The sequence below is a fragment of the Hevea brasiliensis genome, chromosome 18 (genome assembly GCF_030052815.1).
Source record: "Hevea brasiliensis isolate MT/VB/25A 57/8 chromosome 18, ASM3005281v1, whole genome shotgun sequence".
Lineage (NCBI taxonomy): Eukaryota > Viridiplantae > Streptophyta > Magnoliopsida > Malpighiales > Euphorbiaceae > Hevea > Hevea brasiliensis.
In genome coordinates, this window is record NC_079510.1 from 44,434,704 (window position 1) to 44,495,651 (window position 60,948).

General features: G+C 36.4%; 6 protein-coding genes and 1 non-coding gene across 9 annotated transcripts; 2 read left to right on the plus strand and 5 right to left on the minus strand.

The window, feature by feature from the left end:
- The first annotated feature begins 14,221 nt into the window (after window positions 1-14,221).
- LOC110651810 (putative fasciclin-like arabinogalactan protein 20) lies at window positions 14,222-15,512 on the plus strand. Its single transcript, XM_021807236.2, has one exon. The coding sequence runs from the start codon at window positions 14,309-14,311 to the stop codon at window positions 15,359-15,361; it is 1,053 nt and encodes a 350-aa protein (XP_021662928.2). The 5' UTR covers window positions 14,222-14,308; the 3' UTR covers window positions 15,362-15,512.
- Window positions 15,513-16,688: 1,176 nt separating this feature from the next.
- Window positions 16,689-23,449, minus strand: LOC110651809 (beta-glucuronosyltransferase GlcAT14A). The gene is made up of 4 exons (XM_058140375.1): window positions 22,199-23,449; window positions 17,928-18,003; window positions 17,720-17,835; window positions 16,689-17,603 (listed from the first exon to the last, which is right to left on the minus strand). Exons 1-4 carry the CDS (start codon window positions 22,680-22,682, stop codon window positions 17,089-17,091), a joined length of 1,191 nt encoding a protein of 396 aa, XP_057996358.1. The 5' UTR covers window positions 22,683-23,449; the 3' UTR covers window positions 16,689-17,088.
- A 4,201-nt stretch (window positions 23,450-27,650) lies between these two features.
- LOC110651160 (uncharacterized) lies at window positions 27,651-33,996 on the minus strand. Its single transcript, XM_021806408.2, has 4 exons — window positions 33,665-33,996; window positions 33,200-33,564; window positions 29,455-29,497; window positions 27,651-28,359 (listed from the first exon to the last, which is right to left on the minus strand). The coding sequence occupies exons 1-4, from the start codon at window positions 33,783-33,785 to the stop codon at window positions 27,941-27,943; spliced, it is 948 nt and encodes a 315-aa protein (XP_021662100.1). The 5' UTR covers window positions 33,786-33,996; the 3' UTR covers window positions 27,651-27,940.
- A 1,457-nt stretch (window positions 33,997-35,453) lies between these two features.
- Window positions 35,454-37,165, plus strand: LOC110651159 (uncharacterized). The gene is made up of 2 exons (XM_058140761.1): window positions 35,454-35,857; window positions 36,032-37,165. Exons 1-2 carry the CDS (start codon window positions 35,761-35,763, stop codon window positions 36,889-36,891), a joined length of 957 nt encoding a protein of 318 aa, XP_057996744.1. The 5' UTR covers window positions 35,454-35,760; the 3' UTR covers window positions 36,892-37,165.
- A 91-nt stretch (window positions 37,166-37,256) lies between these two features.
- LOC110651162 (protein BREAST CANCER SUSCEPTIBILITY 1 homolog) lies at window positions 37,257-44,105 on the minus strand. Of its 2 annotated transcripts, XM_021806412.2 has the most exons (15): window positions 43,405-44,105; window positions 43,150-43,203; window positions 42,984-43,054; window positions 42,444-42,557; window positions 41,674-42,164; window positions 41,145-41,255; window positions 40,367-41,066; window positions 39,972-40,231; window positions 39,762-39,862; window positions 39,113-39,299; window positions 38,919-39,019; window positions 38,697-38,823; window positions 38,448-38,613; window positions 38,187-38,305; window positions 37,257-37,752 (listed from the first exon to the last, which is right to left on the minus strand). In XM_021806412.2, the coding sequence occupies exons 1-15, from the start codon at window positions 43,458-43,460 to the stop codon at window positions 37,402-37,404; spliced, it is 3,009 nt and encodes a 1,002-aa protein (XP_021662104.2). In that variant the 5' UTR covers window positions 43,461-44,105; the 3' UTR covers window positions 37,257-37,401. The 2 variants fall into 2 exon arrangements, with proteins under 2 accessions (XP_021662104.2, XP_021662103.2); XM_021806411.2 differs by having other exon boundaries at window positions 39,972-41,066; window positions 43,405-44,103.
- Window positions 44,106-45,217: 1,112 nt separating this feature from the next.
- Window positions 45,218-47,133, minus strand: LOC110651161 (BAG family molecular chaperone regulator 3). Of its 2 annotated transcripts, none has more exons than XM_021806410.2 (4): window positions 46,768-47,132; window positions 46,280-46,536; window positions 45,704-45,850; window positions 45,218-45,563 (listed from the first exon to the last, which is right to left on the minus strand). In XM_021806410.2, exons 1-4 carry the CDS (start codon window positions 47,009-47,011, stop codon window positions 45,423-45,425), a joined length of 789 nt encoding a protein of 262 aa, XP_021662102.2. In that variant the 5' UTR covers window positions 47,012-47,132; the 3' UTR covers window positions 45,218-45,422. The 2 variants fall into 2 exon arrangements, with proteins under 2 accessions (XP_021662102.2, XP_057997082.1); XM_058141099.1 differs by having other exon boundaries at window positions 45,479-45,607; window positions 46,768-47,133.
- A 4,365-nt stretch (window positions 47,134-51,498) lies between these two features.
- On the minus strand, window positions 51,499-51,605 carry LOC131176153 (small nucleolar RNA R71). The gene has a single exon (XR_009146278.1). It is a non-coding gene; the product is annotated as a small nucleolar RNA R71 (small nucleolar RNA).
- Window positions 51,606-60,948: the final 9,343 nt, after the last annotated feature.

The following is a 60,948-nucleotide window of genomic DNA, read 5'->3' on the forward strand; positions in this document are numbered from 1 at the left end:
AAGCATAAGCCACTACTTTTCCATTCTGCATCAAAACACACCTTAGGCCAACTCTGGAGGCGTCACAATACACGGTGTATCCTTCACCACTCATAGGTAGTGTCAACACAGGGGCGGTGGTTAGACACTCCTTAAGCTTCTGGAAGCTCTTCTCACAGTCATCTGTCCAAATGAATGAAACATTCTTCCGAGTTAACTTAGTTAAGGGAGCTGCTATCCTGGAAAAATCTTGCACAAAACGCCTATAGTAGCCAACTAAACTCATAAAACTTCACACCTCAGTGACTGTTGTAGGCCTAAGCCAATCAGTTATAGCTTCAATTTTCTTGGGATCCACTTGAATACCTTCACTTGAAACCACGTGTCCCAAGAATGAGATGCTTTCTAGCCAAAATTCACATTTCAAAAATTTGGCATATAGCTGGTGCTCCCTCAAAGTCTGCAACACCATCCTCAAGTGCCATACGTGCTCTTCCTCGGTTTGAGAGTATACCAAAATGTCATCTATGAATACGATGACAAAACGGTCCAAAAATGGCTTGAACACCCTGTTCATCAAGTCCATGAAGGCTGCTGGTGCATTAGTGAGTCCAAAAGACATTACCAAGAACTCATAATGACCATATCTTGTCCTGAATGCCGTTTTGGACACGTCCTCATTCCTGATTCTCAACTGATGGTAGCCTGATCGCAGGTCTATCTTTGAAAAGAATCTAGCCCCTTGGAGCTGATCAAACAGATTGTCGATCCGAGGAAGTGGATACTTGTTCTTCATAGTCACCTTGTTCAACTGTCTATAGTCAATGCACAACCTCAATGACCCATCCTTCTTTCTCACAAATAGAACAGGAGCACCCCAGGGTGAAGTGCTCGGACGTATGAAACCTTTGTCCAGCAGCTCCTGTAGTTGCTCCTTTAACTCTTTCAATTCTGCTGGGGCCATCCTGTAAGGTGGCATTGATATGGGGTTTGTACCCGGAACAACATCAATGCAGAACTCTATTCCCCTTTCTGGTGGCAACCCTGGAAGCTCCTCTGGGAAGACATTCATAAATTCTCTGACAACAGGAACATTTTCCATGCTGACACCTTCTACAGATGTATCTCTCACCAATGCCAAATACCTTTGGCATCCACGCCTCAACATTTTTCTAGCGCTAATTGCTGACACCAAATTATATGGAGCCATGCTCCTGTCACCATCAAAGCTAAACTCTTCCACACCAGGTATGTGGAAATACACTTTTTTGTTCCTGCAGTCTAAGGTGGCATAATGAGTTGCCAACCAATCCATCCCCAAAATTACTTCAAAATCCATTACTGGTAGAGGAACCAAGTCTGCTGGAAGGATCTTTCCATCCACTACCACTGGGCTACACGGAAAAACCATATCTACATCTATGTTGTCGCTAAGTGGGGTAACTATCGACAAAGGACATTCTAAGGTTGTAGGGTTTCTACCTAACCTCATGGCAAACACAGGGGAGACAAATGAGTGCGTAGCACCCGGATATATTAAAACACGAGCCTCATAGGAACAGACCAGAAGAATACCTGCCACAACTGCATTTGAAGCCTGAGCATCCTGGTGGGTCAGGGTGAAAACCCGAGCTTGACCCCTACCCTGAGTGGCAGAACCTTGATACTGACTTCTACCTCCGACCGCCTCCAAATCCACGTCCCCTTGTCCTCGGCCTGCACATCGAATCGATCGCCGCCATGCCGAAGCACCCGGATACAACTGTCGAGGAACATTTGCAATAGAACCTTGTGACCCCATCTGTGGCTCGCTGAACACAGGGCATTCCCTAGCAAAGTGACCTGGTTGGCCACACCTGAAGCATACTCCTGAACCCATCATACAAGGTCCTGAATGTCCTCTTCCACACTGTGCACAAGGTGCCAAGGAGGATCCTGAACCAGACCAGGCTAACTCGAATCGCTACCACCTTTGGATCCGCACTGGTCTGAATCCTCAGGATTTGTGTCTGAAACCACTTCTCTTATTCCTGCTTCTTCCTCTATAATTAGTTTGGCCACCACTGTCTGTAGTAGCCATGTGGGGAACACCTGAAGAACCCTCTGCTCTGTTTTTCTTTGCCCTTCCGCTGTCATCCACAGCATAGCTAATCTCTATCTGTCTGGCTCGATCAACTACCACGTCAAAAGACTGATCAGACATCATGGCCAGGTTTGCATACCTCCTGTCAAGCCCCTCTAGGAATCTCTTCACCTTCATAGTTTCTGTAGCTACTGCTGTAGGGGCATATCTGCTCAATTCCAAAAATTCTGTAGCATATTCATCTACAGACCTGCCATTCTGTCTTAAGGCCTCAAAGGCCCACTGTTTCTGATCTCTGAAGCTTTCTGGCACAAACCGATTGATGAAAAGTTCCACAAACTGAGCCCATGTCAAACCCTCCATCCGAGGTAACACGTAGTCATTCATCAATTGTCTAGGCATAGGCCCCATGGCATGCTGCATACACTCTATCAGTCTTCTATCAGTCAACTGTAATTCTGTTCCTGCCTGTCTGTAGGAATCCAAAAACCGATATGCATCGTCTGACACATCATAAGTACCAGGCACCAACTTCTTGAAATTTATGATCTGTTTGTAAGGTTCTCCTCTTGATGCGGTGGACTGCTGCTACTGTGGAGGGTGGACCATATACTGCGCCATCATATCGATGGTCCTCTGCAATCCAGCTAGAGTAGCTGCCATGGGGTCCATAGGACCCTGTGCCATGAAAGAGTGATCCTGAACTGTTGGCAGCTGCTCTTCTACTTGAGCAGCTCTAGGCCTCCTACCCCGCCTCCTCGGGGTAGGCGCCTCATCCTGTGCTGACACCTCGTCAGGCACATCTAGTTCTGGTGCAGTGGCAGCTCTCCTGCTTCTACGCATTTTCCTGAAATTCAGCAGCATTAGCCCACAAAATTCAAAACTGCACATTACACAGCTCTATAGACTCATATTTATACACAATATATGGAGCAGAGACTAGAAGCAAAGATGACAATGCAAGACGAATGTGGACCCTACTTTCCGCATGTGACTCCTATTAGACTCTTCTCAACATTTTAGACAAACATTCCCTAAGAATCTGGAGCCTAAGCTCTGATACCACATTTGTCACGACCCAACCTATGGGCCGGACCGGCACTAGGACCTGGGCCAGCCTAAAGCCCCCGAGGCCCGTAGTAAGCCTAACTGTTCATTAACTCAACTCTAAGGCCCATTTGGGCCCAATTTCAAGAAAACAAACGGACAGAGTCCGGCCATAAAATGGACTTTCCAACGGGGAGTTTTCGACTCACCCGACCTGTAAACACAATAAATACTCAATTGGGGAGCTCAGCTCACCCTCCACATACTCATCAGCATAAAAATAAATGGGAGCTCAGCTCCCTCATCCAATCCATCAAACATGCATATAATATTAAGTTTACAGGTCCAAAATAATAATTTAGGTTACAGACCCAAATCAAATAAACATTTATAACACATGCAGAAATTCTAAGATTTAACAAGTTTATACAAACATTAGTAATCGACCTGCGAGGGAGAAAGCAGGTTAACCTCAAAAATATCCTCCTGTGGCCTGGAAAAATTTTTGAACAGGAGTGAGCGTTCGACTCAGAGAGTAAAATATCAATTTTAACCATAATCTCTATAACTATCTAGAACTAATGCAACCTGTGGAGTGAAATGCAACATCAACAACATTTTCACATCATAACATCAAAAAGGTAATTTGGAGCACTCACGCACCCTGTAACATCAATCATAATATATGGGAGCTGATCCCCTATACAGCTCTCTTAAATCCAACCTGGTGCCAGAGAAGAACTCAGCTCGGACTTCCACTTAATAACCAAATCGGGGTCCCAGCGAAGAACTCAAGCCGCGTCTACCCCGAAGGACCGGGTCCCAGCGAAGATCTCAAGCCGTGTCTACCTGTCCTATCCATAGTCCACACCACATCATATGCACGCCAACGCACGCACACTGCTCCAAATTACCACAACAACATCCATGGCACGCTAACAGTTATGAATGTAACATAAATCGTGCCTAGAGTTTAACTACATAAATATTTGCATATAAGTGATGCATGGGCATGCTTGAACATATAATAATATCGAAATTACAATTAAAATTAATATTTTACTCACAGACTTAATAACGGTCACTGTGGCGGCTGGGCGGAGGAAGAAGGCTGTCCCGGCTCACCTGACAATTACATTACATTTATTTAATACAAATGACTCAATACAAATCAAGAAAAGACCAAATACGTCTTAAGTCGTACCGAAAATCCGGCAAAGTCTCCCCTATACCTAGGACTTACCCAACCTGCAAAATAGCTCAAAACACACTTCTATATTTACAATCCATATATCCACAGCTCAATCATATCACACAGCCCCTCCTGGGCCCATCAAATCAATCATCTATCACAATGTGTAAAATTTCAATTTAGTCCTTATAATTGATCATTATTGCAAAAACTGCCCAAACAAGCTCTAAAAATTTTAAAACTTTGCCCCGCGGTCCTTAGCAATATTACTAGGCTATTGAAAAAAGAATCATAATTTTCTGAGCTACCACGAATATTTTACGGATTTTTAATCCTATTTAAGCACTAGAAAATTACGAAAAAGTAAGGTTCGGGTTTACCTTTGCCGATTCCGACTTCGGGAACGCGCTCGGAACGTCTGACAATGGGGGGATAGCCAAAACCTCGATCCAATTTGGAGACTTTTCCGGTAACGGATCTGTCTGGCCAAAAATTCACAGACCTGGTCAACTGTCGAATTTCCGCGAATTGAGGATACCTACACGAAGCCCACAACACGGGGGTTAGTACATAAATTTTCAGAATTTTCTAAGCTCATTTAATGCTCGGAAAAACACTGCGAAGTTCCGTGGGACCCATCGAAAAATAGTGTCAGAAAAATTCGAAATTTATGTCGCCGCGAAACTCTCAACGAATGGAGCGCTCTGGTACTCTCGGTTTTCTCGTGGGATTCACGGTTTGCGAGAAATCTAGCCCAAAAGTCAAAATGGGCTAAAAACTTCCCGAGCAAAAATCGGACAAACCGCTCGATGGATTTCGGTGTTCTTGGTGTCTATGGAAAGCTCTCGTCGAGTAGATGAGTTTAGACACAAGACCCGGTCCGATTGATGGCCGGATCGACCGGATTTTGGCCGGGAAAGTTGAAAAGTCGCGCGCGCAGGGGAGGACATTCGCGCTGCTTTCCGCCGTTGGGGCGCACGGCCTACTGGGACGGGAGCGGCCATGAGGGAGGTGGCGGCGGCAAGGGAGGAGGGAGGATAGAGAAAAGAGATAGAGAATGAAGAGAGGTCGACGCACGCGGGAGGAAGAAAAAGGGAAGGGAGCGGTCCGATTCGGATTCAAATTGGTCCGATTCAAGATACAAAATTTTGAATTTTTACTCACTCGGACCAAAACGAGGTACAAAAATTTCGAAAAAATTTCAGAAAACTCAGAAAAATTCGTAGACTCCAAATATATTTTTAGTTTTGCCACGTGGTCTTTAAATTAATTTTTAAAAATCATAAAGTTTATATTTTTGGAAAATCGAACCCGATTTTTAAAATCCGAAAAATCTCAAAAAAATTCCTAAAATTTAAATAAAATTAAAATACAAAAAATGCTCATAAAATAATAAAATTTAAAATTTTGGGGTGTTACATTCTTCCCCCCTTACAGAAAATTCGTCCTCGAATTTTACACAAGGCAGAATAAAGTACAGGATTACACATTGAACAGATAAGGGTACTTGCTACACATGTCCCGTTCTGACTCCCAGGTGTACTCTTCCACTGACTGGCTCCTCCACAAAACCTTAACCATAGGGATCTGTTTTGATCTCAGCTGTCTCACTTGGTAGTCCACTATGGCTACAGGTTGCTCCTCAAACGTCAAGTTCTCTTTTAGCTCTATTACATCCGGCTGTAGCACATGAGAAGGATCTGGAATGTATTTCTTGATCATGGAGATTTGAAATACGGATAAACGTCGAAAGGTTGGGTGGTAGTTCCAACCGTAGGCAATCGCTCCAACTCACAAGAACCTCAAAAGGTCTAATATACCGAGGTGCTAACTTGCCCTTCTTTCCAAATCTCATGACTCCCTTCATCGGAGAAACCTTCAGGAATACATAGTCCCCTACTGCAAACTCCACATCCCTCCGTGCGAGTGCATAACTCTTCTGCCTACTGAAAGCTATTTTCAATCGTTCCCTGATTAAAGGAACCATCTCTGAAGTGTACTGCACTAGGTCTACATCATGCACCCTCGCTTCTCCCATTTCCGTCCAACACAGAGGAGACCTACACTTTCTTCCATATAGTGCCTCATAGGGTGCCATCCTATCTTTGGAATAATGCTTGTTGTTGTAGGCAAACTCCACCAAAGTTAGTTGATCATCCCATTGACCTCCAAAATCCAAAACACTCATGCGAAGCATGTCTTCCAGTGTTTGGATTGTCCTTCAATTTGTCCGTGCATGCGAGGGTGGAAAGCCGTACTAAAGTTCAACTGTGTACCAAGTGGCTCCTGCAACTTTCTCCAAAACCGAGAAGTGAACTGGGGCCCTCTGTCAGATATTATGAAAGCTGGAACTCCATGCAATCTGACTATCTCTCGAATGTAGAGTCGGGCGTACTGTGTCACAGAATATGTAGTCTTCACAGGCAAGAAGTGAGCTGATTTGGTTAGACGGTCCACAATTACCCATATCGAATCATATCCTCGCGTGGTACTAGGCAACCCAGTCACAAAATACATAGTGATCATTTCCCACTTCCATTCTGGGATAGGGAGCTCTTGCAGCTTCCCCGACGGTCTATGGTGTTCAAACTTCACCTTCTGACAAGTCAAGCACTTGGACACAAAGTCTGCTATGTCTCTCTTCATGCCATTCCACCAATAGCTATCTTTCACATCATGGTACATCTTGGTGGAGCCTGGGTGGACATTGTACAGTGTATAGTGTGCCTCTTGCATGATTTCATTTCTGAGATTGTCCACATCGGGCACACATATCCTAGAACCTTGCACTAGGGCGCCATCATTGGCAAATCCAAACTCACCACCTTCACCTTGCTGTACTCTTTCTATGATCTTCATCAATTGTTGGTCTCTGTGCTGGGAAACTCTAACTCTGTCCCTCAAGTCTGGCCTCACTGAAAAATGAGCCAACAATACCCCCTCATCTGAAAGATCTAGGATTAAACCTTGATCCATCAACTCATGTACCTCCTGAATCAATGGTCTCTTCTCTGCTGAAATGTGCGCCAAACTGCCAGAAGATTTTCTGCTCAAAGCATCTGCTACTACATTGGCCTTCCCAGGGTGGTACTGGATGGTGCAATCATAGTCTTTCAGAAGCTCCATCCATCTCCTCTGTCTCAAGTTTAAATCTCTCTGTTGGAAGATGTACTTCAAACTCTTGTGGTCGGTGTATATCTCGCACACTTCACCATACAGGTAGTGTCTCCAGATTTTTAGTGCAAAGATTACAGCCGCCATTTCCAAGTCATGGGTGGGGTAGTTCTGCTCATGCCTCTTCAACTGTCTTGAAGCATAAGCCACTACTTTTCCATTCTGCATCAAAACACACCCTAGGCCAACTCTGGAGGCGTCACAGTACACGGTGTATCCTTCACCACTCATAGGTAGTGTCAACACAGGGGCGGTGGTTAGACACTCCTTAAGCTTCTGGAAGCTCTTCTCACAGTCATCTGTCCAAATGAATGGAACATTCTTCCGAGTTAACTTAGTTAAGGGAGCTGCTATCCTGGAAAAATCTTGCACAAAACGCCTATAGTAGCCAACTAAACCCAGAAAACTTCACACCTCAGTGACTGTTGTAGGCCTAAGCCAATCAGTTACAGCTTCAATTTTCTTGGGATCCACTTGAATACCTTCACTTGAAACCACGTGTCCCAAGAATGAGATGCTTTCTAGCCAAAATTCACATTTCGAAAATTTGGCATATAGCTGGTGCTCCCTCAAAGTCTGCAACACCATCCTCAAGTGCCACACGTGCTCTTCCTCGGTCTGAGAGTATACCAAAATGTCATCTATGAATACGATGACAAAACGGTCCAAAAATGGCTTGAACACCCTGTTCATCAAGTCCATGAAGGCTGCTGGTGCATTAGTGAGTCCAAAAGACATTACCAAGAACTCATAATGACCATATCTTGTCCTGAATGCCGTTTTGGACACGTCCTCATTCCTGATTCTCAACTGATGGTAGCCTGATCGCAGGTCTATCTTGGAAAAGAATCTAGCCCCTTGGAGCTGATCAAACAGATTGTCGATCCGAGGAAGTGGATACTTGTTCTTCATAGTCACCTTGTTCAGCTGTCTATAGTCAATGCACAACCTCAATGACCCATCCTTCTTTCTCACAAATAGAACAGGAGCACCCCAGGGTGAAGTGCTCGGACGTATGAAACCTTTGTCCAGCAGCTCCTGTAGTTGCTCCTTTAACTCTTTCAATTCTGCTGGGGCCATCCTGTAAGGTGGCATTGATATGGGGTTTGTACCCGGAACAACATCAATGCAGAACTCTATTCCCCCTTTCGTGGCAACCACAGAAGCTCCTCTGGGAAGACATTCATAAATTCTCTGACAACAGGAACATTTTCCATGCTGACACCTTCTACAGATGTATCTCTCACCAATGCCAAATACCTTTGGCATCCACGCCTCAACATTTTTCTAGCGCTAATTGCTGACACCAAATTATATGGAGCCATGCTCCTGTCACCATCAAAGCTAAACTCTTCCACACCAGGTATGTGGAAATACACCTTTTTGTTCCTGCAGTCTAAGGTGGCATAATGAGTTGCCAACCAATCCATCCCCAAAATTACTTCAAAATCCATTACTGGTAGAGGAACCAAGTCTGCTGGAAGGATCTTTCCATCCACTACCACTGGGCTACCCAGAAAAACCATATCTACATCTATGTTGTCGCTAAGTGGGGTAACTATCGACAAAGGACATTCTAAGGTTGTAGGGTTTCTACCTAACATCATGGCAAACACAGGGGAGACAAATGAGTGCGTAGCACCCGGATATATTAAAACACGAGCCTCATAGGAACAGACCAGAAGAATACCTGCCACAACTGCATTTGAAGCCTGAGCATCCTGGTGGGTCAGGGTGAAAACCCGAGCTGACCCTACCCGAGTGGCGTAACCTTGATCGACTTCTACCTCCTGATCTGCCTCCAAATCCACGTCCCACTTGTCCTCGGCCCTGTTGCCATCGAATCACTGCCATCTTTGAAGCACCGGATACAATCGCCGAGGAACATTTGTAACAGAACCCTGTGACCCCATCTCTGGCTCACTGAACAGCGGGCATTCCCTATCAAAGTGACCTGTTTGTACACACCTGAAGCATACTACTGAACCAATCATACAAGGTACTGAATGTCCTCTTCCACCTGTGCACAAGGTGCCAAGGAGGATCTGAACCAAACCAGGCTGCTGTACCACTGACTGTTACCACCTTTGGATCCGTACCACAGTGCGAATCCTCGGGATTTATGTCTGAAACCACTTCTCTTATTCCTGCTTCTTCCTCTATAATTAGTTTGGCCACCACTGTCTGTAGTAGCCATGTGGGGAACACCTGAAGAACCCTCTGCTCTGTTTTTCTTTGCCCTTCCGCTGTCATCCACAGCATAGCTAATCTCTATCTGCAGCTCGATCAACTACCACGTCAAAGGCGATCGGACATCATGGCAGGTTTGCATACCTCTGTCAAGCCCCTCTAGGAATCTCTTCACCTTCATAGTTTCGTAGCTCGTAGGGGCATATCGCTCAATTCCAAAATGCATCAGAGCATATTCATCTACGCACTGCCATTCTGTCTTAAGGCCTCAAAGGCCCACTGCTTCTGATCTCTGAAGCTTTCTGGCACAAACCGATTGATGAAAAGTTCCACAAACTGAGCCCATGTCAAACCCTCCATCCGAGGTAACACGTAGTCATTCATCAATTGTCTAGGCATAGGCCCCATGGCATGCTGCATACACTCTATCAGTCTTCTATCACCAATCGTAATTACATTCTCGCCGTCTGTAGGAATCCAAAACCGATATGCATCGTCGACACATCATAAGTACCGTGCACCAACTTCTTGAAATTTATGATCTGCTTGTAAGGTTCTCCTCTTGATGCGTGGATCGCTGCCATCGTGGAGGGTGGACCATATATCGCGCCATCATATCGATGGTCCTCTGCAATCCAGAGTAGGCGCCATGGGGTCCATAGGACCTGTGCCATGAAAGAGTGATCTGAGCGTTGGCACCGCTCTTCTACTTGAGCGACTCTAGGCCTCCTACCCCGCCTCCTGGGTAGGCGCTCATCTGTCTTGACACCTCGTCAGCACATCTAGTTCTCGTGCAATGGCGGCTCTCCCGCTTCTACGCATTTTCCGAAATTCAACAGCATTAGCCCACAAAATTCAAAACTGCACATTACACAGCTCTATAGACTCATATTTATACACAATATATGGAGCAGAGACTAGAAGCAAAGATGACAATGCAAGACGAATGTGGACCCTACTTTCCGCATGTGACTCCTATTAGACTCTTCTCAACATTTTAGACAAACATTCCCTAAGAATCTGGAGCCTAAGCTCTGATACCACATTTGTCACGACCCAACCTATGGGCCGGACTCAGACTAGACAGGCCACCTAAAGCCCCCGAGGCCCGTAGTAAGCCTAACTGTTCATTAACCCAACTCTAAGGCCCATTTGGGCCCAATTTCAAGAAAACAAACGGACAGAGTCCGGCCATAAAATGGACTTTCCAACGGGGAGTTTTCGACTCACCCGACCTGTAAACACAATAAATACTCACTTGGGGAGCTCACCACCCTCCACATACTCATCAAAGATAAAATAAATGGGAGCTCAGCTCCCTCATCCAATCCATCAAACATGCATATAATATTAAGTTTACAGGTCCAAAATAATAATTTAGTTTACAGACCCAAATCAAATAAACATTTCTAACACATGCGGAAATTCTAAGATTTAACAAGTTTATACAAACATTAGTAATCGACCTGCGAGGAAGAAAGCAGGTTAACCTCAAAAATATCCTCTGTGGCTGGAAAAATTTTTGAACAGGAGTGAGCGTTCGACTCAGAGAGTAAAATATCAATTTTAACCATAATCTCTATAACTATCTAGAACTAATGCAACCTGTGGAGTGAAATGCAACATCAACAACATTTTCACATCATAACATCAAAAAGGTAATTTGGAGCACTCACGCACCCTGTAACATCAATCATAATATATGGGAGCTGATCCCCTATACAGCTCTCTTAAATCCAACCTGGTGCCAGCGAAGAACTCAGCTCGGACTTCCACTTAATAACCAAATCGGGGTCCCAGCGAAGAACTCAAGCCGTGTCTACCCCGAAGGACCGGGTCCCAGCGAAGATCTCAAGCCGTGTCTACCCGTCCTATCCATAGTCCACACCACATCACACGCACGCCAACGCACGCACACTGCTCCAAATTACCACAACAACATCCATGGCACGCTAACAGTTATGAATGCAACATAAATCGTGCCTAGAGTTTAACTACATAAATATTTGCATATAAGTGATGCATGGGCATGCTTGAACATATAATAATATCGAAATTACAATTAAAATTAATATTTTACTCACAGACTTAACAACGGTCACTGTGGCGGCTGGGCGGAGGAAGAAGGCTGTCCCGGCTCACCTGACAATTACATTACATTTATTTAATACAAATGACTCAATACAAATCAAGAAAAGACCAAATACGTCCTAAGTCGTGCCGAAAATCCGGCAGAGTCTCCCCTATACCTAGGACCTACCCAACCTGCAAAATGGCTCAAAACACACTTCTATATTTACAATCCATATATCCACAGCTCAATCATATCACACAGCCTCTCCTGGGCCCATCAAATCAATCATCTATCACAATGTGTAAAATTTCAATTTAGTCCTTATAATTGATCATTATTGCAAAAACTGCCCAAACAAGCTCTAAAAATTTTAAAACTTTGCCCCGCAGTCCTTAGCAATATTACTAGGCTATTGCAAAAAGAATCATAATTTTCTGAGCTACCACGAATATTTTATGGATTTTTAATCCTATTTAAGCACTAGAAAATTACGAAAAAGCAAGGTTCGGGTTTACCTTTGCCGATTCCGACTTCGGGAACGCGCTAGGAACATCTGACAATGGGGGGATAGCCAAAACCTCGATCCAATTTGGAGACTTTTCTGGTAACAGGTCTGTCTGGCCGGAAATTTACAAACCCGGTCAACTGTCGAATTTCCGCGAATTGAGGATACCTACACGAAGCCCACAACACGGGGGTTAGTACATAAATTTTTCAGAATTTTCTAAGCTCATTTAATGATCGGAAAAACACTGCGAAGTTCCGTGGGATCCACCGAAAAATGGTGTCGAAAAAATTCGAAATTTATGTCGCTGTGAAGCTCTCGACGAATGGAGTGCTCTGGTACTCTCGGTTTTCTCGTGGGATTCACGGTTTGCGAGAAATCTAGCCCAAAAGTCAAAATGGGCTAAAAACTTCCCGAGCAAAAATCGGACAAACCGCTCGATGGATTTCGGTGTTCTTGGTGTCTATGGAAAGCTCTCGTCGAGTAGATGAGTTTAGACACAAGACCCGGTCCGATTGGTGGCCGGATCGACCGGATTTTGGCCGGAAAAGTCGAAAAGTCGCGCGCATAGGGGAGGACGTTCGCGCGCGTTTTCCGGCCGTTTGGGGCGGCGGCCGGTCGGCTGGGACGGCTGGGAGGCGGCGCCGGCGAGCTGGGGAGGCAGGGGAGGTGGCGGCGCGGCAAGGGGAGGAGGGAGGAGAGAGAAAAGAGAGAGAGAAGGGGAGGAGGTCGACGCTCGCGGGAGGAAGAAAAAGGGAAGGGAGCCGGTCCGATTCGACCGGTCCGATCCGGTCCGGTTCGATTCGGCCGGTCTGAATCAAGATACAAAATTTTGAATTTTTACTCTGCTTTGGAACCGAAAACGAGGTCCAAAAATTCTGAAAAAATTTCAGAAAACTCAGAAAAATTCGTAGACTCCAAATATATTTTTAGTTTTGCCACGTGGTCTTTAAATTAATTTTTAAAAATCATAAAGTTTATATTTTCGGAAAATCGAACCCGATTTTTAAAATCCGAAAAATCTCAAAAAAATTTCTAAAATTTAAATAAAATTAAAATACCAAAAATGCTCATAAAATAATAAAATTTAAAATTTTGGAGTGTTACAATATTTCAATTGTATTTTATATTATAAAAATTATTAAATTTCAATTTGAATATCACTAAAATTGCTATTATAGATTTTTTAGTTAATTTATATATAAGTTTCACTCATCATTTCTCAACATAAATAAATTTATCGTATGCATTTTTAACAGGCATCTTTCAACTTTATAATTAGTTTAAAATTTTAAATCTTTATTTTTTTTAATTTAAAATAAAATCATACTTTTAGAAATACTTTAATATTTTTATAAATATTTATAATTAATTAATTATTTAATTTATCATATAAAAATATTATTTTTACTTGTATTATTTTTAATTTAATTTTTTATTAATATTTAAAAGATTTATGTCTAATTCATCTTAATTTATCCTAATTAAATATAGATGATTATATATATAGATAGATATTGTATAGTTTTTATCTTTGTTTTTTAAATTGGCAAAGTAATATATCTAATTTTAATTATTATTTAGTTAATTTTATATTAAAATTATTTATATATTAATAAATTTTAATTTAAAAAAAAAAGTAAAGTTACAGAATATAGATAGTTTATTTATATAATTTAAAGGGTAATAAATGAAATTTAATTATAAATTAATTTAAAAATATTTAATAATATATTACCGAAATTTTAATAATACTTAAATTAAAATTTTAAATTTTTTACAATGCAAATCAAATTAAAATTTAGAAGTTTTTACGATGCAAATCAAAATTGATAAGTGAAGATAAGTGAAGTTAAACCGCCAGCCCCCGCAACTGTAATTAATATTTCAATCCATCCGTCACTAACAAATCACACTCATCCACGTGGATACTTCTTTCCCGCCAAAAGAAAGTTCCAAAATAACAGCCTCGCAGACGCTTATATATACGCAAATTCTCTCTCTAGCTTCAGCTAAATCCAGAGTCTAAACACTGAAACAACCTGCAGCCAAAATTCTCCATCAATGGCGACCCAACTTCTCATCTTCCTCACCCTCCTTTCTTTCCTTTCTGTGTCCTCTCCTCTTCCCGCCGACACCATTCTGGATGCCGCCAATAACCTCTCGATTTCCGGCTACAATTCGATGGCTCTCACTCTCGAATTCGGCTCTCAAACCATAATCCCGCCATCTTCATCTCTCACTATTTTCTCTCCCCCTGATACTGCATTCTCTAACGTAGGGCAACCCTCTCTCTCCCTCCTGCAATTCCACTTTTCTCCACTGTATTTCCCTCTCCATTCCTTCAAATTCTTGCCTCCTGGAACCAAGATCCCCACTCTGTTCACCAGTCATTCGCTCATCATCACTTCCTCACAGTCTGATGGCAATGTAGTTTCACTAAATGGTGTCAAGATTAATGGGTCTGCAATATATGATGATGGGTCTTTGGTAGTCTTTGGAATTGAGAATTTTCTTGATCCCGATTTTGAGGTTTCTGGTTCCATCAATGGGAGGCCCGTTCAGAGTTTTAGATGTACTGTTAACGGTGACGATTTCCGCATGTTTGAGGAGGCAAGTGGGGCTTTGAGATCAAGAGGGTACTCTGTCATAGCCTCGTTTCTTGATTTGCAATTGACAGAGTTCAAGAACCAGACCTTTGTAACGATCTTTGCTCCTCAAGATGAGGTGATGAAAAGTTTAATCGGCACATTCACCGAATACAGATCGATCTTTCTTAGGCATTTTGTACCTTGCAAGATTCCAAGTAATGATCTGGCTAATCTTGATAATGGGGTGTTGTTACCCACTTATTTTAATGAATTCCTGATAAATGTCACAAGATCTGGTGATACTGTGCTGCTCAGTGGAGATCAGGTCGTAGCTCCTGATTTGTATAATAACAGTTGGCTTGTTGTTCATGGCCTTCGTGGGAGTTTTGTAGTGCAAGAGAGACCTCATGTAGCGCCAAACCCTTCATCCGGGGTTAGAAGCAACTGTAAGAATATAGCAGCTGATTTTATTTTTATGATATCAGTTACTCTTCTGTTCCTCTACATCTTTAACCAGAACATTTAGAGATGCATGCATTAATTCACTTCCATTTTTCTTTCCTTTCTTCTAAAACAGACTTGGTGTTCTAGTTGTTTTGATGCTGTAAATGGACCCATATAAACAGATGTTGGTCAAGAAAACTATTATATGATACTGTACTTGGACAAAAGCATTAAGAAATCAAGCATATTGTTTAACATCCGATTACTATTATTCTCCACTTGAGATTGTCTTGATATAAGCAAGCATATTGTTTAACGCATGATTTCATTGATATTGTGATTTGCACAATTTTTTTCATTTGATTTGATGTGAATTTAATGGAGCCTCTGAAAATAGTGAGCGCATGATTTGAGAATCAAATTCTGATGCATATAGCGTTTTAAATAGTCCATGATTATTGTGCAGCTGTTCAATGTTGTTGCATGGACATATTGGAAATATTGCTGTGAACTGCTTTGCATGGCAGGCTATCATGTTTACTGATTTTAAAAACTCTTGAATTTACTTTAAAGTGTCATTGGCAGCATGCATAGTTGTTCAAGTGTTGATTTATATGGCATATGTACGCTACCTATCAATCAAATTGGAAAACCAAAATCATTAACCATATTTTAGAATTTAGATATCATTCACAACCAACAATACACTCAGAGTATGTTCAATGGTAGAGAAAACAGATGAAGGAAATTTCAACATTAAGCCATATTCATGCGTGCTTCAAGCGATATTACGAAGTCCCTATCTGATTTCACCTTAGAGGACCCAAATCCAGTGGATGAGCTGTCTGCGAAAGTCTCTAAATGCCTCGAGGCAAATAATTTGACAGTAGGCCTTTGAATCTCTAATTGACCTCCTCAAACAACAAATGGAGTTTCCCTTGGTTTATCAATCTTCTGCGCCAAAGCACAGCAGTATACTTCCTTCTCGCCCCTGTGAAGATGAGTTCGTTTGAGATTACTAAGCAAAGCAGCCGAAGGCCAGATACTCTTCAAAGCATGTGCGAGTCATATCTAGTTTATGTTCATGGCACAAACCCTTAATTAATGTAGAGATTGCCCTATCCACTCTGTCCATGTTGCACAACATCATTATTCACAGCTGGCTCAAGTCCCTCCATTTTCCCAAAAATGAAAAAGCCTCGGCTACCTTCTGAGCCTTTATAAGATGATGAAGAATTATATCATAAATTAATATCAAATATTAAGTTTCTTTTATTATATAACAAGAATTGTAGTAAATATTAAATCCCCAAATTTTCGAACTTAGTGGAGATTTAATTTTGAAGATAGGCGGAAAGGAGCGAACTTGCTCACCCATACAATCAACGCATGCACCAAACACGTCTGTATACGTACGGCTGCTCTTAATTTCATGATCGACTAGTTCAATAATTTTTCATTTGGGTAACTGAGAGCAAAATTAGAATTAAATGAATGATCTTCTGTTAACAACGTTGGACGAGCGATAAACAACACAACTTGAACATACAACAGCATTATAATGGCAGTATCAAAGAGGGAGATCCTCTCATTGATTGCAACAGTTGGTAGCTCTAGAAAGAAACCCCCCAAGTCAATTCACTTCGTATCCCCTTCAACTCTGCCTGCCACCCCGATAAACATCCATTGCCTATAGTTGGAGAGGCCCCCAAAAATGGACCTAAAGTCCAAAGAATCGATATCTAGTGATGGTCATCCTTTTGAATTCTCAACAGAATTCAGGTGACAATGAGTCTTTAATATGCACTTTCATTGGCACTGATTCATCTGCCAATTCAACTCGTCAACAAGGTTTTTGATGGTCTCTTCAAATTTTTTTGTCTGAGGCCCTGGCTTAACAACATTGACATCACCCCATTGGGAACAAGGATCAATCAACCAGCTCCTCCGGCCAGTGCACCAAGCACCTGGTGCAGCTCGGTTATGTCCACGTTTTAGGATCTTCTCATCAATCATTTCCAGTACAGGATCATTCCTCTTGAACTGTCTGGCAAAAGCAGCTCCACTTCGAACCAATTCATCATAATCAGAAACGTTCAAAAAATGAGGTTCCATCTTTGGAGGATTGTCCCAGACCATATACCTTAGATCACTGTTTACAGTAGTGTTTTTAAACTCTGGTGCATTGCAAACAACAGAGTGGAAATAGCCTTCTTCAGGTAAAATAACATTGTTGAAGTACATGAGAAGCGTTCGTGGAAGGTTATTCCAACCAAGAATGCAAAATTCAAGAAATGATCTGCTCAAGATGACCCATGGGGAACCTGCAATAGGAGAAATAACCGTCATCACACATAGTATTCCACAAAAGTAATGAATACCCAATGCTTTTTCAGTTTTTAACTTTCATAAACAGCATACTATTATGAATGGACTTTGCCTGTGAATACTTTGAAAGCATCAGGAGTTGACCGCTTCTCTGTAGCCTGAAAAATCTGGGTCCTCCTAGCTAGGTAAACTCCAGGGTCAACAACAATAGGCTGGAACCTTTGTGATCTGCATCAAAAGTCAGGCCAATAAGGTTCAGATTTACTATTACTTTTGCACCGCATAAGTACAACCAAATTTACCAAGAAGGGGTTGCCTACTCTTTCCACCCAAGATCACTGGTGTGATCTATGAAATTGAGATCTCTGCTAACAGAGGAGAATACATGGGACAAGTCTGGAAGCCAACAGCAGGAGCAGATATTAAGAAGTTAGAACAGTCTTATAAAGGAAGATGACACAGCAGAATGAAATCACATATAAAGGTGCATGGAATAAATCTCCAAAAACATGATAAATTTACAGCCTGCAAGGTATATGATGATGCTAAAATGCTTGTTGGCAAAATAAGGAGCAAATTGTTGGGGGGGGGGGGGGGGGGGGGGTGTTGGTGGGGGGGGGGGGTGGGGGAGAGAGAGAACAGAGTCAAACTATTGTAAAATAAAGAGTGATCATAGAGATGCCAATTACATTAATAGAAGTTTGAAGTAATGACCTTATAAATTAGGATATGACATCTTTAAATGAACTCTGGAGGATAAACCAGTCTCAATCTTCAGGCATTATTATGTCTCCTCAATGAGAGAGTGGGGAACACTTGTCTCACTTGGACCCCTACAATTGTAAGCCTTGACAAGGAGACCAACTTTCACTTGTCCAATGATTTAGAATTCATTATCACTTTTTTTACGCATTAACCTTCTCTCTCTCTCTCTCTAATAAATAAAGATGCTAAAACATATATCATGGGGCCTAATAAGATTCATGCACAAGACAGAATTTACAAAGACTATTTGAACCATTAAACTTGTTCCCTTACTGGTGATCTAGCCTATCATAGAAGAAAAATGCCACAAGGGTGAAGACAAGACAAATATTGTTGGCACTGCTTCAAATGATGCCAGTTTGACAAGTGGAGGACGGTATGGCTGATCTCAGCATTGGCAAGTATTTTAACCAATAGAGTAAGATTTGTGCTATGAGTTCCAAGAACATCATGCAATTGTTAAAAAAATTTTATGCAGTGGTTTTGCCACCAATGCAGCACCTTAGGCATTTGGGAAAACATATATACCAAGATGAGGAAGAGATGCATTCTGAAACACATTTACTGGAGACTTCTTAAATAATGATACTGCATGATCTCTTATACAACTGTATCAAAGCATCCTCCATAAGCATCAAGTTGATGGCTATAGAATCTGTAATGCACATGACATTTATAATCCATAAAAGAAGAGACTCCAAATTACAAAGTACATAACCATTCCTAATGAAAAGACCAATATTTTCAACATTACACAAATCACTGCAACAACCTTGATATTTCTTATGATGGAGGAACATCTATGAAAGAAGTCACATCCTATTATGATATCCCGGTTCAAATCAAAGAAAATCTATAAAAGGGCCACAAAAGGTGAGGTTATAAAACAACTATATAAAGCCTCAATGTCAATGCACTAAGGCACCCAACTATCCAAATACAATGCAATTGCAAATTTGTGCTTATTACGTCCAAACTTGGCACACTTATTGGACAATACTTGCCCCAACTCTAATAAGATCGCTAAGCAGTCTTTGAACAGAACATGCAAACCAGAACTTCTCTAGCTTAAATCAGTAAAGTTGATATTCTCTCTCTCTCTCTCTCTCTCTCTCTCTCTCTCTCTCTCTTTCTTTTTCTAACTAAAAGAAGAAAAGAAGACATCTTTTGTAATATACGATCCACAAGGCAACAATCAATAATTGTGCAAGGAGCAGGTTGGGTTGAAAATCCAGTCCTTTCATCAACCTATCTAACTCAGGCACAATTAAGCATGTTTCTATGCCCATAAATTAAACATTGAAAACCTTGGCAGCATCTAATAAAAAATAATCCCTGTATCATTTTTATGAAATCTGCGATAGAGATAAGACTGTATGAACCACAATAATGGGAAAGACAATACAACACTTGATTCCCAGCATTATGTTGCATTATGTAAAATTTAAGCAACATACCACAATCACCCTTTATTATATGCTACCCACTGACTAATTCAATAATCTCTGAGATCATGTGCAAATTATAAGGTTCAATAAAAGCTTGAATTTCTGTGGCTAAGTGGCTTATCCACAGAATTGTCCAGCCTAAAGTTATTTGGAATGTGTATGCAGCACTAGCTTTAACTACAATTTCACTGATTTACAAACTTTTTCACAACCAATATGATTCAATTCTAGAATCTCCACCTAAAACTACCTGTCAACAGTGCAGCTTAGAAGACATTGTGTACTCCGGTTATGAATAATGGTGTGGATGGTTGGTAGTAATTTGCTGATTCTGAAACTAGTTTATTCAAATGGTAAATATTGTTCAATATAGCAAACTAGCAAACTCAACTTTATAAAGTTTTGTTGACTCTCTTGTGGAAATAGTAAAGTCAACTAAGATGAATCAGATACAGACCCAATAATTAGTATCATAGTGTCCTGAGTTTTCAATGCCTAACCATAATAACAAATTTCAGAAATCAAGCAACCTAAACTCAAAGAAAATGCCTGATGAATAGAGGAGTATTTTAGTACTTATTTTTAAAAATAAGGGAGACATACAGAATTGCTCAAACTATAGGAGAATTAAACTCATGAGCCATGCTATGAAGTTGTGGGAGAGAGTTGTAAAACATCGACTACGTCTTGACACTTCTATCTCTCCCAATCAATTTGGCTTCATGCCAGGTTGTTCAACTATAAAAGCGATCCTTTTCATTAGAAGCGATCTTTCTCATTAGAAGCTTGATGGAGAAATATAGAGATGTGAAGAAAGATTTACATATGGTTTTTATCGATTTGGAGAAGACTTATGATAATATTTCAAGAGATATCTTATGGAGAGTGTTAAAATAAAAGAGAATATCTATTAGTTACATATAAGTGTTGAAAGATATGTATGAAGCAACTACTATTGTGCGCACAGTGGGAGTGGACACAAGAGATTTTCCTATCTCAGTTGGATTACATCAAGGTTCAGTTGTAAACCCTTACATTTTTACATTAGTTCTAGATGAATTGACGAAACATATAAAAAAGAGTATCCCTTGGTGCATGATGCTTGCGGATGATATAGTTCTGATAGATGAGATGCGAGAATGAGTCAATAGAATGCTAGAACTTTGGAGAAGTACTCTAGAATCAAAGGGCTTTAAGTTAAGTAAAACGAAGACAGAATACATACATTGCAAGTTCAGTGAAGGCCGAACTGATGATAGGGAATGAGCTAGTTTGGATAGAGTGATATTACCCCAAAGCAACCACTTTAAATATCTCGGCTCAATCCTTCAAATAGATGGGAGATGTGAGGAGGATGTTAGTCATGAGATTAAAGCCGGATGGTTGAAGTGGAGACGTGTTTGTGTGATCAAAAGATTCCCAATAAGTTGAAAGGAAAATTTTACCGTACAGTCATATGACCGGTCATGTTATATGGTAGTGAGTGTTAGGCAATGAAGGAGTCGTATATGTCTAAGATAAGAGTTGCGGAGATGAGAATGTTAAGGTGGATGAGCGGTTATACTAGACTAGATAAAGTCCGTAAGAGTATTAAAGAAAAGGTACGAGCGGTGCCAATTGAGAATAAGTTGAGAGAAGGGAGATTAAGGTGGTAAGGTGGTTTGGTCATGTGAAGTGTAGACATATGGGGGGCTCCAGTTAGATAAGTAGAGCACATTGGGTTACAAGATAGAAAGAAAGAAGAGGTAAACCTAAACTGAGGTGACCTACCTACAAGCATTACATATGCATTACATATTTCCGAGGATTTACCCAAAATCGTTTATAGTGGAAAAAGAGAATTCATATAGACGACCCCAATAAATTTTTGAAATAAAGGCTTAGTTTAAGTTGAGTTGTGTTGAGAAGCAACCTAAAACATATCAAGAAGCAAAATGTGAAGCGAGATTTTGGGGTGAGGGGGTAATCAGAAGCCATTATACATCTTTTCATTGAGCATAGAAAGAAGGAATATCAGCATCAAGAGTAATAGTAAAACACTAAACAAAGCAAAATTGAAATAGTTCCATGAACAAATCTAGACCGATACATAACTGAAATCGAGAACAAATAAAGTGCCCATTTTGATGTTTCTTTTCCAGCATTTTGATTAAAAATAGTCGAGAAAGAAAAGAAAAAGATAACACCTTTTTAGCATCAGGTGACAATTGCGTTCTTAACCAATGCGATTTTCTCCAAATAAATAGGCAAACTACAACGTAAAAAGCTATCAACTACTACTAAAATAAAAAGCTATCAATCTGAAAACCATATTGAAATTAGAAAAAAAAAAATCCAAAACAAACAAACCGAAATCAGAAGTCACCAAAACAACATACCATCCTGGGTCAACAAGGGATAATCCGATGCACTCAATGCCACAAACCAGCTCCACCCAGAGTGCACTCTCAACAAAATGGCAGCAGCACGCAACGTGGCCGCCAAATTAGAGGAACCCATATACGTAAGCCGATTAGGCTTCCCCACAACGTCGACATTTGCAAAAGACCTGATTGCAGGCACTGCATTTATTGCCCCAACAAGTCTCACTCTCTCATCATCAGACGCATCAGCACCCAAATGCAACAAGTAATGGTTCCTTGGGTGATAGACCGCCAGCAATAGCCGGAGGATCCGATTACCATCATCCCGGCCGCCAGAGATATAATATGCAAAAGCAGGCGGGTAGTGGGCGCCGTAGTGGACTACAGAAGGGAAGGGTTTTGGGAAGCTGAAAGCAGAGATTGAGTAGAATAGGAGAAACAGGAGAGAGAGGAATGCTGCAGAGAAGAGTGTGAAAAGCCATCTTTTCTCTGCCCCCATAATACTAACAACACTAGTGTTGAATCGGCCTCTCGTTCTTGTTCCCGTTGTTGGCGATCAATTTGATGATGGGGCATATGGTACAAAATCAAATCTAAGTTCAAAATTTTGAGCTAAATTTGAGGTTTAGAGAAGAAATCAGGATATGGGCAATGAGGACTTGAGCATACCTTTTGGATTCCAATGAGAAATGGAAAAGAAAGGAACCATCAAAACTGAAGCTGCTTTTTAGGGCAAATTTCAGATTTTGAGGTAAAACAAAGAAATGAGCATCTATCAAATGAAGATTTCCATGTTAAATATAGGATTAAAGCAGAAATAGAGAAAAGGGTACGCTGGGATCTTGAGTTTTGAGGGCTGTAGAGCTTGAGGTTGTTAGCCAAGAAAAATAGAATAGCAGAAAACTGGATCAGGAATTATAAATTTTGCTTTTTCCCCCTTTTATACTTATTTTACTCCCAGTCTTTTGCACTCGTTCTATTTGCATATAATATATATCCGAATCCTTCCCTCTTTTTTGCCTCTTCTCTCTACAGATGCTCAAAGTTTACCAGCTTAGGGTTAGGGTTTTCAGGTTAAGATTTGTTCTCTTGCTATATAGGAAGAATAAATGAAGAATGGAAATTTTAAGAAAGGAAAACTTTGCGCGTGATTAAGAACAGTTTCGCAGTCGAATCTGACCTGAAAAGGAAACATTTGATTTGTCCATTGGATTTGGAGGCATAATCCACGCGCCACCAGAGAAAGTGGGAAAAGGATGTTCCTATTTTCCTTTCACGGCGGTTTGGTTTTTAATCATCGACCGGAAGTAATCCCTTCTTTCAATTTTATAGGATTTTAGTCTTGTGTCTTAATAATTTCTTTCAATTAATTTTAAGAAAATAATAAAAAAAACTTATTACGTTAAAAAAATTAAAAAGAAAATTATTAAATAAGATTTATTAATAGTGTACCACATAAATTTAAAAAATTATTATGTGACATATTTTTATATTTATTTTTAAATTTAATTATATATAAATATTTACTTATCATATTTAATATTAATTTTTATTTAAATATGCTTAAATTTCAATTTTTAAGATCTCATCTCAATTATTAAAATTTAAAATTTTTTATCATATTTTTAAGAATTTTAAATTTTTTTTAAGTTTACAAATTTAACAACATAAAATTATATTCATCCTATTATATACCGTTAAAATTAATTGCTTTTTAAAAATAATACATATTTATATTCACTAAAAATTATTTAAATATATATATATATATATATATATTTTAAAAATATTTCTTATATTTCAAATATAAAATCTTTAATAATGACTTTTCAAAAATAGTCAATGGCATATATATATTTTTTATTTTATATAGTCTTTTATTAATATATGTTAAATAATTTAAAGAATAATCTATTAATTAATTTATTTATTCATTAAATTTAAATAAAATTATAACTACTTAAAATTTTATAATATAATTAAATTATTATAAAATATATATTAAATTATATTATTAAAATAAAATAATAAATAATTCATATAACGTGTGAGTAAAATAACTTGTTATATCTTTTACAAAATTATTAATTTAATAATTAAGAAAAAAAATTTATCATTAATAAATCACTTATAATTTTATTATAATAATTTAATAATATTATTTTTAAAAATATAAAAATAAATTTTCTAAAATAAATTAATGAATTTTAATTGAGTAATAATAAAATTAGTTTGGAACTATGAAATTTTAAGTTTAATTAAAATTATAATTAATTATATATATAAAATTTTAAAAAATATAAAAAAAATATTTAAAACTATTAAAAGTTGAAATTTTCTTATTTTTTCTATATTTCATGTGACTTGATAAGTTATTTAATATGTTTAAGTAAATAATTAAATTTTTATTATTTCACTTTAGGTTATTGTATATTTCATAAAATTAAAATTCATATACAGTAAATTTGATATTAGCACAGGTATAGGTGTAAAAAATTAGAGGTATGCATTATTTAGTTATAATCCAATAATTAAATTGAACTAATGAAATTTGATTATTTCGGTAAGAGTAAATTAGGTTTAGTTCGATTTCAGTAAGTGATAATAAAAATTTTTAGTTTTTCATTATCGTTTTGATTTCCTTTGATTTGATAACCGAACTAATTAAAATAACTGAATTTTAATTAATTAATATATTAATTATAATTGTATTAATATTATATTATTTAAAATTATTATTTTTATGATTTTATAATAATATTTAACTTATAATTATTATTTTATTAATATCAAATTATATTTATTATTTTTTTATAAATAAAAGAGATTATAAATATATTTTTATTAATATTTTATTAAATAATTAATAATATAAAATATATATTTTATTTTTTTCGGTTAATGCTCATCCCTATAAAAAAAGAATGCCCAAACATTTTGAACGTGAAAATGGGTACTTGGTGAGATGCCATGATGAGATGGTTTGGAATATATGAAACTAGCAAAGTTTTATAGTTAATTTCTTAATTATATTTTATTTTTAAATATATTTTAAAGTTAATTTATGTATATCAATTATTTTTTTAAAATAATTTTAAAAAATAAATTTTAAATTTATATATTGAGTGAAAATAACAATAATAAAATGATACTCATAAATTATAAAATCAAATAATTTTTAAAAATTTATTTTCTCAAATTTTATTTATTTTTTTATAGATTTAAATTTTTATGCTTTGTATAATAATTAATAATTTATTTTATAGATTTAATTTTAATTATTTTCTTACTTAACTATATATATTAACATGTGTCAAAATATTTTTTATTTTTTAATTAATTACTCTTTGTCTTATTTTTTATGACATATTTTATCTATGTCAAAATTATATTAACTAAAAATAGTATGTTATAAATTTATGAAAATAGTAAAATAATGATTAATTTTTAATTTTCTTTTGAAAATGGTTAATTTCAAATTAATTCCAAGTTAATTATAATATATAATAATCTTTATGCATAGAAAATCAATTTTTTTTTTACAAATAAAGATAAAAAATAATTAAAAATTAAATATGCTTTTTTAGTATAATCGCTCAAATTAAAATTTAAGCTTGAGATTTTACAGTCCTAAAGATAATCCAATATCACTGAGTTAAAACTCATTAGTTAAGATATTTTTTTATATAACCACATTTGCCTATGAAAATAATTAAAAAATTATATGAATGAAAATTAATTTACTAATTAAAGAAATAAAGGAAATATAAAAATGCTTGAAGAATTTCTTATTAAATAGATGAAAATTAATTTATTAATAAATAAAGAAAATAAAATCAACTAAGAATTAGTTGTGGAATCTAATATATATATATATACACGCTATAGACTAAAAGTTATATATTAACCAAAATTTGATAATTATATTAACTGTTAATTGAAACTTTATATAATAAAAAAAAAGTGATTTTCTTTAAAAAAAATATTTGTAATTTTTTATCTTATTTTATTTTAATTATTAGTATATATAAAATATTTAAAATTTCATTTTAAAAGTGAAATTAATTTTATTAGATTAGAAGTTTGAAATTTCATTTTAACTTATTTTTTTAAAATTATAAATTTAATTATTAATATTTATTGTTTTTTATTTCAATTTTATAATGAGAACAATAAAGTAAAAATGATTTTTATTTAATTTACAAAGTCATGATTATTTCTTCTTATCTCAATTAAATTGAGAGAGAATACTGACACTTTAATTTAATTTTAATATAAATTTATATAAATAATTAAAATTTTTTACATATTAAAATAATTAATCAATTCAATATTTTAATTCAATCATTTATATATTTCTTGTGATTTATATTTTTTCAATGTGAAATTTCTAACAGTATCTCTCTTTTTCTACTGTCTTGATGATAGCCCTTTGCTTTTCATTCAAACCCTTTTCAAATTTTCATGTGAGTTATTCGCAATTCTTGAAAATGCCATTTAGAATTTTATTTTTCCTTTTGGATTTTCAAATTTATTGGCTTTTTTGCCTTCTCAATTTCTTATCTCTATCCATTTAAAATGTGGTGAGATGTCATGATGTGATGGTATGGAATGTGGAAAGTGTATTGGACTATATAGGCCATGGTAGGTTTGGACAAGTCTTAAGGAATTTTTGTCTAATTATTCAATGGTGGATAAACCACACACAATATATTCAAGATGTTAATAATGATATTGTTATACTACTACTCAAGTTCATTTTCGAGTTACGAATAATAATTGCGTTATTTTTAGTATTATAAAATATTAAATTTTAATTTTAATTACAATTGTATGAATAAAAAAAAAATATATTTATATTCAAATTTGTTAATTTCAACTATAGGCCACGGTAAGGGTTGTCTTCGTCCACATCAGATTTCATATATTTATTGTCATGATTTTACAAACACCGAGAGAGTTCATTTTTATTAAAATTTAAAATATGACAAACTTCTAAAAAAATTTAGCAATTTATTAATAAATATAATATGATTTTTTAAAAAAAAATATATAAATAGTACAAACCATGGGCCTTTTAAGGAATAAATATGAAAGAGAAAAAGAAAAAGAAGAGAGGAGAATTAACTGATTAAAATAAATCGTTTACTAAAGTTAATATTTTCTTTATTATTAGTTTCTATCACAAAATGCTATGATTAGCCATAAACATGGACTTGGAATATGTCAAATCCTTTTAAGGACAAGTATCAATAAAATTTATTTGATATTCTACTACTCACACTTTGATTTTTATTTTTTTAGAAGACCGTCTTGCCAATTAATATTCATTTATCCATGATATTTTGATTCGAGCTGGACGGGCTTGGTCAAAATTTACAACATGTGATAATCTGAATATGCATATCATAAATTAATAGAACTGAATATAATTTGCCATAGCTATTGATGAAAGAAGAAGGAAAAGTAAAAATCAAACACATTCTTCAACCAAGAAAATAGAGTTTCAAAACTCAAGTATCGACATATTTCTTTAACACGCAACGCTTCCATCTTCAACCAACTAACACCATGGAAAAATTGAAGGCAACTGTTTGATCTTTGACATACAACATGGCTAATTATTCGTACTCTATGATGTGTTTGCTATCGAATAAAAAGTAATATGCAGGACAGGAACATTTTCTAGATACCAGTTTGGTGCTCTCCGATTGTTTTGTCATTTTTTTTCTTTTAAGTTTTCAAAAGCTCAACCACTCAAATAGAATTTACCGAATCTTCATCACTGCCTTCACTGTCACTGCTGCTACTGCTGCTTCCACTTCCACTACCACTGCTGCTACCAGAACTAGAGGTCTGCCCATCCCTCCCTTCTGCATTAACCTGGGCTCTAAGGGCTTCTGCAGCATTACGCCCATTATCTCCCTCATCACCACTATCATCCACATCAGCAATCTCGTCATCAGAGTCATTTTGTTGTGGTACACCGATATCAAATCCACCATCACCTGTTTGTTGGGCTGCATTATCATAAGGTGAACTAGATCCAAATATGTCCTCAATATCTATATCTTGATGGTCTTCAGCTTCATCATTCTTGGGGCTAGGTGAGGAAGTAGATACATTTGGTGGATAAGTTGGATGGCCAGAATTCCCCTTAGTAACAACTTTTGTACCTATCATTTAATAGGAGTATTATTAAGCATGAAAACATGCATTACAGCAGTCTTTAACAGATTACACCAAGCTACAACGTCAATTGTTAAGCATGCCAACATTTGACAATTAATAGTTATTAACGTATCTGAAGAGGGGAAGGGCTGAGGGCCACCATCATATGAAAATTTTGAATTTGAAAAATAGAGTGAAAGGAGAAGGGTGTAACTGAAACTGAGCTTTAAAATATATTCCAAATATCAGAGAGAGTGAAAACAAAAAAATTGCCCAAAAGAGGCATACAGTTATTATGAACAGAAACATAGACAGGAAAGAAGCAAATATTAATTGTCATTTTGTTTTGCAAATCTCTTAAGTCTCAACTTCACAATAGGGTCACACACACAAAGTGGATTAGGATGTGGTTCATGTGGATATTTAAAATACAAATTTTACAAGGGTCCCAAACTCCCAATGCGAGTGACTAATGTGCAAATGGATCCATGATGAAAAGGATTTGAAGGTTCTTGAGAAAGAACACATTCTAATTTCCTCTGGGAAAATATAACACCACCTCATGCTAAATAAGAGTTGGTGAAAAGCGCAACTCGGAAACAAAAATCCAAGAAAAAAAAAGTTCACCATTGTATATTATAACTGAGTATGCATGTTTTTAAAGATTTTTTTTTCCCTCACTTGATTCAAAAGCAAGACAGTTTGTGAAAGTAAGATACACAGCAGTTGCATACAAATTTCTCAAGCAGACAGTACTGTTTCCAATTATTGATAAACACAACAACAACAACTAAGCCTTAATCCAAAACAAGTTGGGATCATCCGTCCAGTTATTGACAAAGCAAATTAAAAAGTTTCGGCATTAATTCAAATGCCGATTAGTCCATGCCCACAAGAATCTATAAAAAGAATGTCTGATGATTCTTGGAAAATTTTAGAAGGTCCCTTAGCTGACAAGAAGAGAACACTTATTGCTGCAATCACTTCAGCATTTCCATTTATAATAGGAATTTTAATTTTGCCATTTTCAAGTGACAGTTTAACTCATGACCAAATCAGGGAAATAAATATACTTAAGCCCCAAAAGCACAATGGCAAACCTGGAATTTGTGGTTCACCAACATTAATTCGTTCCACCTCAACCTGAACCATTGCCAAGCAAACAAAATCATATAATATAAAACAGGACGAGAAAATATTTCAGAGCTTCAGATTTTTGTTTTAAAACAATAAGGGCAAAACAAAACAAAGAAGCAAGGACTTAAAGGCTTGATTAAATTGGGAAAGAAAAATAACACTTGTTTGAAGTACTGATAATCAAATAAGTTCAGATGCTTTACATATCATTGAACAGCTTAGGACCTGAATTAATTCCAAAAATCAGACTATTCACATCTTCAACATAACATCCACAAGCACCTGCAGACAGATAGATGAATAACTACAATAGTCTGGCAGCCCAATGGGGAGAGGAGACACTTTGGCCCCCACAAAATGCAAATATTAATGACAGTCACATGACTATCGGAAACATCATATTTGGTATTTCCAACAGGTGGTAACAGGTTTGAGTTTTATGAACCAGATGACCTCATTTCATTCTAAATGGCAATGCCTCATTTATCAAGTGTTACTGTTACATGTAGCTTGGGAATTCAGTGATTTTTCTTGCCCTTTTCTCCTTCCCTTCACTTGACAGGCATACCAAAAAAAATTTTAGGAAAATTTAAACTTCATTCTGGATATTTAGTAATGTTTCTATAGATGTTAATGCATCTTAAAGAGTTAAAATTGTGTAATGAGCCTACAATAAGGCACTCAGGATGGACAAGGTGCAGAAGATAAATCTGATATCAAAATTTCTCATACAACCAAAGCTAATCTTAGCCAGGGAATAAAAGTTCATCCATTTTCTCCATTTGGAAAACGGCACAATGGCAGACATACCTGCATCAGGCAGTGTTGTGGTAGAGCCACAACCTAAGCAGAACATAGAGGAAAGGGTGAAGAAAATAGAAGAGGGGGGGAAGAAGGGAAGAAGGCAGATCAAAGAAGGAAGGAGAAGAAAAAGAAGAAGAGATACAGAGAAACTGAGACGGAGAGGGAAACGGAAAGAGAGAGAATTTAGAGAGAGATTGAATTCTTTGTATCATTTGATTGATATCCAAGAATCCATTTGTTTCACGAAAAATATTTTCCTGACATTTTCGCATTTTTCAGTGTTTAGGGCATTCAAGAAATAGGGCAATGGAAAATATTTTCATTGTCAAAGGAAAACTAAACAATTTTTAAGGAAAATGACTTCTTCCTTTCAAAAGAGGAAGTCATTTTTCAAATTTTAACAATCTTGTTAAAATGTAAAAACGCCTATACATGCACGACATAAACACGTATTATTAGTTTAACAATGCAACCAAACTCAACTCAACTCAACTAAGCCTTTATCCCAAAAATTTATTGGGGTCGGCTATATGGAACAATGAAAAATTTTTTTATTAAAAACATTTTCTTAGAAAGCAATTTTCATAAAAAATATTTTCCATATACAAGTTATTTTCTGTGAAACAAATGGAGCCCAAATTACATATTAACTAGTCATTTTACCTAGGTAACACATGGACTATTTATTATTTTATTTTAATAAAATAATTTAATATATATTTTATAATTATAAAATAAAATTTTAATAATAAAAAAATTTTAATTAATTATAATTTTATTTCAAATTTTATAAATAAATAGGTTGATTAATAATTATTTTTTATTATTCTTTAAATTGATTAGCATATAACAATGAAAGGATAAATAAAATAGAAAAAAATAGATATGCCACTTGGCGATTTTCGAAATATCATTATTAAAATTCTTGTATTTTAAATATAAGAAATGTTTTTAAAAATATATATTTAAATTTTCTAAATAATTTTTTAGAGAATATATTAAAAATAATTCATCAATTTTTCTAATGTAATTAAAAATTTAATTAAAAAAATAATTATTTTAGAGATATATAGTATGATGAGTATATTTTTATAATGTTTGAATTTATAAACTTAAGAAAATTTTAAAATTCTTAAAAAAAATTGTATTAAAAAAAATTTTAGATTTTAATAGTTGAGATATTTTAATAGTTGTAATTTAAAAATATTTAAATAAAAATTAATATGATAATCTAATTTTTATATATAAATTTAAATATATAGATAAAAAGATGTGCCAAAAAATAGATAAAAAGAGGTGCCACATGGCAATTTTCTTAGTATTCTCATTAGCCTATGTGGCATACTCTTACAAAGCCTTTTTCAAGGCTTAGCTTTAATATATATATATATATATATATATATATATAGACACAAACACATACTAGCACAACTACAACAATCCTAGCATTACCCTCCCCGCGAAGATCATCCTTGTCCTCAAGGACGAACAAGGATTGAAAAACAAAATTCGCAGTCTGCTGCTCCATCACGTCCTCTTTTCTCATAATTGTTGAATCTGAACACTGCAACTTCAATAAAGGCAATTTAGTCATTTTTTCAAACACCATCATGGCAGAGGTCCTATATTGGCAAGATTCATCTTCTTCCTTTGCCTTCTCCACATTTCAAACCCATCTTCTTTAAGAATCAAATGATCATTCAATTGCAATTCCAAATCATCCACCACAAGACTGATGGCTTCTTTCACAACTTCCTTTCACTGGTTCATTTCTCCCCTTATCAAGAACAAACTCATCAACAAGAAAAATTCTAATGTAAAATTTCTTGGAGTAGAATAAAATTTATCCAACACTCCATGATCATTCTCAAGAATTTTATCAGATTTAAGGGCAACAATTATATTAATTTTTTCTTCAAAATTCTGTTCATCAACGTCCTTGAATGCAGAATCAATATTTGTAGCTTCTTAGACTTGATAAAAACCCATTACTTGAATCCCCATCTTCTCTAACCCCAGAATTTGGTAAAGGCAAAATACCCCTAGTTCCATTCACATTTCAATTGGGTTCCAATATTACCTGAGGAACAGTTGGAAGAAAAGGTTCCTTTCCCCTTGACTGTGAAACTCGAATCATCTCCAACAACTGATCAAATATGCGATTCAATTCTTCTTGACTTATTCGGTGCTCCTCCATTATCAAATCCTCCAACCTCTTTGTATGACTCTCAATCTTGAAATGCATTTCCTGATTGAGATTATGCATTTCTTGTTTCATATCTTGAAACCTCTGCTCCAAAGATTGCATGTGGTCTGCAAGAATCTGGATCCATGCGTCTTCCATGGTTTGCTTTTTCTTCGCCAACTTCAAATTCGCAATCTCTGCGATCGTTGGGTCCTATTGATCTTGTTACTCCAAAGAAAACAAATGGTTGTGGCAGAGCCACCAACAGAAAACAGAGGAAAGTGGGGAGGAAATTAGAAGAAAGGGGGAAGAAAGGAAGAAGGCAGATCAGAGAAGGAAGAAGAAGAAGAAGAAGAAGAAGAAGAAGAAGAAGAAGAAAAAGAACAGACAGAGAGAGCTTGAAAGGGAGAGAAAAAGGGAAAGAGAGAGAATTTGGAGAGAGATAGAATTCTTTGTATTATTTGATTAATATCCAAATTACCAACTCAATTTCTGTAGTTATACTAGCATAACTACAACAATCCTAATTGCAAAACACCATTGCAACAGAAATTTGTACTAATATATCATATCAATCTCATTCACCATAAACGTTGATCACCAATTTCTGTTGCACAGACATGAGTGTGTGCCAAGTCCAATGAGTCAACTATCTGTAATTTGTTCAATTGTGTCCCAACACCAAAATTACATCAAATAAACAGAAAACTAAAACTCACCGGCACTGGAGGAAAAGCTGCGCTTCTTCCCACATGCATAGGTTTCACAACCTTCCCAGCCGGAGGAGATAACCGAGGCTCAATGGTCAACCCGGATTGAGCGGCTGCAGCTGCAGCAGCAGATTCACCCGGCTGTCGAAGGAGACGGAGCTGCTTCACGGCCCGATGAAGCCGCTCCAACCGAAATGTCTCGCCGTCAAAAAACAAAACGGCATCGTTTTCCTTGTAATCCTCGCTGCTACCTTCAAATGTGACTTTAGGTTTTCCCAATTGAATGTTTTGAAACTCCACAGATACCCTATTTTCCTTATTCTTGTGCAATGATCCAGTCTTAGCCTTATCAATTGAAGCCGGCTTAAATTCATCTGCAACAAAACAACAAAAATACACACCACCATACAAACCCCGTTCGTGCATTTTCCCAGGAACCAAGTAGAAGAAAAACGAAACAAAACAAACACTTACACCGCAGAGTGCAGTACTTATTATTAGGAGCGTCTTCTTTAAAGGAAGGGCCTAGGTTTAGATTGTACCACCGATCGGATTGGGGAGCGGTCTTGGGCTCTTCCTTGGAGTTGTTTGCCATGTTTATGCTGCTGCACCGCTTTCAAATACAGAGGAACGAATTTGGAAGGAAGCTATAATGGGACCGACCACGTGATAACATGGCCAGATCAGAGGCGGCGCGTGTGAGATGGTTCCGGTTCAGTTCTGCAGTTGCTGTTGCAAAGCAGCATATCTAAAGTAAGGTTTTCTTTTTGTTTTTTTTTTTTTTTTTCCCGAGTGGGGGTTGAAGAAGTGTCGTGGCAGTGAGCATATATTCTCTATGTGCATGCTTATGGAGAATATCATAAAGGAAAGATGTCACTGTGCCACGTAGTGAGAGAATGAGTTGAGATGTGACGTGGGAAGAAAGTGTGTGGACGTGAATTCTAGTACGAACCGGAGCCATGTGCATGAATTGCATATTGGACGCACGTGTGCTAATGGACGGTGGCGAATGGGACCTCATCACCAACATTTTTGCACGTGCAGTAGACGTGCATACGACAGGTATTGTACAACATGGAGAAGTGGCCCCGATCACTCGCCACCGAACACAGGCACGTGCCTTCCAATAAAAAACCCTCTTAGAAATGTTTTACTTTTTTTTAAATTAATTTAATTCTTACATTTTAATTATGGCAAAAGGAAAGAAAGCAATGGAGGGCAGAAGATGGCAGGCCTCATGCATGCTAACACAAATCATGCTAAAACAATGAATTGAGAAGAGAATTTATGCTCTATCATTGGAAAAAAATTAGATGCAATCATAAATTTTGAAGAGAATAATATTTTATAAATTATAAAATAAATATAAAAAAATATTTTAATATAAAAAATAATAAATAAATAGAGTAAACATAAAAGATCAAATGTTTAAAATGTGAAAATCTCTTGATCATATAGAGCACTTTTTTTTTTTGATAAAAAAAAATCAAAGTTAATGACAAGACTGAATTATCATTAAAATTATGATTAATTTTAAAGAAATTTTTATTCTTATATAATTAATTCTCATACACATTCCTTATACACATTCTGCAATCGATATATGAGATTTCAAAAGAACAGGCTACTAAACAAAACAGCTAAACAAGTTTGTTGTGTTGGGAAATATAAAAATTAGTGGCAACTTTTTAGCTATGCAAGCCAGCTACCAAAAGCAAAGGAATTGCAATAATCCAAAGTAATCAACACATGATGTAGTCAAATTCCTCCTCTTATAGGGCCGTTTATGCCGCATGATTTATTCCTACATCTGCCTTCATTTCTGCATATATACCATATAAATAACCACCGAAACACATTCCTAAAATTCAACAAGTATTTTCATTATAAGTAACTTGGAATACTCTGAATGGTTATCCAAAAATTGAGTCATATTTATTATATAGTCAAAATTTGATTATTGTATATTTATATGTTTTTGAGAATTAACCCCAGGCACGAGGTAGCCTAAACTCTACTATATACATTGCCTGAAGTTAACTCAAAGTGGTTGGAAGAGGATAAGAAGTGGATATAAATTTTAGGACAAAAACAGAGAATTATTGCAGCTTTGTGTAACGGTAATAAAAATGTAGAAGTTATTCCCATTTTAGTGCAAGAAAGTCAAAGAAACAAATGGCCAATGAAAAAGTCAAAGCCCCATGAGCAATAATTGCGCTTGGTTTAGAAGCAAGAAGCCAAGAACAGCCAACCATTTTTCTCAAAATGACTCCAACGCCATCAAAGCATACAGTATTACGAAGAGAACCAAAACCAATCCAAAACCATTACTAAACAAGAGAGATAAATGGAGGGAGAGTGCGAAAGCGGTCTCTCTTTTTCTCATCTCTTAAGAAACTCACACGCACGATTCAATTCAATCTTTTGATTATCTTCCTAATGATATATATTAATAACATATAATCCAACATCTTTTTTTTTTTATTACATTTCTTGTTTTTTTAAGTTTCTTGGTTGATGCCTAGCTATAGCTTTGACCAAGATCATTTTCTTCTTCAAGATTTTCCCTCATGGAAAAAATATCCCATGTTCGAGCATTCTCATCTCCAGAACTGGCAGCTTCTTCTCCTATGAAAGCTCTAAGGCCAGAAGATTATAGTTTAGAAGGCAATTCTTTCTTTTTCTTCTTCTTTTTATACTTTGATTTTTCTCATTCTTGAACAATCAATTCAAATAACGAGTTCATGGCCAAGAAATGATGAGATATACATTGATGGCATGGGAACGTGAAGCCAATAGATCTTTCTTGTTTTCATGCAATTCTTTTATTGGCTTATGCAGGTATTGCGACAAATGTGAAGCTGCTGCTAAAATTAATTCAAGAGCATAATGGAGCGAGCACTAATGATGACAGGAAAATGCAAAGGATCGCTGGAATGATCACCATCTTAGATGATGTTAAATCGCGAATTGAAAAGTCTCAATCTGCCAGGAAAAGATTGGCTGAGCTCAGGAGGTGCAACACAGAACTTAGGCCTAGTCGTTCTCCTAGAGACAAGAAGCCTCAAGAAGCAGTGACGAGTACCGATGATAATGAGAGGTTGAGGAAGCAACTCAGTACAAGCTTGGCTGCAAGAAAGAGCCTAGAAATTATGTGTTCAAGCTTGGGAAAGGAAAAGGAAATTATGGCCTGTGAACTTGCCAGGAAGGTTAGCGAATTGAATGAAATGGAGGAACTTGTCAGTGACCTCAAGGCACAAAATGATACATTGTTGACGAAACTACAATCTCATGCTGCGGAGCACAAGGAGAAGAAAACAATTGCAGGGGATGCTCAAGGGAATGCAGCTCTTCAGGATCGAAACAAGGTGCTTTCGGAGCAACTGCTCAATTCTCTTGATAGTTATCGATCTTTAAAAAGGAAATACAAAGATGCAAAAAAGGAAAACTCTGAAATTAGGAAGACGATGGAAGAAATTGGGGTGGAAGTAATTGCTGGTATTGAAAGGATCCGTAGCTTCAGGCAAAGAATGGCCTCAAGCAAAGATCAACCAGCAGATATAGAAGAGGAGATTTCAGCATTGGAGCAAATGTTCCAGCGATTTAACATGAAAATTTCCAAGCATGAGGAGCAGAACAGTGAACGGGCTAAACCAAAAGCTGAGATCAGTGCCAGCAGCAAGCCTCCCGTTCTCGCATGAGAAGGAAAGGGTGACGAAAACATATGCTGCTTACTCTTGATTCTTGAATCTTGCTGCTGCTTTTGTTTTTATATTTTATATAATTCATTGAAAGAAGATGCGAATTGTTCGTTAATTGGCAAGCAGTAATAATGTGCCAAAGTAGAAGTTATCAGTCATGCATTGTGAATTTCTTTTCAATTGATTAGTTGAGTTACATAAATGCATCTCCAAATAGTTTGTATTAATCCCTAATTTTACTTATTTTCTTTCTTAATAACATAGTGCTTACTTCTTTCTCTTGGTGTAACTTCTCAAATTTATGACCATTCTCAGGTTGATGATGGTTAGTAATCATTCAATCAGTGATCTGATTCCCTTCATAGTTCATATAAAACATTAATGTGTATATTGCAGATATGTTTTTACATGTTTACATCATTAAAAACAAATAAGTAACAACCCTCTTAGTAAATACTTGATTAAACATGCACATGTACACTTGTCTTTCAATTGAAGCATAAATCACCATTATTCAGCAAAATTTTGCAGTTTGCAAGCTGCAATGGAGTTCAAAACCCAAGAATTGCTTACTGCCCTAGCTCCAGTTGCACTCGCCAGAGTTTCGGCGTCTCCCCTTCTTCGATTTAAAATAATTTCCTTCTTGCTGAGATCACACTTATCAGGAAGCTCGATGCTGTAAATTATGAATGTCGCAAGTGTAGAGGAACCCAATGACAAGACACCCTGGGCTCCAGAAATGGGTTTCCTATGCAGAACAGTTCCTCCACCAGCAATTAGAAGATCTTGAATATATCCCTTGTAAGAAGCTACAAAATCTCCCAGCATATAGAACCTAAACCCCTCAAAAATTTTTGGTTGCTGCAAAATAAAACACGTCAATATACTGTGTACGCATAAGGCCATGTCTGAGTGCACACATGCATGCGCAATGCTGTTAGGACTGTGCTTAATGGGTGATGATAAGAACATGTAACAGAATTTATCTCCACAAGCAAGAATTAAGATCAAGATTATTATCTTGAGAAGCCTCTTAGCGATGGAATTGTGATGTCTAAGGTGGCATACCAATCTTCTAGTTCTGAGAAAAGCTGGTGTTATGTTACAAATCCAACAGAAGCAAATTTCAAAACCATAACTTTTTAACAGAATAATATTGAGAGAAATAATATGATTGAATTGAAAAATGAGACCGCCACAGATACTATCCCCAAAACGATTAGACAAGCACAAGCATGAAGGTCACAACTGAGAGAGGTCAATTCCCTAGAGTGCAAATGAGCATGCAAACAAACCTTGTTCAGGATTCTCAGTCTTCCAAGTCGCGGGCCATCCCTGATTCCATGAATATCCACTAAAATTTCATATTTCTCCTCTTGAACAAGTTCCATTGCCTTCATGCAAGCCTTAACCCCTACAGAAAACAAAAGTAAAAGTTCACCAAATAAAATTATTACATTAAATGTACATATGAATCTTCAATGCACATGTAAAGGTGCTTGTAAATTCCAAAATTTTTTAGCACATAAAGCCATTCCCGAAAAACTGGTACTAACACTCAATATTCAGTATCCATTTCCCCTCCAAGATGCCCATCAAGATCTTGAGGGTTCTTCTGCATGCTCCATTTTCATTTGTAGATGCAATGACATGGGTGACGCTCAAATCCCAATTTTTCAACACTATAACTCCTGATAATCTCTCAAATTCAGAAACAATTTCCTGCAGTAACCAATAAAGGATTATTGTTTTTCCTTTCTTTTTTTTAAGGGAAACCAAACCAAAAGCAGCATCCGGACTGATACCTTTTCCTCAACTGTGAGAGCAGAACAACAAAGAACCAGCTTGTCTGCTGTTACACTTGAATTCCAATTTGGACATGAACTGACATCATGTTTTAAAACAACTTTGCTGCACTGATTGGGCCTTTTTCTGATAGAGGAAAGAGAGATCGCCAAATTACATATATGCTTGACAATCCAATCATCAAGTATACTGACACAAATTGAATTGAAGATTCAGCATACCTTTTTGGAATGCATTTCTTTCTTATTCTCTCTTCAGATCCTGAGTCTTCATCAGGCAACTTCGAAGAAGCATGAAGAGGGCACAGCATGACAAAGTTATTCTGTTGCCAAAGGTTCAAGAGAATCAAATTAAATAAGCATGCTATGCAGAATTTGCATTAGGAGTGAAAGAATTTCAACTAATGACACTTAACAGTATCCCATCGACATTGAGGGATCATCTTTGCACATGTGACATGGAAACTTTTGCGACAACTCTTCTCATAACATCCAAGAGCAGCACCTTTAAGTCCACAGCAGCAGCACGTTATCCTCCTACTTCTAGTTAATTCAGCTTCAAGATTAATTGCAGTATCATCCTCAAAATAAACATTAGGCGCCCTGTATGTATGAATTTGAAGGATTATACCACGTCCATAATATCATAATTACAAGCATTGGAGACAATCTACTGAGGATTTCAAAAGTGAACTCATCTATCATCAATGCTGTTAACAGAAATTTTTCAAATATATGAAAGCCCATCATCTTTTCAGCCAGAAAATTCACATCATAACAAACAATGATATCTACCAGAATTATCTGAATTGAGCATATAAGATTTTCTATTGACCAAAAAATCACTTAAAAGCTTATGCAGATCATGGCTTCCTGAATTGTTTTACAAAAATCTTCAGCAGTATGATTACGAAAGCACTCAAATTTCCCAACTATGTCCACAAAAATTAATTATATTTGTAATTACTTTATCTGGTACAAGCAAGCAAAAAACTATATGACCGTGGTTTTAATAAATAAAAGAAAAGAAATTTCCTTTGGCAGCTCATTGAAGAATGCTCTTACCACTCAGCACAATTTCTATGAGAGTGTATAACCTTGGATCCACTGTTATAATTTGCAGCTACAGGCCTGCCATTGCAGTAGTGGACCATCTCTCCTGAGGCCTGTCATTTGGTTTGCATATTTAGAAGTGGAGTAAGATCAGAAAAACAGGTTATAGGAAACAAGGGAAGGAGAAAAAGGAAACTGTGACTTGAAACAAGTAACAGATACCTCCGAGTCTTCTGAAGAAAGACAGAAAGCACAATGAATATTAAGAGCAAGGGTTTGGCAAGTATGCAAAGCCACTACATTTGCTTGACCAAGCGTCCCCAATATTTCTGAATTATCAGGAATTTTCGAACCAAGACTACCTCGAACCTTCCTTTTGTACTGAGTTTCTTTTACAGAGACAGCAGCTGCCTTTTCAATGCATTGAGTTTCCTTTGCAGAGATACTAATATGACCCTCTTGATGGTCATTTAGTAACCCATCTGTTGAGATGCCATAAAAGGAAACTTTCATCTTTTTTGTACTTCTTAACTTTTTATTGCTTTCTGAATTCAATACAGAGTTAACTTCAATTCCATGTTTCTGCTGTTTCTGCTTGATATATGAGATGCACTTACCATCAACTTCAGGAGGGCTTTTGCCTTCTTCCAATGGGTTTTGAACTTTATAAGTTTCTTCAATCACGTTCATATCAGTGGAATCCAATTTTTGTTTCTTCAACCTCAAAGAACAATATGCATGAGAGGTGCTGGCATTCCCACACATTTTTCCGATATTTTTTCTAAGATTTTCATTATGACATTGTTTCTTACATAGTGAAGTAGACAACTCAGCAGCCATCTTTTTGTCACTTTGATTTTGTGCTTCTGCTCTGAGAGAAACAGGGAGAGCATTTTCAGGTTTTGATTCAGCTGCAGAGGTACCAAAAACAGCCTTCTCTCTCCTCCTAGTTTTCTTACACTCTAAAGAGTTTCCCTTGTCACATGCTTCCTTCTGCATAATTTTTCTAGATTTCATCTCTGAATTAGAGGGAACCTCAAAATTTTGCTCTGCATCTTTCTTAACACACTTCTTTAGTGTTGCCTTTTTCCTAGCAGTCCTAACTTTCCTTTTGGATTTGTTAGAGGCAACTTGACAATCAGAACTTCCGGGTCTCAGAGGGGACAGAGTAGGAGATTCCTCATCTGCAATGTCCATTACATCTTCAGTATCAGAACATTTTTCATTTCCAACACTGTGTTCATTTGTATTTGAACTCAGTAAGAGTACTTCTTGTTTGCTTTCTTGATTTCCATCAATTTCACCAGCATCCTCATCCTGCAAATTACTTGAATTTTGGTAAAATCCAAATGATTTGAACAAAAAATAAAAGATATATATAAGTTATGGAAATACCTGCATCATAGCAGGACTTGAAAAAAGTTCAGGGGAGCAAGCTTTCTGTGTCCACTCAAACATTTCACTATTAAAAAGATCTGCGTCATTTGGTTTGCCACACACTTCCTCCTATATCATGTTGCAAAAACACAACTAAATAACTTCATGTCATTGAACATAAATGTTAAGTTAATTTTTGGAAACTCTATGATATATCTTGCTCATTTCAAATTTGGATGGAAGCAAGCACAATTCATGGCTAAACTTACAGAAAAAGTTTTATACCCCAAATGTCAAAGCTGAAGGCTTAAATAAACTTGAGCATGTATTAGAAGGTGAGTTCCATAAATAGCATATTAGTGAATAGATAAGTAACTTGGCAGCTTAATTATATGTCGATTTTAACTGGCCTAACCATAAAATTACACAAGCTACTCAAAGAGGACTTTCACAAGTAAAAAAAATATGTTATCACTTAACAAGTCATGTCAACATCTACATATGATTTAAGGATAAATTTGAAGATAATGATAGACTGATCACTTACTGCTTGGGATAATTTAGAGGGGCTGTCATCATCTGAATCCTTGATATCACTAAAAGTAGGAATGTTTGGAGGTGTTATATCCAAAAATTGACTACCAATAGTATGCTGACTTAACTTCTCTAAACCTTCATCATCTCTCAACCAGAAAAAAGGGGAAAACACAGGTTCACCTTTTTCAAAGGGAGCAGGATTCTCTCTTGGGATCAATGACCTGTTCTTAAATCCATCCTTAATGTTTTCACCTGATCCAATCTCTAGCTTCTCAGTTCGTGTTGGGGTTTCTGAAGGAAGACATTGTGGCACCTGAACTCTTTTTTTAGCAGGGAAGGAAGGCTTCGCAGAAATAGGATCAGAAACTTCCTGGCTGGATTTAGTAGTATTTCTTGACCTCTTTCTTGTGGAAGATTTTTTCTTTTGCACTCTGTCCTGACAAATTATATGGATATCTTCTCTTCCGCAATTCGCATCAGCCTCTACTTGCTCTTTTGTGTCTACAATATGAGAAAAGAAAACAAAAAAAAAAAAAAATGGTGACCCACTTAAATACAATCATCCAGAAAGTCTAGTCCAAATTAATACATTATTTTAAGAAACTTCAGCTGGTAGAAAACAATAAGCATGAAAATAAAGCATGACATGTATATAACTAAACACACTAAACACAAATGTTAAGTACAATGCATGATTACTTTTATCTATTATTCCAACACGATGATGTATAATTTCACTTTGCATCATTGCATATCCAAGTTTTTCCGTTGCAATATTACCAGATGATTTAGCTGATGGTGGATTCTGAGTGACAAATATCTGGAATCCTGAAGCAGCTTCCATACTTTTGTAAATGCTCACTAGGCTATCCATGTGAGGAGCAGCTCGAACCTCTGCATCAAAACCATGCACAAGCATAGAAGGAACAAAGAGAATAAGCATGGTCTTGCCGAGTAGGTGGACTAGTAAAAGAATGTGAAGAAACTGCTTATTTTCATTCATTTTGATATCAAAACATGCATCCAATTCAGTGTCTCAAACAGATTATTACATTTCTTAACGCATTCAAGCAACTGACTATGTCATTATAACAAACACAAGAAATCCCGTATTGTCTAAGACAAAATTCTATTACCCAATATGGTGCTAAACAATCAGTAGCATATGGACGCTAATTTTTTCAGATTAATTTTCCATCTCTATTTGCAAGTTTATATCTTCTTTTCAAAACTTTGAGAACCCACCCACTTATCAAAAACCCATTTTCTGAAAGCAATCCAAATTAAATCAATTCCGATGATAAAAGTTCAAATACATACCTCTACGCCGATAAGGCACTTTACAAACTGGGCAAGTGGAACCCGACTTCATCGACTTCACAATACACGAACTGAACGCAAACAAAATACAATAGTTCATATCTTCTTTCTAATCTCAAACTTTATGAAATAAAAATAGAAATAGCACAAGAAAAATTGAGCTTACTTGCAGAATACATGATTGCATGTAAGCGAAACAGCGGAATTCAGTAGACTCAAGCTGCAAAATTAAATTATAGTTTCAATAAAATAATTTTAATAAATACCTTTTTTTTTAAAAAAAAAAAAAAAAGACAATGCAAGAACAGCATCCATTACCCAAATTAAACAACCCATAAACAGATTTTTAAAACAGAAATAAATCAAATTAGGGGGAAAAAATGGTAATCTGAATACACACACGCATATGAAGTTAAATTACCAGATGGGGCACTTAAGCTCTCTGCCCATTTTCTCAAGGTGAATTGGATCTCCCATTTTAGCAGAAATTTAACAGTCCTTAGCTTGGAGTTCTTCTGTTTGCCCCAGAGAGAAGGGGGAGGAGGAAGGGGAGTAAGTAACCGAGGAGAGAGAGTTTTGAATTTGAAATGCGGGGAATTCCTTTCGACCCGCCAAAGCTACTTATTTTCACGCGTCTTTACTTGGGTCATTGGCGGGCTTATCAAATTTTTGCAATAAACTCGTTACCGATACTCTTTTTCAAAACAAAAAATTTTGGGACAAACAATACTCGAGAGCAATGTTGTTAACTCAGCCCATCAGCCGGGTTGATCCAGTAAACTGATACTAAATCGAGTCAGATTTTTAGTTGAGTCGAATAAAGAAATAAATAGTAACAAAATCAGTGATTTGTGTGGTCCGAGTGATTAATTCATTTGCCTAATGAGTACAAAGTGTATTCGCCCATGTTTTCTGGGCAAATACACTTTGTAATGAACTAAGACTTGCAAATTATACTAAAAAAATACTAAGATTTATTATTAGTTATGCCAAAAAAAAATGCCACATTAATATTTTATTTATATAAATTTATTGTATAAATAAAATATTTTTTTACTTTTAATATATGTGATATATTTCGTTGTTATTAAAAAAGATTTTTCAATGGGACAAAAAGCAGGAGCCAGAAAATCTAAAATAGTCAATTCCACCTTCCTCCTGACATCTACGACAACGTTTAGAGTGTGCAAACGGTCAATTTGATTTCAAACTGACAAAAATAAAAATTAAAAATTTTAAAAATTAAATTAAATCGATTAATAAGAGAAAATAAAATCGAATCAAATCGATAAATTTTAATTTGATTTTAAATCGATCAAATCGAAATTTATAAATTGAGTATTTGACTTTCAATTAGGTTCGATTCGATTTTAAACTGATCAAACCTAAATCTTATGGTTTGGTTCAATTTTTTTTGATTTTCTTGATATATATATTAATAATTTCGGTTCGGTTCGGTTTTTTTTATTTTTTATGAAAATAATCGAATCGAACCGATTAACGAAAATTATTAAAATTATAAACCGAATCGAATCGATTGAGCTTTAAAACCAAACCGATTGAATCAAATTAACTCGGTTCGATTCGATTTTTCAATTTAAACCGAAAACTGCTCTCTCCTAACATCGTCAATATACTTTAAATCTAAAAGTTTTATATTAGCAAATTTTGTAAATGAAAAATTCAATCTAGGATCTAGTTAATTTTAACAAATTTTAATAAAACAATATATACATGGCAATATTTAATTAGATGTAAATGCAAAAAATTTGGGATTATAAAATTTGTAATAAAAATTTTATTAAAATTCTAATATTTTAAAATAATTTTCATCCAATCAATTTTTTTACTAAATTTACTAATATTAATATATTTTAAAATTATTAAAAATAGTGGCAGTCATTTTAAAATTAACATTAGGGGTTGGGATGGGAGGAAGACACTATAAAAAAAAATTTAGTAAATTATTATTTTAAATAGGTCCACCATAATTTTATACAATGTAATGTATATACCCGAGTGTATAGACTCACTCTTTAATATTTTAATAAAAAATAAAATTATCTATTTAAATCTCTAACATCATGCATTATCAGCTTCATGGTAACATTATTATACTTTTTTAATTCCTTCATAATCAAATCAAATAACTCCTATTATGTTTTTTTCCCTTCTAACCTAATAGCTAATCAGATTATATGGTCGGATTTCCAACTTAGGGATTAAAATTTCCGATTTAGTACATGCTTTAAGATAATCATTCATAAATTTCTAATTAACAAATTATGATGACATAGCGTTTGACAAAAATCCAACCACATAAAATTTTAATCACCAACGCTTGTTGGCAAGGTTCTCGAGGGACTGAAGAACAGCAAGTACAAGAAGTGGAGTAGATTGCTTCTGTTTCTCTGGAGGCAGAGACGAATGAAAAAGTAATCAATCAAAAATTTCCCATTGAGCCAAGGCCCGAGGAGGATCAAAAGTCTCCCATTTGGTAGTGACAATAACAGGCCTTACTTTTGCATTGGATATCTTCAGCACATCAAGAGTTTCCACACATTTCTGCACTCTCTTACCCTGCATAAATCACGCCAGAATGTTTCAAATTACCCTGCACTCTCCTACAATGCGTAAGGGTAAATAACGGCACTTATAGTATAGGAAGGGGCGAAGGGCTACTAAATAAACAATGAAGAGGAAAGACATTGCAAAAATACCTGCAAATTTTTGAGAGAAGTAGCATCTCCTTCTGCAGAAATGCTATCTAGCTTAAGTGCCTGTCTCATGAGCATCTCAATTAATGTTGTGATTTGAACTTCTGGCACCTTAATTCCACTAGAGATAGATTTTTCAATTGCAGAAACCTGCAACACAATAAGAAAATGAAGCTTCAATTTAACTGACTTCAATGGAAAAAACTAAACTTGAACAGGGCCATGCATTGCCTAGGCTGGGATCATATTTCCGATATGCAATAGCTGACAAGGATTACGAGGGGCACGGAGGAAAATTTGCATTCCTAGCAATAGGAGTCACTACCCTAGAATTGCCGGACTTTATTGGCCCATAAAGCTGCTGATATAAGTGGATAGTACACAGGAGTCAGGAGCCTCTCCATCGATCTTTCTCAAAAGGCCATAGCCACAAACTCCAAATTAACCCAATTTGTCAAGATTCTAAGCCAGGCTGTTTTGATTGTGACAGTCACCGTCACCCACTCCAAGTTTTGACCCAATAATAATTTTTAGAAGTTCATAAAAAAATTCAAGAAAATTAAAATGGGTGGTGGTCACCTGCTCTGCAAGCTTATCAACCTCCATGGTTACGCTAGAGATGGCACGATGAGCGCTCTGGATCCTGGAGTTTTTACGCATCTGAATGTATCTTCTCTCTATGCTTGCTGGGTCCTCGATTAGTATGACTTTTGATCGATCTTTGACTCCGCACGTGTCCAGATATTGTCCATTTTCGCGTTCTTTTCCTTTGTACATTAGCCTCTGATCAGCCGGCGGTAATCCTGTCTCCGCCATTAGAAGCTTCTTCAACTCCCCTGTTAGTCAAACCCCACATTAGAATCAATTTTCATTTGTCAGAACTTGATTTTACAATGATTAGAAGCTCCAAAAATCATGTTTTGTTAATTAATCATGAAGAAAAAATAATGAATATATTTTTTTAATACAAAATAATAAATATAATATGAACTTGGCAAACGTTGTCGTCCATTTTTTTTTTCTTTAACACAAACATTCAAAAACTTGGATCAAACTACGTATCTTACCAAAAGTTGCTTGAGAATTCACCGAGATCTCGTATCGGAGAGCACCGTACGATACTCGGAGGCGTAAGATAGTAGGTGGAACTTCGATCTTTTCGTTTCTTTTCTGGACCAGCATTCCTCCTGGTCTCATCTCCCACTCTACGCATTCATCTCTCAACGTAAAGGACGACGACGAAGTTATCGTCGTCGTCGAAGCCGAGCTATCACTCATTATACCATACACATTCGACCCTCTCTTCATCATTTTTTGAGTAAACTTTCCAGGAAAATGAGAGAAAAATATCCTTGAATTCTAAATAGTTGCGTAGTGTGCTCTTCGTTCGTTCTTGCCGACAGAAACACTTATACAGGGTGTAATGCTGGGATGGTAGCGAGGTGGGGTTTTAATGTTTTTTTTTTTTAATTATTTTCTAAAAATGTTTATCGGGTTTTGCTTAAAATTAGAAATATGAAAGGATAGTAATTGGACCAATGGAGTGGTGCCACGTTTTGACTGGGTGGCTAGTTTGCAGTGACAGCTAAGCAGAGAGTTGCCGACAGTTCTAAGTAAGCAAGCATCGAAGAGAAGCAAAAAAAATAAGGTGTACGCCTTTTTTATTTTTGCGTTAATCGGGAAAAACGTGGAGTTTTTCTACTGGTTCTGATACTGCTAGTGCTGGTTTGTACTGTAGGATATCATTTTCACTAACGTCGTTTAATGAAGTTGGTTTCATCGTTTGGTCTAAGGCTAATTAGTTAAGAGGGACATGAGTCGTCGTTTTCGTAGATGAGAAACTGAAGACGCAGGCCATAGGAAAAAGGAGGTAAATAAATGGGACCCAGAAAGCGACGTGATGGGACGATCATCATTGGGAGTTGGATTAATTCCTTAAGTTTGGTGATTAATCGAATGTGTGGTGAGAAATGAAGGTTAATAACGTTGCTTAAGTTTGTTAACTGTAATGTTTTAAAAAGGATAATCAAGTACTAACGACTTGCTTAAAATAAAGTCTTACCAACTAAGCTGATATTGTGGGAAAATCAGTAGCTCTTACTGATTACAGCTTTTTGTCCCAAGCTCTAACTTAGGATTTATCGTATTGCTTACTCTCGAGATAGGATGTATTAAAAGCTGAATCTTTGATTGTTTAGCTTATCACTTCCTAAAATTTTAACTTTCACACATAATTTGGTGGTCCACGACTATAAGAAATGTGATTCTCCAACTCTTCTTTCTCTTGTTTAGTTTTTTTGTTTTTTTTTAATTTTTATTTTGTACTAATGAAAGAAAACTATCATTCATGAATCAAATGGAGTTCCAGTCTTCCTGTAACAGGAACAAAAGCTGATCAGGCAGATTTGAAGTCCATCCATTTACAAACAGCTGTCCAATCTTCAGTAGAGGGAGGAATGAACAAACAACTATCCAGTCTGAACAAACAGCTATCCAATCTGCACTTCTATTGGTTGCTCTAGGAATGATCATGACTTTGCCAATAACAAGCTGTTTTACATATGAATGATATAGCCTGAAGCTCCCAAGAGATGGGGGCTACAGGATGAGGAAGAATGTTGCAATTTTGCATAGTCAGATTTTATCCAGCACTGCTGATATCCTCTAGCTATGGTGTAATGAAAAGCAACTCTTACAGCCACTCCTCTGTTGCCAAGGGAGATAGGCATGTTGGAAAAAGAAAGAGGAGAGAAAACACTGTTTTGTATTTCACACATATGAACTTTCAAGTACAAGGGATATATACATATAGGACAGGAGTTTAGACAACCCCTCAAATTCTAATTACATGAACCTAAATTAATATCCATTCATGAACCATCTATGAAATCCAAAAAGACACATACTTTGAATTATTACATTAATTATATTTAATCGCCTAGAAAAAATTAAAAGATAAATGAACCTAGACATATATAGGAAATTGCAAATTATTTTTTCAACACTCCCTCTTAATTTGCAATTTTCTTTTTCACTCCAAGACTAGCACATAATCTTTGAAAAACCTCAAACTTGAGTGGCTTGGTAAAGATATCCGCAATTTGATCTTGAGACTTTACATACTTGAGCTCTAGTTCCTTTTTAATAATGCATTCTCTAATAAAATGATACATTGTATCTATATGCTTGCTTCGATCATAAAACACCAGATTCTTAGCAAGAGCTTGTGCGGACTTATTGTCAATACAAATCTCCGTGGCTCACTCTTGGGTTAAATAAAGCTCTTTTAACAATCTTCTAAGCCAAATAGCATGATAAGTACAAGAAGTTGCCGCCACATATTCCGATTCACAAGTTGACAATGTAACAATGGATTGCTTTTTAGAACTCCATGTAATTGCACAATCACCCATAAAAAATACAAAACTAGTTATACTTTTTCTATCATCAACATCTCCAGCAAAATTACTATCACAAAATCCCACAAGCTTGAACTCATTAGATGAAGAATAAAATAACCCAAAATCAATGATACCTTTAAGGTAATGTATAATTCTTTTAGCAACATTCATGTAAGTGATGCATGCATTTTAGATCATCATTTAGGAGTAATTTTTGCACATAATTTACCCTTATTCATAGCTATTATTTTAGATATTAGTATATATTTAGTCAATTTTGCAATTTTCACTTTTCTTAGTTTAATTTTTGGAATTCATTTGTTTTGTAGGATAAATTTGGAGAAATTTGATGTATTTTGATCAGAGTAGCCATTTGGAGGAGATTAAAATCGAATTGCAAAAATTTTGAAGTTGAGTAAAAATGGCGAGAGCGACACAACTGCGGCAAAGACAACCGAATGAGCTTATGTCGCAGGTTGTGTCGATCGTCAGATATTCACGCCGAGAGCGACACAACCCGCGACACAACTGACTCGGCTTATGTCGTTTTTACTGGAAAATAATTGACGTGGCATTTCCGTTACTCCAGCTTTTTACCTCACTTTCTCTGGATCCTTCCCCCTTTTACCCATTCTAGAACAGTCCCCTCGCCTATATAAAGTGCCCTTTATCACTTTCTTTCCATATAGAGAGCAAGGGAGTCATTTTCGGAAAAGTTAGAAAGAGAGAAGGAGGAGCACCTTCTGCATTTTCTTCAGCAGCAGCAAGGATCACGTTTCTGCACTTTTCTGCAGAGATCCTTCTGCAATTTGCTGGGTTTTTTCTACCCCTTTTAGCTTACATTTCCATTATTTCTTCATTTCTTCATTTGGGTTTGTCTTTAAACAATGATTTGTGAGTAGTTGATTGAGATTCTAGAGATGGGTTTGTAAATATTGATTTGTATTGTGGTTTTGAACTGATTTAGCCATTTAAATGGGATTTGTTATATTTTGATTTATTGCTTGTGTGCTTATTGCCTTGCTTGATGAATGGGCCCTCATTAAGTTAAGTTTTAATCCTTAATAGATGGAGTGAAATTTGAATATTGGGGATGGATAATCTTGCAATAAACTTTATTTTCTTGGTGTTAGAAATAAGCTAAGAAGATTAAGGGGAATTTTCCAAAAATCAATTTTATGCATTAGTTGGGTTTTTGTTAGATTTGAAATACCGTGAAAACAGGGTTTGATTTAATGAAAACCAATTTTGAGATGCTTGAAAAAGGTTTCAAAAATTTAAGAATTGATTTCCCTCAAAATTGCAATTCTCATGTGTTTGGCTAAATTAATGATAAACCACATGCAAACAATATTGAAAATCCAATCTCTAGAATCAATTTTATTTTTATTGAATTTAGATTTAATTCTTTTTAATTTCATAAATAGAAATTTCAAATTAATTTTTGGTAATCTAGTTTAATTAATTTTAATTAATTGTTTGATTTAGTTTTAATTTCTCAAATACCAATTTTAATTCTAAATTTCATTTTTAATATCTTTAAATTTTGTCATTCTAATTAGCTTATCCTTTTATTTCCAATTTAAGCACAATTCCCTGTGGGATCGATATCATTTTTAAAACTATACTACTGTGACCCGTGCACTTGCGGACACACCGTATCAAGTTTTTGGCGCCGTTGCCGGGGAATTGTTTGTTTTAAGTTGGATTTTAATTGTTTTAAGCTAATTAGAATTTTTATTTTCTTTTATTTTCACTATTGTTCCTTGTGTTTTTCAGGTACTTTTCTTGTTTATGAGACGATCGAAAAGCACAAGTGACACCGAATTGTTGTTCAATCCTGAAATTGAAAAATTCTGTCGAGCCAACAAAAAGGAATACAAAAAAAGAAAAGAAGCAGAAAAAGAAGAACAACAAATATTTGAGCAAGAGGAGACAATCGAAAATATGGAGAATCAAAATAGAGCTATTGGTGGAAACAATGGAGGAAATGAGCAAAACGGGCAAAATGCAGTTGCTAATCAAAATGATCCTCAAAGAAGATCCATGTTAGACTATGCTTTTCCTAGATGTACTGATGTGAGAGATAACAGACCTATTATTGGAGCTAATCAATTTGAGTTAAAAACTGGTCTCATTCAAATGGTTCAGAATTCACAATTTGGAGGTAGTCCACTTGAAAATCCTCATTCCCATTTGAAGAAATTTTTGATGATATGTGGTACACAAAGACAACCTGGAGTTTCAGATGAAGTTATTCGGCTCACCTTATTTCCATTTTCTCTTCGGGATTCAGCATTGGAGTGGTATGACTCACTCCCACAAGCTATTATAGCTACTTGGGAGCAGCTATCTCAAGCTTTTCTATCTCAATTTTTCCCACCTGGGAAAACCACTCATTTGAGGAATTTGATGGTAGCTTTTAAACCAAGGGATGATGAAACTTTGTATGAATCTTGGATGAGATTTAAGGAGCTTGAAAGGCAATGTCCTCATCATGAAATACCCAAATGGATGATTGTTCAAAATTTCTACACCAGAGTTACTCCAGCCATAAGAAACACAATTGATTCACAAGCAGGAGGAGATTTCATGAGAATGACAAGTGAAGAATGCTATGATCTATTAGAGAAGATTGCTCATAATACCCATTTATGGGGAAATCCTAGAGCACTTGAGCCAAAGAAAGCTGGGATCTATGAACTAGACTCAGTTAGCTACATGAATGCAAGATTTGATCAGTTGACTCAGCTTCTTAGTGATTTTTGCACAAAGGCAACAAACTCAACTCCTATAACTATGCAACAAGTTGCCTTCACAGATGGAACTCAAAGTTGTGGAGTTGATTACTCTTCTTATGGTGATGATTATTTGCAGGAGCAAGCTGCTTATGCAGGAGGTTATCAACAGAAACCTATGGGAAATGCTTACTCTAATGTGAACAACTCAACATGGAGACCACAAGCAACTTTTGCTCAACAAGGCCAAAGCTCAAATTATGCTCATAACCAGCAGTTTATGCAGCAAAATAGGCCTCAATTTCAGCCTCAATTTCAGCCCACAAGGCAGCCACCACCGGGATATCAAGCAAGAGCACAACAATCCCTTCCATCTCATGAACCGAAGCCAACCTTGGAGAGCATGATGGAGAAATTTTTTGCTGAACAAAGCAAAATGAATAGCAAATTGGAGGAAGAAATGCAACACATGAGACAAACCATGGATCAATTACAAGTCCACAACCGCATGTTGGAGACTCAATTGGCGCAACAAGCAAGCTCATCAGGAAGCAATTCCTATGGGAAACTACCTAGCCAACCACAAAACCCTCATGAACAATGTAAGGTTGTAACCTTAAGAAGTGGTAAAAAAGTTGGTCAAGAGAGTGAAAACAAGAGAGAAGAAAAAGAGAGCACAAAAGAAGAAAATTCAGTTGAGAGCAAGAAAAATGAAAAAGAAGAAGAAAGCAAAAGTGAGCAAGAAGAGGGAGAGAAACCATACATCCCACAGACCTTACAAGCCCACCCTTCCCTACCCTCAAAGATTCATCAAGCATAAACTAGACAAACAATTTGGCAAATTCCTTGAAGTGCTAAAGAAGTTGTATATCAATGTGCCATTCACTGAGGCACTATCCCAAATGCCAAGTTATGCCAAATTTTTGAAGGAGATTCTTTCCAACAAGAGAAGGCTAGAAGATTATGACACCATCAACTTGGGAGAGCAATGCAGTGCTATAATCCAGAAGAAGTTACCTCCCAAACTCAAAGATCCGGGTGTGTTTTCCATTCCTTGTCATATTGGTGATAATTGTGTGGCAAATGCCTTATGTGACCTTGGAGCTAGCGTCAGCCTAATGCCACTTTCAATATATGAGAAGTTGAATATGGGAGAGTTGAAGCCCACAAACATGTATCTTTCATTGGCTGACCGTTCAATTAAGTATCCGGAAGGCATTCTTGAAAATGTGCCTATCAAGGTTGGGAAATTTTACATTCCGGTGGACTTTGTCATTTTGGATATGGAAGAAGACACAAAAGTTCCTATCTTATTGGGAAGACCCTTTTTGGCAACAGCTGGTGCATTAATTGATGTAAAGGGTGAGCAATTGACGCTTAGAGTGGGAGATGATCAAATGATATTCAACATCAATCCAGCCATGAAAAGGAAACATGAAGAAGTTGAGTCTTGTTTGCGGGTAGACATTATTGATGAGATTGTTCAAGAGCATTTCAGACAAAGCTATCCACACGACCCTCTTGAAAATTGCTTAGTCCATGGTGGGAGCATTGATGATGACAATCACAACATAGCTGCTTTTGCACAACACTTGGAGAGCTCTCCACCACATCCTGAAGCCACAATTTTTCAACTTGAAGGAGTGCAAAATTTGGAGATCAAACCACCATCATTAAAGGTAGAGGATGCCCCAAAGGTAGATCTTAAACCTCTTCCTTCCAACCTCAGGTATGCTTTTCTTGGACCAAATGAAACATATCCTGTTATAATTAATGCATCATTGACTAATATTGAGAATGAAAAATTGTTGAGAGTTTTGAGAGAATATAGAAGAGTTTTGGGTTATGCAATTGATGATATAAAGGGAATTAGTCCAACAGTTTGTATGCATAGGATTTTCCTTGAGCCAAATAGTAAACCTTCCATTGAACACCAAAGAAGATTGAATCCTACAATGAAGGATGTTGTGAAAAAGGAAATCCTAAAATTACTAGCTGCTGGAATTATTTACCCCATTTCTGACAGTGAGTGGGTTAGTCCTGTGCATGTTGTACCAAAAAAAGGTGAGGTGACAGTTGTTAAAAATGAGAATAATGAATTAATACCCACTAGAACTGTTACAGGTTGGAGAATGTGCATAGACTATAGGAAGTTGAACAATGCTACAAGAAAAGACCATTTTCCCCTTCCTTTTATGGATCAAATGTTAGAGAGATTAGCCAAGCATTCATTCTTTTGTTACTTAGATGGATATTCTGGTTTCTTTCAAATTCCAATACATCCTGATGACCAAGAAAAAACTACCTTTACCTGTCCCTATGGCACCTTTGCCTATCGAAGGATGCCATTCGGATTGTGTAATGCGCCTGGCACATTTCAAAGGTGCATGATGGCCATTTTTTCTGATTTTATTGAAGAAATTATGGAGGTCTTCATGGATGACTTTTCAGTTTATGGCACTAATTTTGATTCATGCTTGACTAATTTGTCTAAAATTTTGCAGAGGTGTGCTGATAATGATTTGGTGTTGAATTGGGAGAAATGCCACTTTATGGTCCAAGAGGGGATCGTTTTAGGGCATTTAATCTCAAATAGGGGAATTGAAGTGGATAGAGCTAAAATATAAATTATTGAAAAAATGCCCCCTCCAACCACTGTCAAAGGAGTGCGGAGTTTCCTTGGACATGCTGGGTTTTACCGGTGATTTATTCAGGATTTTTCTAAACTTGCTAAACCCTTAACAAATCTTTTGAATCATGATGTTAAATTTGATTTTAATCAAGATTGTATGGTTGCTTTTTGCAGGTTAAAGACGGCATTAACAACAGCTCCTATCATGCAACCCCCAGATTGGACTTTGCCATTCGAAATCATGTGTGATGCAAGCGAGTTTGCTGTTGGAGCTGTCCTTGGCCAGCGAAAAGATAGAAAACCTTATGCCATTTACTATGCAAGCCGAACCCTTGATGAAGCTCAAGTTAATTATGCCACAACTGAAAAGGAGTTCCTTGCGGTAGTATTTGCACTCAATAAATTTCGTTCTTATTTGGTCAACTCAAAGGTAATAGTTTTCACTGATCATGCAGCAATAAATTATTTTATTTGCAATAAAGTAGCTAAATCTAGTTTGATTAGATTGATTTTTTTTCTTCATGAATTTGATTTTTATATAAGAGATTAAAAGGGTGTTGAGAATGTGGTGGTGATCACCTTTCTAGGATATAAAGTGAAAATAAAGATGATGAAATTGTGCCAATTGATGAATTTTTCATGAATGAGCAGTTGTATGTGTTGAATTCTGCACTTCCATGGTTTGCTGATATTGTGAATTTCTTGTCTTGTGGTGTCTTGCCACCTGATTTATCTTGGCAGCAAAAGAAAAGATTCTTGCATGATGTTAAATTTTATTCCTGGGAAGAACCTCTTTTGTTTAGAAGATGTAATGATGGAATAATTAGGAGATGTATACCAGAGGAAGAAATAAATGATGTTATTTACCATTGTCATTCCTCTGAATATGGTGGTCATTTTAGTGTCTCAAAAACTGTTGAAAAGGTCTTAACATCAGGTTTCTATTGGCCTAAAATGTTTAAACATGTGAGAGACTTTGTAAGCAGGTGTGATAGGTGCCAAAGGGTAGGCAACATTTCCAAGAGAGATGAGATGCCTCAACAGTCTATATTAGAAGTTGAATTATTTGATGTGTGGGGAATTGATTTCATGGGGCCATTTCCATCTTCTTATGGAAATAAATATATCTTGGTAGGGGTGGACTATGTATCTAAATGGGTAGAAGCTATTGCTACACCTACCAATGATGCAAAAGTTGTGGTGAAATTTCTGAAAAAATTTATTTTGACCAGGTTTGGTGCCCCACGTGCCATAATCAGTGATGGTGGTAGCCATTTTTGCAACCACCAATTTGAAAAATTGATGAGAAAATATGGGGTAAAGCATAGGATTGCCACACCATATCACCCTCAAACAAATGGCCAAGTAGAAATCACAAATAGAGAAATCAAGCAAATCTTGGAGAAAAGCACAATAAGTCCAGAAAAAATTGGTCCCTTAAATTAGATGACACTCTTTGGGCATATAGAACAGCGTTTAAAACCCCCATAGGAACTACACCTTATAGGTTAGTTTTTGAGAAATCATGCCATTTGCCCGTAGAGTTAGAACATAAAGCTTATTGGGCCATAAGAGCAATCAATTTTGATTTACAAGCTGCTGGACACAAAAGACTTTTGCAACTTGATGAGTTAGAAGAATTGAGACTTGATGCTTATGAAAATGCTAGGATCTATAAAGAAAGAACAAAAAAATGGCATGATAAGCATATCAAGAAAAAGGACTTTAAAGAAGGAGATTTGGTTCTCTTATTCAATTCAAGGTTGAAATTTTTTCCAGGAAAATTAAGATCAAGGTGGTCCGGTCCATTCAAAATTGTGAAAGTTTTATCTCATGGTGCTGTGGAAATTTTTGGTGAAAAATCTGGTAATTTCAAGATAAATGGACAAAGGTTGAGGCATTATTTAGCTGGTGAGCCAATTGAGAAAATAACAACTTGCTATCTTTCTCATTCTCCATGAAATTTTGAGTGAGTATGGTCAAGCTAAAGACCTAAACTTAGCATTTTTGTACATAACTCATAATTTTCCATTAATTCTTTATTTCTTTTATATATTTGTTTTAAGCTTTTCTATACTCCTTACTCAGAATCTAACATTGTTCTAATTTCCTTGTGCAGATGGGATGCAATGCATTGCAAGCAAATGAGCAATAAAAATTTTATTTTTTTAGCTTTAAATTTTAGGTTTTTAATTTGTTCACTTATAATTTTCATCTCTCTTTTGTTGAATATTTGCTGGTTCATATTGCTGGATTCATTGCCCTTTTGGTTAATTTTAAGAGAAAATTTTTCCAAATTTTAACATCTTGGTTTAACAAGAAAATTATTTGAATATGGGTGTGTGAATTGGTGCTTTGAAAAAAATTATTTTGTGCGAGTATTTGATGAACACAACAAGTTGGACAATTAGAATTCATGTTATGAAGGTTTAATTATTTGAAATCTAATTTGTTTCAATTTTTTTTAGGTGCTATGAAATTTGGTCAAATTGGGCAGCAGATTACATAACCGGGTTTTGCTTGTGTCGCCGCTTGTGTTCGCTGGGCACCCTTTTGGGATAAAAACTCCCTTCACCGGAATGGGCCAGCAGCAAACCCAAAACCCTAAAAACCGTACCCCACCAGCCCAAGCCCGAAATTAAACCTAAAATCCAAACAAAACCCAAAAGCCTATACCCAAGCCCACAACCCAAACCTAAAGACCCTAACCCGATAGCCCATTACCTTCATCTTCCTCTCGACATCGCCCCCGACACAACCCTCCCTGCCGTAACCTTCATTTTTCCCGTCGCCTTCACCGGCCGCCATTCTTCCCATATTTCTCCTTTTCCGATCACACCCCTCCATTTCACCATATCCGACTCCCCATTATCCTTCGAAAACTCATCTCCCCACTCCTCACAGCCGCCATAACCCCAAACCACGCCACCCATGCAAGCCGACCCATCGCCGGCCCATTCTGGTGACGCTCCGATCGCCACCTTCAAGAAGAAAAAGGCGAAAAGTATCAAACCTCACAAATTGACGGGCGGCGTCAAGCGGAAACAACCAGAACCAGCCACAAAACAACCCCCAATCCCGCCTCCAATGCCGGACGCACCTGCTGACCGACGTGGCATTCCGAAATCAGCAGTTAAGCGCCCCGGTACGTCTAAAGGTAACCTTGCATTCCCTTCCTCTTCACCTACTGCTATACATTGGATATTACCTACTGCCGAAATGAAGAAAAATAAGGCAAGAGTTGCAGCCCGACAAATGGTTCAAACTCGATATTTAGATGTGTCTACACTTAAAACCTTGAAGATTTATGATGAAATGCAGTCTCTGTTAGATGCTTTAGGTTGGGTGCGATTTGCACATAAACAGGAACTGGTCTACCCCATTTTAGTGCAGGAATTTCTGGCCTCCCTGTCCACTAATGAGCATAAAATTGCTTTGGACAATGACTTGACGATCCATTTTAGATGCCTTGGTCAAGATAGGGTGCTGTCTATGGATAATTTTCACCATATATTTGGCTTTCCACCTGATGGTCTGTTCAAAATACCCACTAACCAATGGGACTATAATGCATGTGAATTTTGGAAGCGCATTGCCCCTTCAGCAGGTAACTTCAAACCAGACACGATAAGGCCTCCAAAATTGAAAATCATGCCTTGAGATTGCTTCAGCGCCTAATTGCAAATACTATTTTAGGCAGAGGATCCAGTGTTGGCACAATGTCACAATATGATCTCTTCTTTTTGTGGTGTGCAAAACCGGCAAAAGGCTTCCCCAGTTATTATTTACCGCCATGTGATTCGCTGGACCACTAGAAGTCTGGTAGTATTGTCTTTGGAGGCTTAGACACACCTATTGCACATTATTTTGGGTTTAATCATAAAATTCACAAGTGTCCTGCTCTTCCAACTGGTTTGTTATTTTTGTATGGACATCATCTGGCCAAACAAAAATTTTGTATCAAAAATGAAGCTACTAAGCGATGAGATTCTGCACTAATGCACAAACCACTGGTTCTCCCACGCCATTAGTTCATCCTCGGACTACGAGCGACCATTTGTGCGACCTTCTACACAACCTCCAAGACGAGCTCCACGGTAGCTCAACTACGCTGGACCATCCATAGCAACTATTTTGACATTCATGGAGAATCTCAGTGATGAGATCTATTCTTTTCGGCAAATGACGGATGTTAATTTTCAGACACTGCGAGACTTAGCTGACATATATTTGGATCGAAGTGCTGAAATGCCAGATGAATTGAAAGTCATGCGAGCTAAGCTGGAGAAGATCGAAACAAACCAGGCACTGATTTTGAGCATCATCTCTCCACAGCAGCCACCACAAGCACCGCCTCCACAAGATGGCAAGGGCAAAGGACTTCTCGTACCCGACTGACCAGCTTTTATTCTCCATTTACATTTCATGTCTTTAATTACTTAGTATTTTGAACTTATTTTGCTTGTGTTGTTTTACTTCAACCCTTTACTTATTCAGTTTTTTTTAGTTCCTCATAAAATACATTTTTTCTTTTATGTCTTTCGTACATTGCTCACTTGCTTTAATATGCTCCTTCAGAATTTACACTTGATAATTATATTTTCTGCGCTTAACTTCCCTATTCCAAATTTTTGAGATTAATCGATTTAATTAATGGATTCCATTGCACTGTTTCTTTTGCAATGAGTGCAGCAGCTGTCCAAATTTTATCTAATTAAATTGGCTGCACTTCAATGAGGTAACAATTCTCATCTCAGCTTGTGTCACTGTCAACACAAGTTGTGCTCTCGCTTATGCAACATGGTAATAATTCTTTATGCACATATCAGCTACCCATTTTCTGCACATTTTTAACATTGAGGACAATGTTCATTCTAAGTATGGGGGAGAGGGTAAATTTTTTGCAAAAATTACTTTTTCCTTTTTCATTTAGCGACACACTCATACTTGTAAATATTCACATACATACACTTGCATATAGCTTCATACACTTAGTTATGCATATTTAGTTGCATATAGGTTGACTTGACATTTACACTCATGCATTTCATTTAAAATTTTTGGATTTTTAAACCAGTCTTTGAATTCCATAAGCCACTTATTCAAGCAATCCAACTTGCCTTTAGATGGTTAGTGGAATGAAAGTTCCAGCTGGGTACAAAGTCTTAAGCATTATTCTTTCTCTTACTTAATAGTGAAAATTAATACATTCATCTAGGTATGCAGATTACGATTAGTTATTTTGAGTTTTGAGTGTCTGGATAAGCCTTTAAGAAAGAAAATGGTCATTGTCGTCTCACCATTCCTAGAACAAGCATCTTAGATCTTTCAAAGCGAAATTTTTAACTTGCATTTGATAAGAATATGATTTAGGCATTTCTTCATATTTTAAACCTCACATTTAGCCTTAACCTACCTTAATTTCATTTTAACCCTTGCAAACCCCCTTGAACCTTAATTCCCTAATTTCTTTGGAACCCAAATCATTTACCTAGCCATAAAACCTAAACACTACCACCTATCTATGAGAATAATATTTTAGCAATTAAGTGCATAAAAAAAAAAATCTCGGAGGATTGAAACATCTTGAAAAGTGCTAGAGTAATTGTGAAAAGTTGAAAAGGTCACCAAAATATCCCATAGGTAATTTTGGGTGTGACATGAAATAGGGACACATACAAAATCAAAATAAAATAAAATAAATAAGCATAAAAAGTAGTCCCTTTGTATAATCATTGTGATAGCACTTGAGATTCATTGTGAATTTCTTTCCTCTTGACTTGATAAAAAAAAATTTACTATTATAAAAAAAAAAAAAAGAAAAAAAAATTGGATGCACTTTGAGTTTCATGATTAATATTATTCTCATATTTTGTTTACCTTATTTTTTTGTTAACCACAATCTTACCCTATTAGACCCCATTACAACCCTTAAAAAGACCTAATGATTCTTTGAAAAATGCTTGTTACATTAGTAGAGTTAGATTTTTATGCTTGCATATGGGTTTGGCAATAAAATCTTCCATACATTACTCACCATCTATTTGAGACACATTGGCTATCTATTTCATTTAGGTTTGTTTTGGCACAATTGACTCTTGTAGCTGGTTGGTATTTGTTGCTTGGGTTGATTGGTTAATTCTTAGCTATTCTGTAATAGTTGAGAGTGCTTGCTTCATTCTTTGTGCTTTTGCTGGTGGGAATTTGGAATGTTGGTGGCTAGAGGTAAGTTGGTAGTTTGGATTAGTGAATTTTGTGTTTTCAAAGACTGATTCTATTCCCTTCCAAATGAGTTTTAATGAAATTTTGCTTGAGGACAAGCAAGAGTTTGAGTATGGGGGAATTTGATGCATGCATTTTAGATCATCATTTAGGAGTAATTTTTGCACATAATTTACCCTTATTCATAGCTATTATTTTAGATATTAGTATATATTTAGTCAATTTTGCAATTTTCACTTTTCTTAGTTTAATTTT

Bases quoted from the DNA above. Each gene is read 5' to 3' on its own strand.
- LOC110651810 (XM_021807236.2), top strand. From the start codon at position 14,309: ATGGCGACCCAACTTCTCATCTTCCTCACCCTCCTTTCTTTCCTTTCT.
- LOC110651809 (XM_058140375.1), bottom strand. From the start codon at position 22,682: ATGGGGGCAGAGAAAAGATGGCTTTTCACACTCTTCTCTGCAGCATTC. The intron at 17,836-17,927 runs GTAGGCAACCCC...CTTTTGATGCAG, and splicing joins AGTGATCTTGGGTGGAAAGA to ATCACAAAGGTTCCAGCCTA. The intron at 17,604-17,719 runs GCAAAGTCCATT...CTCCTATTGCAG, and splicing joins TGCTTTCAAAGTATTCACAG to GTTCCCCATGGGTCATCTTG.
- LOC110651160 (XM_021806408.2), bottom strand. From the start codon at position 33,785: ATGGCAAACAACTCCAAGGAAGAGCCCAAGACCGCTCCCCAATCCGAT. The intron at 33,565-33,664 runs GTAAGTGTTTGT...GTTTTGTTGCAG, and splicing joins TAAGTACTGCACTCTGCGGT to ATGAATTTAAGCCGGCTTCA. The intron at 28,360-29,454 runs GTTTGCCATTGT...ATTAAATGATAG, and splicing joins TGGTGAACCACAAATTCCAG to GTACAAAAGTTGTTACTAAG.
- LOC110651159 (XM_058140761.1), top strand. From the start codon at position 35,761: ATGGAAAAAATATCCCATGTTCGAGCATTCTCATCTCCAGAACTGGCA. The intron at 35,858-36,031 runs GCAATTCTTTCT...TGGCTTATGCAG, and splicing joins AGAAGATTATAGTTTAGAAG to GTATTGCGACAAATGTGAAG.
- LOC110651162 (XM_021806411.2), bottom strand. From the start codon at position 43,460: ATGGGAGATCCAATTCACCTTGAGAAAATGGGCAGAGAGCTTAAGTGC. The intron at 43,055-43,149 runs GTAAGCTCAATT...GTTTGCGTTCAG, and splicing joins TGCAATCATGTATTCTGCAA to TTCGTGTATTGTGAAGTCGA. The intron at 38,614-38,696 runs GTATCAGTCCGG...TGGTTACTGCAG, and splicing joins CTCTCACAGTTGAGGAAAAG to GAAATTGTTTCTGAATTTGA.
- LOC110651161 (XM_021806410.2), bottom strand. From the start codon at position 47,011: ATGATGAAGAGAGGGTCGAATGTGTATGGTATAATGAGTGATAGCTCG. The intron at 45,851-46,279 runs GTGACCACCACC...ATTGTGTTGCAG, and splicing joins TTGATAAGCTTGCAGAGCAG to GTTTCTGCAATTGAAAAATC. The intron at 45,564-45,703 runs GTATTTTTGCAA...TGATTTATGCAG, and splicing joins CTTCTCTCAAAAATTTGCAG to GGTAAGAGAGTGCAGAAATG.